General features: G+C 51.0%; 2 protein-coding genes and 1 long non-coding RNA gene across 6 annotated transcripts in view; 1 reads left to right on the top strand and 2 right to left on the bottom strand.

Moving 5' to 3' along the window:
- LOC126496880 (uncharacterized) overlaps positions 1–4,035 on the bottom strand; it is a 10,230-nt gene extending 6,195 nt beyond the window's left edge. The window contains exon 1 of the long non-coding RNA XR_007590477.1: positions 3,914–4,035. This is a non-coding gene — a long non-coding RNA (uncharacterized lncRNA). The remainder of the gene's footprint in view (positions 1–3,913) is intronic.
- An 8,237-nt stretch (positions 4,036–12,272) lies between these two features.
- Positions 12,273–43,925, bottom strand: Neurl3 (neuralized E3 ubiquitin protein ligase 3). Its single transcript, XM_050134602.1, has 8 exons — positions 43,743–43,925; positions 39,750–39,931; positions 37,343–37,413; positions 36,658–36,743; positions 33,774–34,032; positions 13,950–14,438; positions 13,416–13,469; positions 12,273–12,440 (listed from the first exon to the last, which is right to left on the bottom strand). The coding sequence occupies exons 1-6, from the start codon at positions 43,923–43,925 to the stop codon at positions 14,065–14,067; spliced, it is 1,155 nt and encodes a 384-aa protein (XP_049990559.1). The 3' UTR covers positions 12,273–12,440; positions 13,416–13,469; positions 13,950–14,064.
- On the top strand, positions 43,413–57,092 carry Arid5a (AT-rich interaction domain 5A). 4 transcript variants are annotated; one of them, XM_050134751.1, is made up of 8 exons: positions 43,413–43,927; positions 44,180–44,405; positions 51,212–51,330; positions 51,870–51,990; positions 52,269–52,321; positions 52,665–52,762; positions 53,104–53,266; positions 53,612–57,092. In XM_050134751.1, exons 4-8 carry the CDS (start codon positions 51,936–51,938, stop codon positions 54,821–54,823), a joined length of 1,581 nt encoding a protein of 526 aa, XP_049990708.1. In that variant the 5' UTR covers positions 43,413–43,927; positions 44,180–44,405; positions 51,212–51,330; positions 51,870–51,935; the 3' UTR covers positions 54,824–57,092. The 4 variants fall into 4 exon arrangements, with proteins under 4 accessions (XP_049990708.1, XP_049990707.1, XP_049990706.1 ...); XM_050134750.1 differs by lacking the exon at positions 44,180–44,405 and having other exon boundaries at positions 51,215–51,330; XM_050134749.1 differs by lacking the exon at positions 44,180–44,405.
- Positions 57,093–64,699: the final 7,607 nt, after the last annotated feature.

Below are 64,699 nucleotides of genomic sequence, written 5' to 3'. Positions count from 1 at the left end.
CCCTCCCTCCCTCCCTCCCTCCCACCTTCTCGCGCTCTCTAGATCATTTTTGTTTTGTTTTGTATGTGTTACCTTTTGAGCCAGGGTCTCATTATGTAGCTCTGACTGTCCTGGAACTCTGTAGACCAGACTGGCCTTGAACTCACAGAAATCTGCCTGCCTCTGCCTCGTGAGTGCTGGGATTAAAGGTGTGTGCCCCTACACCTGGCTTTTAACCTAGATCTTAAGCATGAGAACTAAAGGAAAGAGAGTGCTGGGGAAGAAAGACATACCCTAAGCCTATTAGGTTTCTCATAGAGTCCCCAGTTAAGCATCTGAAATTAGCCCTGGATATCATTTTGGTGGCTCTCAAATGGTTGCCAAGAAACATACTTCCCTCATATTCTCTCTCTCTCTCTCTCTCTCTCTCTCTCTCTCTCTCTCTCTCTCTCTGTCTCTCTGTCTCTCTGTCTCTCTCTGATAAATGAGATTATAGAATGGCTCTAGAGGTACCTTGGTAGGATGTCAATCAGATAAAATAAAACCAAGATCAACTAGGGTGGTACAAAAGGGGTTGGGACATATATTTTGCTGTAAACAGGGCTTCTGATGGGTTCCTGGAGATCCGTGGGTGTACATCTGGGGAATGAGAAAGGTCTAAAGGGTGCTGGAATTCTTGATTTTCAGGTGGAGAGAAACTTCACCAGAAGTTTTTCTATGTGGGGACTCCTTTCTCTTCCTGTGTCCCCAGAGTTTTCTGCCTTTCCATCCTGCCTCAAAACCAATAAGGGTCTATCCTGAAGCAAAGGTCTCTCTCTTAGCGGGGTTTCTGGAAGCCAACATCTTGTCTCAGCTATACTAAGGACTTCTGCACGGCCTCGGGCAAGTCAGACACAACCTCCTAGCCTCTCAGGTGGCTGCCCAATGGGACTGCCACCGCCTGCTCTGCTCTTCTGAGAGAAGCTAGCTGCACCAGAGGACCACAGGGGAGGTACCACCTCCAGGCACATATGGGGACTCTTCCTCCCTTTTCTTCAAAAAGAGATGTGGGGACGCTGGTCAGTTAGCATCTAGCTGGAAAGAGAGATGGGACAGTAGCGTGGATGGTTCCCATTTCCCCTTCAACCAGACTCAGGAATCTGGCCTGCCACGCCCATCCTTCCCTTGTGGACATCTTCTAAACTGGAAATTTTACGCAGCTTATCTGAGGTGGGAGGCCTCTGCTGTCATGCTGAGGCTGAAGACCACATGAGGCTGGGTTGTTATGGAGAGCAGGTCTGCCAAACACCTTGTTAAGCCATGGGAATTCCCTCATGCTCAAGGAAAGCCCCTCAGCCATCCCAGGACCCAGCTAGGCAGCTTCCTGCTCACACCACAATAAGGATCCTGCGTGGGGATTTTGCTTTCCTTTCTCTCGGCCAAGTGTCCTTTAGAGGGTGATTAACTAAACACTCCCTGTTTGCTTTGATCCGATTCCCTTCCATCCCAGCAGCCCAGGAATCAAGCTGGCTTCCAGGAAAATGAACCTTACCAGTGGCCCACCTGTCACCTAGGAGACACAATGAGTGAGCAGGCCTAGCTGGGATTAGCACCCAGCTGGGACACAACCCTGAAGCTTGGCTCTCCTGAAGACAGATAGGAAAGCAAGCCCTGCACTCCTCCTGCTTTGGCCAGGCTTGTCGTTGAACTTGGGGACCACAGTCTTTACCTCAAGAAGCCACGTCTGTACTTATCCCCAAGAACCCAATAAGAGCAGCCAAATTGATAGTAAAAGGCAGAAAGGGGAGAGTTACTCAATGTGACCACATTGGGAATTGTGTCCATCTTGGGGATCCTGAAATGAGACTGTCTAAGTAAGCTTAAATAAAGGGCTAGGAATAGGCACATCTCGGCAGTTCCGTCAAGGTGTGGTCCTGCCAACCATCATCCCTGGTTGGTCTGGGCTTCAGTCTCATCAGGTAAGATGCTTTGACAGACTGTTGGAACTGTGGAATGTCTCTTCCTAGGATAAAAGTTCTACCTCCCGCTGGGTGGTGGTGGCACACGCCTTTAATCCCAGCGCTAGGGAGGCAGAGACAGGCGGATCTCTGTGAGTTCGAGGCCAGCCTGGTTTACAAGAGCTAGTGCCAGGACAGGCTCCAAAGCTACAGAGAAACCCTCACTGATCCTGGTGGGGGCCTTTTCTTTTTCCTGGGGAAGTTCTCATCTTGTGGTGTTGTAATAGGAGCAGCGGCAGGCTGCGGCCCGCCACCCTGCTAGCTTTACCCGAAATAATTACACGGAAACTGTGTTCTTTTAAACACTGCTTGGCTCATTAGCTCTAGCCTCTTACTGGCTAGCTCTCACATCTAGATTAACCCATTTTTAATAATCTGTGTAGCCCCACGAGGTGGTAGCTTACCAGGAAAGATTCTAACCTGTGTCTGACTCGGAGAGGAAAATCATGGCGACTGCCTGACTCAGCTTCTTTCTCCCAGCATTCTGTTCTGTTTACTCCGCCTACCAAATTTTCTGTTCTATTAAAGGGCCAAGGCAGTTTCTTTTTTTTTTTTAGATTTATTTATTTTTATTATGTACACAGTGTTCAGCCTCCATGTATGCCCGCACGCCAGAAGAGAGCACCAGATCTCATTACAGATGGTTGTGAGCCACCATGTGGTTGCTGGGAATTGAACTCAGGACCTCTGGAAGAGCAGTCGGTGCTCTTAACCTCTGAGCCATCTCTCCAGCCCCTGGCAGTTTCTTTATTTAACCAATGAAATCATCACAAAACAGAAGACTCCCACATCATTGTGGGCCCTTTGTTTCGGCACTCTGCTGGTCAGATTGAGAGAGTAAATGTCACATTAGAATATCTTCTCCATCTTCCTAGCAATTGTGCTGCCAGGACCTGATCTCTGTCTGCCTGGGGGCTGTGCTGCCAGGACCTGATCTCTGTCTGCCTGGGGGCTGTGCTGCCAGGACCTGATCTCTGTCTGCCTGGGGGCTGTGCTGCCAGGACCTGATCTCTGTCTGCCTGGGGGCTGTGCTGCCAGGACCTGATCTCTGTCTGCCTGGGGGCTGTGCTGCCAGGACCTGATCTCTGTCTGCCTGGGGGCTGTGCTGCCAGGACCTGATCTCTGTCTGCCTGGGGGCTGTGCTGCCAGGACCTGATCTCTGTCTGCCTGGGGGCTGTGCTGCCAGGACCTGATCTCTGTCTGCCTGGGGGCTGTGCTGCCAGGACCTGATCTCTGTCTGCCTGGGGGCTGTACTGTCAGGCCCGTTTTCTGGTGTCACTCAAGTGTCCCCGCTCCAGGATCCTTACTGCCACCTTGATTTTCTCTGGCGTGCTCTTGGTTGTTTGTTTCCCCTACTATTCGTTCAGAGTATCATGGAGGGTTTTGGTTTGGCTAATAAATTTTTTGTTGAGATACAACTCACGAATCATAACCATCTACTTAAAAATGTGTCAAATGAAGCTCACTGTGGCGCCACGCACTTGGAAACTATGGCAGGGGCATCACCATGAGTTTGAGGCTAGCCTGGACTACACAGTAAGACCCTAGTCTCAAAAACAACAACAACAACAACAACAACAACAACAACAGATAAAAACATGCCAGTGGGGGCTGGAGAGCTGGCTCAGAGGTTAAGAGCATTGCCTGCTCTTCCAAAGGTCCTGAGTTCAATTCCCGGCAACCACATGATGGCTCACAACCATCTGTAAAGGGGTTTGGTGCCCTCTTCTGGCCTGCACACATATACACACAGACAGAATATTGTATACATAATAAATAAATATTTTAAAAAATGCCAGTGATAGCTTTAGTACCTTCAAAGTTGTGCAGCCATCAGCAAGACCAAGACTCCACTCCTTATCTCATCGTGAGAACAACACCCTCAATGTTGTTCCGTTCGAGACAAGGTCTCTAACCCCCACGAACCTCCAACTTACTTCATGACTTTGAACTTCTCGTCCTCTTTCCTTCTGCACCTTCCTCGCTGGGATTGCAGGTGTGCAGTACCACGCCTGGTGTCTGCAGTGCTGAGGACTGGACCCAGAGCCTCCTGTCTGCCAGGCAAGCATTGCAGCGAAGGCTGCATTCTCCGCCCACATCCTTTTCCTCTTCCCAGCCCTTGATGCCCCGCTCATTTCCTTGTCTGTGTTTCCTATTGTGGATGTTTCATGAGTATGGGCTCATGGAAACATATGACCCTTTCCTTTCATTTTTGTTTTATTGCTGAGTGTTTTATGTATGTGCACCCTGTGTGTGCCTGGTGTTCAAGGAGGTCAGAAGAGGACACCTGTAACCCCTGGAATTGGAGTTACAGATGGATGCGAACCACCATGTGGGTGCTGGGAATCAAATGTGGACCCTCTGCAAGAGCAAATGTTCTCAAGCATCGGAGCCATCTCCCAGGCCCCCTTTGTCTCATCATCATCATCTTTATTATTACTGTTGCTTATGTATGTACCTGTATGGGACCAGAGTAGTCCAGGGGAAGGTGTCAATCATCTAGAGCTGAAGTTAAAGTGGTTGTGAGTCACCTGACATGGATGCCAAAAACTGAACTCGGGTTCCTGTAGGTTGTGCTTTTAACTGCTGCGCCATCTCCAGCCCCCATGCGGCCCTTTGTGACAGGCGCCCTTCTCTTGGTCCGTCCCTCAGCGTATGGATCAGTTGTTCCTGTGGTTCTCATGGCCGAGTCATACTCCACCACTGTGACTGTGGCTCTGCTCCACGGTCTCCCTTTCAGCTGGCACACACTGGGGTTGTTTCCTACTTGGGGCTATTATGAATGGATGGATGGCTCTTCTCTGAACCTTCGTTCTGCGTGGGTGTGTTGTTGTTCCAGGCCAGTTGGCGTACACCAAGAGCAGAACTGCTGGCTCATATGGTAACTATGCTTTCTCAGAAGTCGTCAGAGTGTTTTCCAAAGCAATTATTTTTGTTTCTTAACCAAAAGATAATGCATTCCCGTCATAAGAATAAAGTAACAACATAAGCAAAATATACATGACCTTAGGGTCACTCTCCTTTCTTTTCCAGGATGACCCTTTATTCTGTTACACATTAGCGTGTACGTGAAAATATGCACACACACATTATTCTATGCATTTTATTCTACATGACATTGGCTATGTATCACATTCAGGATGTCAGAAACAGGAAAGCCAGACCCAGTGGCATAGCTAGGAGACTAAGACAAAAGGATTTCAAGTTCAAGGCTAGCCTGGGCTACACAGAAAGACCCTGTCTTATGAAAATCAAAGCGGAGTTTTGCTCAGAAATAGAGGACTTATGAATGAGGGATTTATCACCAATGCCAGAGAGAAAAGAACAGAAAGGAAAGAAGAGAAAGGTCACGGGTGGTGGTGCACACCTTTAATCCCAGAATTTGGGAGGCAGAGCCAGGCCAACCTCTGTGAGTTCGAGTCCAGCCTGGTCTACTGAGTGAGTTCTAGGACAGCCAGAGAGGACTACGCAGAGAAACCCTGTCCCGAAGAACAAAGCAAACAAAAAACTGTTACATCAACTTCAGATTTGCTCTCCAGGGAGGACATCAGGTCTCTGTCACAGGCAAGTAAGACGGATAGGTTTTATTCCTGTAAGCTATCTGACAAGGAGGCAGCCTGAAACCAAACAAGCTACAAATTTTCATCCCTCTTTTTCCCTCTTTTTCCAGGCAACTAAAGCCTCATCCAGTCTGACATTCCTATGAACAAAACTGGAGCCTTTGTTTCACGGCCCAGAGACATCTGAGGAAGCAAAGCCCGTGTCTTGATCACAAGCTCTCTGTCTGAGGACCCAGAGTGACTGGGGTTAAACAAATGGACTCTATCCGTGTGAAGTAGTAGTTCTCCGGCTCACACATACACAGGCCCTTCATTTTCTTTATCCTCCCTGTCGCGGGCCCCACTTCCAGGGGCCTTGTTTCCATAACAGAGACCTGGGCAGGGTGATGAACTTGCATCAACACATCACCTTCTGCCACTGACTGAACTTTCCACAGCTGTCCAGCTGTGCTGCTTATGTAAGAAGCCTACCATGTTGTAGAGGTCTCAACCCCCTCCCTGATCTTAGGGATCGCCTTTCCGGAAAGACCATCACCATTACTCAATGTTATCACGGCAGTTCTGTTTTTTAACATTAGGTTCTTTTTAATACTGACACCTCATGGTACTGTGCCACCTCGGTCCAACCCTCACCTCCACACTGACCAACTAAGACTGTGAGGTATTGACCCCTCTCCTCAGGACCAGCGGGCTATAGTATCTTGGGTCTCAGGCCAGAACCTCCCCCTATTCAGGCACAGATACTATGTATCTTTATTTCGTTTCAGCCTTATAGAACCATGATTGACATTAAAAATTGTATATTCTTTTTTTTTTTTTTTTTTTTTTGGTTTTTCGAGACAGGGTTTCTCTGTGGTTTTGGAGCCTGTGCTGGCACTAGCTCTTGTAGACCAGGCCGGTCTCAAACTCACAGAGATCCGCCTGCCTCTGCCTCCTGAGTGCTGGGATTAAAGGCGTGCGCCACCACTGCCCAGCAAAAATTGTATATTCTTAAGGTGCACAATGCAATGGTTTGGCGTGTGTGTAGATTGTAAAACGATCACCACAATCAAGCTAATTAGCCTTTCCACCGTTTCTCATAGCTGCCATTTTTGACTGGGACGAGAAGATGGAGGATCTATTCTCTTGGCAAATCCCGTTTGCCCAGTCCATCTCACTCACTGTAGTCACCGGCTGTGCATCCGCCTTTCACAGCTGACTCTTTTGGGGATTATTTGACCCAGTGACTCCCCCTTTATTAAGGTTGAATAATAGTAAATAAATAAATAAATAAAATTTTAAACAGTAAAATCCCCCATGGCTTTTTATTTATCCACCGCGTGTCAACAAGCCATTAACGTTGTCGCTGTATTTTGGCCACTGTGAATAACGTTGCGGCACGCAAGGCAGTGGGAGAAATGCTTCCAAATCTGGTTTATTGGCTTTGGCTGCAGGCCCAGCAGAACTGCTTGCTGCTTGTTTTATTTTTGAGGAACCTCCATGGTATCCGTACCCCCGTGACAATGAATAAGAGTTCTCATTTCATCACACCCTCAAAAACACTTCCCTCTTGATTTCTTTGATAACGGCCATCCCTGCAGGTACGAGCTGACGTTTCACTGTGGTTTTGGTTTGTAGCTTCCAGTCGTTAGTGAAGTTCTACTCTTTTTCACATCCCCGTTGATCATTTATAGGTTTCTATGGTGTAAATGTGGTTTGTCTCCTCCGACACTCATGTGGAAGGGATTGCCACTGGAAGGTGGGGCCTCGTGGGAGATGTCAGGCCATGGGGGTTGGGAATGGATCGATGTCTCTCTGGCGTGGGGAGACAGGATCGACTCTCATAGGCATCTGCCCCCACTAGCAGACTGTGTTGCAAGCTAGGATGTTTAGTAGGCCCCGTAGACTCAATGCATTTGACTTGCAATGTTTTCAACCCAGGTTGGGTTACTGGGCCAGAACCACACAGTGCAGAACGGCTTCACACTCCCACGCGTCACAGAGGAAATAAATCCATTAGCTCTGATTTGGGTGGCAGTGTCCTCCTGTCTGCTTTCTCTCTCTTCTACTGTGATCTAATTTAGCTTTACTTCTTTTGTTTTTGAGACAAGATCTCACTACATAGCCCAGGCTTACTTCAAACTCACAATCCTCCCGCCTTGGCCTTGTTAGTATTGCTGGTATGAGCAACCATGCCAAGCTTCAAATTATACTTTTTCTCTTCTTGTTTGTAGGTTTCCTGAGATGTCTGTAAATTCTTGGCTGCCTGCTCAGATTTAAGACTAAAGCATAAATAAGCCACGGCGTTAGCCCTGTAGAGCAGGACAAGGGACTTAAAGGGATCAAGCTGGATGACCTCTGGGAATGACTGGGTGTCAGTCTTTTTAGTTCTTTTCTCTCAGGAACACTAGCAAGTGTTCTAGAAGATGCTCTTTCAGACTTCTACTTGAAGTTGTAATTATAGCCAGGCTCTGTTATGTACACAGACTCTCTTTGAACTTATAGGAATCCTCCTGCCTCTGCCTCTCAAGACCTAGGATTATAGCCATGAGCCCCAACTTGTAAGTGCTTCCTGTGTCCACCTGGGCCTGGAATCTTCCAAACCAATGACCTGCTGTCTTAGTCTTTCAGGAAGTCCTGCTTCTCTGATCTTCCTTTGAGTACCTCCGCCTGTGTCTCCATTTCCTTCTTTTTCAGTTCCCAGTGATAAGCTTTTGAACTTCTGCACCATTTTCCTCCACCCATCGTCTATATTCCTCCCCTTACTCACTCTGCAGGGAATCTAGGCGATTTCTGCTGAGGTCTTTCGGCTCCTCACTTCAGCTGACTAAGTTTTGATTTCCAATATTCAAGTTTCTAATTCCCAAGACGTCTGACTTTTTCTAATTACAGCTGTGGGAACGCCCAGGTCTGTCGGCCCTTCTGTTCCTTCAGGTATGAATGCATTCTGTATAACTCGGTGCCTTTTCTCCCACGCCATTCATGTTCCTCAAATGCTGGCCTTCTCTTGACTGTGAGCTTACTCTTGCACCTGAGGTAGATCCCTCGTTAGCCTCAGTAGCCTGCTTGAAAGGTGGGAGGTGCCAACACGTAGCTATGATGTGTACAGTGTTTGGCTGTTTCTTTTCCAATTCTCTTTCAGATGCAACAAACATCTTTTCTTTCAAAGTATGCCCCACTTCCTCCCTTTCCAGACCACAAAAGTTGTTTTTCAGTTTCTGTCTGGCTCTAAGCCACCATTTCCTGACCCTACTTCCTCCTTACACACACACACACACACACACACACACACGCACGCACGCACGCACGCACGCACGCGCACACACACACACACACACAAAACAAACAAACACAAAAAAAAAAACTCATGCTTTAATTTTTTTTTCTTCCTCATCTTACCTCGATGCTCTGATTAGCAACTCAGGTTTGGATTCTGTGGTTGGTCCTCCACCCGTGAGGGACAGTCCAGCTTCTCTTTCACATCAGGGATAAAACCAGGAGGACTCCGCCATACCTGTGCTTGGGCCACCGCTTTTGTGGGTAACAGCTCTTGTGCAGAAGTAAGGATGCAGACAGAACCCTAATTTTAATTACAGTGGTGGTCTCTTTCTTTGTGGCCTCAGAAATATTCTAACTCTCTGATAAAATACCCTAACCAAAGCAACTTAGGGGAGAAAGGACTTAAATTAGCCCACAGTTCTGGGTCACAGGCCATCATTTCCGGGAGGTCACAGTGGCACAGCTGGTCAAACGGTGCCCGTAGTCAGGAAGCAGATCATTGGATGGCTTGCTGGAGGCTCCTTCTCCTTTTCAGTCCAGGGGCATGAAATGGCGCCCCCCCCCCACATTCAAGTTAACCCAATCAGGAAAATTCCTCACAGGCCAGCCCGATGTAGACACTCCCTCACTGAAACTCCCTTCCCAGGCAGCGATTTCAGTTTCTGCAAGCTGATGACTGAAACCAATCATCACAGTGGTTGCTGGGCAAAGGAAGCCATGCTCAGCTTTGGGGATGCGGATGCAGAGGCTTCCTGTCCCTGAACTGCAATCATCAGGAGGTTGCCGGCTTTGCCTCGCTTCTCCGAGCCAATTTTATCCAGGGGCTCCTGCCCCTAGGCAGATCCTCCATGACTCACTGTTTGGCCAGAGGTTCAAATCTCTGACCTCCTCTGGCCACCAGCTTTTAAAACTGGGGGTAAAGAGTTCTTCAAGCTCCTCCTCTTTGCAGGAACCCCCTCATCCACAGTCAGCAAAGTCACTGCTTCAGTAAGTAGACTTGGGTGGGGGTCATTTCTTGGGTCCATCGTCAGTGCCCTGTGGTGAGAGTTTTTTTCCTAAAGTAAAGGTACTTCGCCTGGCAAGAACTCATATTTCCCCGAATCTCCTTCACGCCATATTAGTCAGTCTGGTTGGATTGTGAAGTTGAACTCCCACAAATGGGATAAAACACGGTCACCACCCACATCACACACAGATCAAAGAGGGGGTCTGTGTTGGCCCCGTGTGTTACTAGCCTGGCTTGGACACTGGTGCACCCTTTTTGGAAAAACAATCACCTTGCTGCGATATTTTCACATTCCTTCTGTGTGTTCTCTTTCGAGACACCCGGATCCTTTCTAACACCAACTGCGGTGAAGAGATGAAAAGCCTCGCATCGGTCTTCAGTTTGGTCCACTTATTTTCTATCTTTTATCAAAGTTCTTGGTTCCTGAGGTGTTTCCTATGTAGTTTTCTGTGAAACATATGAATTTGTTTAGCTCATCCCTAGCAGTTTATAGCTGGGAACAGATGGGAGCAGTTACATTGCCTGGTGACTTGCTGAATGAGTGGAAAGAATCGAGTCAGGAGCTGGCTCTCTGTAGGGAGTCAGGGAAAAGGGTGGGTGGTATAAACTGCAATTCCATCCCACTGAGGGTGCAGGCTCTACACTGAGGTGTTTGTGTGTTGCTGGAAATTCAAAGCAAAGCTGTGACACATGAAGCAAGCACTCCACCTCTGAACTACACCCAGAGCCCTCCCTTAACTCCTAGACGCGGTTTCCCTTTGGTTACCTGGATGTAGTGTAACAGCGGAATTAAAGTGTTTGTCTAGTAAATCTAACATCTGGGCTCTCTCAAGGACCTTTTCGAGCAACCAGTGATGTCATAAACACAAGCCATACTTTCATTTATTTCAAGTCTCACATAGCTTGATACATAGAAGAAGATGGAAGAAAAACTATCTCTTTGGGTAATATAATTTGGCAGTTCTGAAGAATAAAGCACCTCCACTCAAGGCTTACTGTTCTTGCTATCTTATTGTCCTCGATGGTGTGTGTTTGTTAGTTTAGCAGCTTTCTGGGGTAAACTCTGTAGAGCTGTCTCCCTGTTACAGCCACTGACTGAATTCTCAGTACAGATAGGTTACTGGCCCGCTAATGACTGTGCAGAGGTTTTTAAACAATGCTTTGTTTCTAGTAAGTGTCTACACCTTGCTAGACACACTGTGGGCTGAGGCACCTTCAGTCCGTAGGCAGTTTACAAGTATACCTTAGCCTTCATCTCCTTTGTACACAAGGCCTCAAGATCAGGCAGAATTGAGAAACTGGGGGTGCTTCCAGGCCATTCCTGAACATGTACGAGTCTTATAGATCCTTAGGAACACATCAGAGATTTCCAAAATTCTCTACCAAATCTCATTTTCCTTATGTGCGAAACAATCCCACACCAGTTAAGATTTAAAGGGATATTTATTTTGGGGGGTAAAACTCACGAAACACCAACCGTCAGGAAAGGAGCCTTGTCGCCGGAGCAGGAGAGGGAACCAAGCGCCGGAACCAAGAGCGCGGGCCGAGGCTTGCCGCTCTTTTTTAAAGATAAATAGACCACGCCCCAGTGGGCTGGTATTTCAGCAGCTATTGGCTGAAGGAGCGGAAGGTCCTCTCGCAGCATTTTCCAAAGACTCTTTTCAAGTTTTTTTGCCCCACCCCCACCCCGCCCAGCCTCAGTTTAAACAATAAACTGATTACATTTAACATTTGACAATGTGCTGTGGATAGGGGTTCCTCCAGAAAGACAATCCCAGGTTGGGCTTCCTGGCCATTAATACCTGCTTTCTGTCAATGGCAGAGCTTCTGGAAGTCCCCAGAACCCAAGCTGGCAAGACTCGAAAGCTGGGAGTGCTGACCTAATCCCTGCCGTGTTCGGTGAATAGAACCCATGGACCTGGTGCCCAGAGATCCTTGCAGCCCTACTGTAAGATCAGTGCGGTCAGGGAGGGCAGGACAGCATGTCCCCAAATGCCCTAGCCAGATTTGAGTGCCACCTCCTCCCACTGAGTATGGCGAAGGAAACAATACAAAAAGAAACTTTATTTTGCTTTCTCACGAGCCAGCAGGGAAATCACCATGATACACGTCCCCACTTCTGGTACTTCTGCCAGACACAGACCGTTCCATCCCTTCATGTCCTCAGCTGTAACATCAGGGCTCAGGCTGTCCCTGCTACACTGGGGACTTCCCGAAGTGGCGGGAGAGATTTCTCTTTGCAGTATCAACCTCTCCCAAACTTCCGCCTGGGGAAAGAGTCACTGAGTCTCCCTCGTGGGTAACAAGGCTTGCTGACCCAAGATCAGGCGTGGTGGCCTATGACCGTGTTTGCTGACCCATGTCCAGACAGAGGTTTTTTTTCCTTTCACAGGGGCCTGTCTCAGAGCTAAGTCCCATCTACTGCCCACTCTAGGAAACTCTCTCTTCAGGAGCCTTCTCCAGTCTTCAGTGAAGATTCCACAGCCACCTCCTCGATCTGCCAGCGGCACATGGGGCACCTGGCCGTGTCTTTGAAGATGTGCCAGGCACAGGAGCTGCAGAAGTGTGAGTGGCCACAGGGCATGAGGCGGGTGTTGGCGGTGTTGTGGAAGCAGATGACACACTCCTCTCCTGATGCAACTGGAAAAGGAGACAGCGTGGGTCAGGCACACATACAGGGTAGTCCACCTACCTACTGATGCTCTTACCACAGGGCAGGAAAAGCACAGTGGTTAGCTAGAGCAATGGCTCAGTTGGTAAAGTGCCTGCTTGGTCTGGGTTGAATCCCCAGATGCCACGCGAAATGTCAGGCACATGTTGGGAAAGCAGAGACCAAAGAAGCCCAGGGACTTGCTGTCCAGCCAGTCTAGCCAATCAGTGAGAGAACTTGTGTCAAAAACCAAGGTGGAGAACACTGGAGGAAAACACCTGAGATCTACCTCTGGACTCCACACACACATGCATAACAGACCAATGTGTACACACACACAAATGCACAAACATGTACACACACATATGAACAATCATGTACGCACACATGCACGCACATACACAAATGGCTGGGGATGTGGTTCAGTTGGTAGAGTGCTTATGCACAAAACCCTGGGTTTGATTTCCAGCATTGAATAAAAACAGTAGTGATAGCCAGGCGGTGGTGGCGCACACCTTTAATCCCAGCACTTGGGATGCAGAAACAGGTGGATCTCTGTGAGTTCCAGGCCAGCCTGGTCTACAGACTGTCCAGGACAGTCAGGGCTACACAAAGAAACTTTGTCTCAAAACAAACAAACAAACAAAATACAAAAAAAGAAAGAAAGAAAGAAGGAAAGAAAGAAGGAAGAAAAAATAGGATTAAACTAGGCTGCAATCCCAGCATTTGAAACAGTATTGAGTGAACCTGAGTCCAGATTCAGCCACCCGAGGCTGTTTCAGACAAAGGAATATACTCTCCTAATTTGGGAATGAGCTAAAAGGCAGAAACATCCCCTTGTTTCTGGATCTCTAGCCATCAGTAAACTGTGGGAAGCCTCTCTGTGGTACCTAGAAAGATGGCTTTGAACAACCAGATTTCCCAGCCACTCCACTCGGTGCTGGGATCCGGGGATGAGTGCTCACCTTCAGACTCCGGCATAGCTTCCCCGCTGATGATCCAGGCGTTGGCTTTGGGATCTAAGGCAGAAAGGGAGGTTCAGGGTCAGCACAGCAGCTCCAGAAATCCACAGGCACGCATGCGTGCATGCACCCTACCCTTCAGCAGCCACTCCCTTCCTCACTGCTAATCTCCCTGTCATGTTAGGAACCCAACTGAGAACTCTCACATCTTTGTCGGTTTTTTTTTCTTTCTTTTTCACTTGTGTAGGGGTGAACTTCTACTTAAGCGCAAAGCCGCATCCAAATGCTTTCTCCTTTGTGAAACGCGACCAGCCTTCTAACGTTATTTGGGCGCTGGTCATATCTTATCATTGTTTAGGACAAGGCTTGTGCCCAGTTAGAGTCTCCCATGCCCATCCTTACACTAGGCCATGGGCTGATGGCATACTGAGCATGAAAGAATGAACAATTCCTTCAGGGCCTCTAGACAGGTTCATGAAGCCACCCGGAATTCTGTCGCCCACGCCACACACTCCGAAACCACAAGGATTGTCTCACCCAGCAGCTCAATGGCTTTCGTGGTCCCGTACACATCCATCACCGCCCAGAGAGGGGCGCCCTGGACCAGTACGTCTTTGCGCAGCACGAGGGGGCGGCCAGCGTTGACCTTGGCTTAGAGCCAGCCTCTCCGGTTCACCCAGAAACAGACCACATTCCCCGCACGAACGAAGCCCTCTGGAAGCAGCGCTGCCCACGTGGGACTCTGTTCCTCTAGGTCCGGGCACACGAAAGGCGGCAAGCAGGACGCAGCCACGTGTGCAGGGTCGAGGCGCGTGAAGCCCACGCGGAGGCCACCGCACCAGCCTTTCTCTTGTCGCAGCACGCGCAGCGCAACACGCTCACCGGGCCACACTGGCCGCTGGCTGAACACGATGCCATCGTGGAATGTAGAGCGCCTGTGCGCTGTGCTCCGCATGTCATCCAGATGCACCTGCGCGCCGGTGGCATCCCCGTGGAAACTAAGGGCCTCGCTGGGCACCTCAGCATCTGTGGGGCAGAGCAGATAGCCTGTCAGTGAGGGCCCATTCTAATCTCCTGGCTCCCCAAATAATGACCAGCACCCTAGGCTAACCGGGCCTCCTACTGAGGACCACTTCAACGGCCCCAAGTTCCCTGGAACCACCTCCACACCCCAAATGACCTCAAGCCTCACCTGGCAAACCTCAAGGATCTACTAAAAGCCCAAAGGGCAGCCCACTCTACCTGCCTGGGTCTGTTAACCTCCCCTGTCCGCAGCCTCAGCGGCTCCTTCTGCTTGGCATGAAAATTAAAAGAACCTCTATCTAAACCTTGTCTAAACCCAGCCCTGAACTATGGTTATTACTGAGATTGAACAGAAAAAGCAGCGTCTTGGTGTGGTGGTGCCGTAATTCCAACGCTGGGGAGGTGTAGGCAAGTTCCATGCCTGCCTGGGCTATATAAGGGGTTCCAGGCCAGGCCAGCCTGGGCTACATAGACAGGGAACTATTGTTAAACAAAATGAAACCAGACAGTTAGGCATATGAACTTAGATGAGGTTTATTGGGTCTTGTTGTTGTTTGTTTGGTTGGTTGGTTGGTTGGCTGGTTTTTTGGTTTTTCAAGACAGGGTTTCTCTGTATAACAGTTCTGGCTGTCCCGGCACTTGCTCTGTAGACCAGGCTGGCCTCAAACTCACGGAGATCCACCTGCCTCTGCCTCCCAAGTGCTGGGATTAAAGGCGTGCACCACCACTGCCCAGCTGAGGTTTATTGTTTTTTTTTTCATTTTTTAACACTTACTTCTTTATTGGGTGCCAGGATGTATGCATGGGTGGAGGTCAGAGGACAACTTGCAGAAATCAGTTCTCTCCTTCTACCCTGTAGGTTCGGGGGGATTGAACTACAGTTGTTCAGCTTGTCGGCAAGCACCTTTACTCGCTGAGCCCTTTCACCAACCCCTAGATGAGATGTAACACTCATGTTTTCTCATGCACCTAGCCTGGAGAAGCGGAGCTGGCTTGCTGACTTGTGCACGCCCTGGCAGGTGGCCCACTATGGCCCACTATGGCCATGCCTTCCTCTCTGTTTCTCTAACCTCCTTTCCCCACAGGTGAGCTGTATCAATGTCCTCTTCACCCCGCAAGGTGACTTCCTGGTCCTGGGGGAAGAGGGAACACAGCAGTTTCCCACAGGACAGGGGAACAAGTTGAGAAGGGTCTGCGGAGATGCCTATGATCAGCCAAGGCCGGACATGGGCTTCAGAACCAAGGAACTTCTTATACAAAGGTACTTGGCAGTCAGGAGGGAAAGGTCCCTGCGGGGCAGCCCCTTTTCCCAGCCCTGGCTTCAAGAGAGCAGGAGCTGATCTGATCCCAGAGACCTGCCTTGCCTCTTTAAGTGGGGGTGAAGAGAGGAAGTCAGCTGACTGTTGGCTCTAAAAGAAAGATGAACTCAGTCTGAACTTGAGCCAGGTCCGGGAGAGTCCCCATCCCCCACCAGCCGATTGTCTCCTGTTCCGCTTACAGACCACAGGTCTGCTTGCAGAGCCAGACATAGGACTGAGGGCTCCTGGTGCTGCCGCCAGAGCCCGCCCCATCACTCAGCTGGGTGGGTCACAGCCACCATTCATGTGAGGAACTCAAGAGAAGACCAAGGATAGGCTTGGTAAGGGACCTTACCAAGTGGATGCTGGAAACAGTCACCTGCCACCCTGCTGCTGGAGAAGCCAGATGTACTCTCCTGAGAGCCCCAAGCAACAACCCTGGTCCATCACAAGAGCAGAAATAGAGCTAAGTGGGACCTTCAGCCTCATCCAACAGCCTTGCATCCTCTTTGGGTCTGAGAACTTTGAACTGCTCATCTCTAAATGGTGGCCAGTCCTCCCTGGCTGTGGGCAGGGTGTTCATCTAGCCATCCCCCATCCCCAGGAGGATAGAAGACTGGAAGGTCTGTTCTGGGAGAGAGGGAGACAGACAGACAGACAGACAGATACACACACACACACACAGAGAAAGAGAGAGAGAGAGAGAGAGAGAGAGAGAGAGAGAGAGAGAGAGAGAGAGTTCACTGCCCCATCTTTTTCCTAGAGGAGAAGCAGGAGAATCTGGCTGGCGGAGTGTCCGTTCGTGAGGAAGGGGACTGCCCTAGGAATGCCCTCTGGGAGATGCAAGGGTCCCTTGGCACCCCAGGAAAGGAAACCTTGGCCTGGATGCCAGTTTGAGTGGGCAAAGCTGCACTGCAACTCAGGAGACTCCTCAGTGGCCTGTGAGAGTTACGTTCTCATGTCCCATGTTACAGGGGAAACGGAGGGATCACACCGCTGCCTCCCCAGGTCGCTAGGTGACCAGAGCCTCTTGAACCACCTTCTCTCAACTGCATGCTCAGGCCTTGTATCCCTACCTTCCTTCAGTAGCCTCTGGGCAACTCCCTGAGTGTGGCCCTCAGGAGGAGTCACAGCAGGCAAGCGACAAGGGGCCTCTTGAGGCTTGGCCTCTGCACTCACTCTCTCAGATGGCTTGTGTGGGTTAATCACTGAGCATGGCCCAGGCTGAGTAGGTAGGAAAGCCACCCTCACCCAGCGAGTCTATCAAAGGCCTTCAAGACTTTGTCCCCAATAGGGGCCCCACCTTTCCTTTACAACGAGATTTGCTTCCTGACTTTAGAGCCGGGTCAGAGTGGCACTAACGGGGTGGACACCGTCTCCATTCTGCCCTGTTCCGACGGCAGAGCCTTGCAGGGATCCTCCCACTCGTTGACTAAGCAAACTGACAGATCCCACTGCTGGATTGGGGAGAGGCAGAGGTGGGCACAAGCTAAACACGACTCTCTAATTGAGTCTGTTCCAGCTGGCAGGGCTGGCACAGGGTTCAGAGCACTGTCCGCTGAGGGGTTGCCGTTTTTGTGCTGAGCCCCATTTTCAGGTCAGATCCTGAAGCTCCATGGAACAGAGTTAAGTGGAGGACCCTCTTCAATGACTCCGCCTTTGGGTTCCCCACTGTTGTAGGGAAGGGGCATTGCTGGCCTGAACCTAGACCGCTAGGAAGTTTGGGACACACAAGTCGTGTCCTTAGGGTCAGCCCATGATGGCCTCCCACTGTCAGCATCTTCATCACCACCCCTCCAGCTACCAAGACTTTTGGGGTGCCAGGCACCCACTCAGCCCTTTTCAGCCTCCTGTTCTACTCTCTGCATCCTGTATAAAAGCACTCAGAGCTTGTGGAAGAGGGGAGAGAGTCTCCGGAAAGGTCCCTTCTAATCTTCCCAGCACCAAGGAGACTGTGGACTTGGCTGCGCGCACACACACACACACACACACACACACACACACACCTGCACCTGTTACACGACATCCCTTTCAGCATTGGTGCCCTGCCTTGAATCCAAACACAGCTGCCACACAGAGGTGGCTCAGGGTGTGGCCATCCACTGTGAGTGAGCCTTGGGTGCTCGCCATTGGGCCCTAAGCAGGGTTCTGCTTGTGCATCTTCAGGGTGCCTGGTCCCAGACTCTGCTAAGAGCTGGAATGCTATCTCCTGCCCACTCACCCACGTCCTTCCACTAAGGGACACTGTGACCACAGGTACAAGTAAGTGTCTCAGAGAAACTTCCTATCTCGTTACTATTTAGACTTAGATATTTGGAGCCTTAAAGGCCATCAAGGTGGGTGGCATTATCCCCAACCTTCAGAGGATAAAAACCAAGGACCCAGCATCAAAATGACTTGCCCCTGGTGCCATCTCTAATATGGCAAAGCTGAAATCCCTCATCTTCTACCTTCAGCCCTCTAAATTCTACTCGTCTACCCACCCCAGACCTGTTTCTCTCTTTGTAGCCAAGTCTTAGATGAACACTGGTTACAGATAGTGGGTGGGGAAGGAGGGGTGTTTATCTCTGCAACCATCTTGGATCTGAGTCACCCAACCTCTCCTTGGTTCCTGGGAAGCCCGGAAAGTCACGGCCTCGTGCACGCCAGACCTTGGCAGAAACCTCCTCTAGCTGGCAATGACCTCAAGGTCTCAGTTCTCCCCCTTTCCAGACCTCCCACCTGTAACTCCCTGTGGTCCGGCCTCCAGAAGCCAGCTCAAGACATACAGGAAGTCTACTTACTGGCCTCAGGGCTGAGGCGGGCACCCATTAGCTTGGGCTCCTCCTGAGAGACAAGTCCTTGTGTCTGGAGCTGTCTGTGAAGGCCAGTGGTCAGGTTTACAAGACTCTGAAGGTTCCCCTTTTATAGGCTGGAGATCACGTTACAGGGTTGATGATTAATTAGATGCAGTCACGCATGACGATATCCGGGACTTTCCCCATGATGTCTCCCTGCTCACAGTAGACCTACTGCAGGAGGCTGGCCTGAGAAAAGGAAGCGGGGACTGAGAGTGTGGCTGCAGCATAGAGTTCTTCCTCTCTGCCTTCTAATCAGCCCCTGCCTATGAATGAGAACTGCCCACAGCCTGTTAATAAACATCTGGGCTCACCCCCAGCCCCCTGCAAGAACTCTGGGTGTCCCTGGCCTGGGGTGAGATCTGGACATCTGAAGTTTCAAGGAGTATGCAGCCGGCATGGCTCACCATGGCAACCCCACATATAGAAAGTGCACAGCAGGTTAAACTGAACAAGCTAAATCCCGAGACCTGTGCCGTTGAGCCTGCCTGGTGGCAAGGACGGTTTGGGAGCTTATAAATACCCTGCACCTCTGTTGCCCTCAACAGCAGCAGCAGCAGCAGCTGCCTATGTCCTTCTTGAGACTCCAGATCAAGGCCACAATCAGTGGCTTCTTTGGACCCTTACAGAAATGAATAGTGCCAGGAGGTAGGGGCACTATTTAATCCTTTAAATTAAAGGTGGTGGCACGTTTAATTCCAGCACTGGGGAGGCAGAAGCAGGCACAGCTCTGGGAGTTTGAGGCCAGTCTGATGTACAGAGTTTCAGAACGGCCAGGGCTACAGAGAGAAGAGCTGTCTCGAAAAACAAAAAACAAGAAAGAGAGAAAGGAAAGAAAACTGGGTAGATGAATAGTCCTCAGCAGGTCCCTGGGGCACCCGAAATGGCAGTGTCCTCTTTGAGGAGGGAGATGGAGAGCTGGAGACGCAAGTTGTGCCCGCTGTGTTACCTTAGACAGATCCCTACCTCGTCTTTAGCTCTGGTGTTCCCACGTTATAAAACAGGGAACTAGTGGTCAGGTCTCTGTGCCTAAGTAAGAAGAAGTGGCGAGAGGAAGGTGGGGACATCAGTCTAGCCCTGGTTACCTCGGACATCGCCGTAGCCCCTGGACTTTTCTCCTTCCTGCCCCGCCCTTACTGAGTGCCCTTTGTCTCGGCAATGGCTGTATTACTTCTGCCAAGGCCAGAGGCAGCTGCGCAAGAGCAAGACCAAATGCCTTGGATCGGAGGCCTGTGGATCCCAAGAGCTGTAGTTGACCCAAAGCTCTGACTGACCCAGTCTGAGAGGCTCGGGCTCCTGGCAGGCAGACCAGTCCCTGGGCAGTGCTGGTTGCTCCTCCCTCGCTGGACTTCACCTGTCCAGCGGTTATTGAGTGGCCGCCCAGGGCTGGAACCAAAAACTCCTTCTTGATAAACTGCATTCCCCTACCACAGGTGTGTGCTGCACCTTATCAAGGGACCTGCTCTGGAACTTTAGACCTTATAGAAAATCACTGGGTTAGTCGTACACCTGTAGGCAGGTGGTGTGGCCCCACGGGCAGGACCTATAGGCTGCTCAGGCCAGCAGCCCGCAGGTGGAAAAGACAGGCAAGCCCAGACACCCACATACTCCACTGATGGGGTGCAGGACATCCGTCCTAAACAGGCTCCCTACATTCGGGAAGTAGTAGAAACAGGAAGGTCCCTCTCTTTTACCCCACCTTTCTCCCACGAAGCCACCCCTGAGCCCCTCACACTATGCTTACCACTGACCTCAGGGCAGGGGAGAACCTGAACACACCGCTCTTGCTAGGCCCCGCCCAGCTCATCACCATTTGTTCACACTCACTTTGCCCCAGTATCCTTCACTCTACTAGTGTTTATAGCCGTGCTTGGGCTCAAATTCAGACCAGCGTACACACATGCAGACTTCCCCCTTCTCTGGGTCTTTTTTGAAACAAGTTCCCGTTATGACCTAGCCTTGCCTGAACTCACCACATAGCTGAAAATAACCTAAGACTCACAATCCTCCTGCCTCCGCTTTCCAATGCTGGGGGTCTAAACTGGGGCTGAGAGGCTGGTGAGATGGCTTCTGGATAAAGATGTGTGCTGCCTAGCCTAGCCACCCAAATTCAATCCCAGGGGCCCACGTGGTGTATAGAAGGAACTGACTGCTGCATGTTGTCCTCTGACCGTCACGCGTGTGTCACGGAATGTGCATATCCACTCCCACAAAAACCAATTCATGTTATTTAAAAAATAACACACATACATGCACACACATGCCTGCACACACCAGGGCTTCATGCTTACTAGGCAAGCCACCCTACCAACTTAGCTGCTTTCCCAGACCTGTGTCCTCATCTTTTTTCTATTTTTATTTATTCTTTGACAATTTCATACACATATAAAGTGTATTTTTCAATCTTAAGTTTTATTTTTATTATGTATATTGAATGTTTCTGTATGGAGCTACACGCACCTGAACATGGGTGTCCTTGGAGGCCAGAAGCTTTGGATCGGCCTGGAGCAGGACTTACAGGCGGTGGTGAGCCCTCATGATTCTGGTCCTCTGGAAGATCAGTAAGCCCACGTATGATATATTTTCATTATCATCGCCCTGTTCCTCTCTGTCCCTTCCTACCCCATCTGGACCTTTCTTTTTCTTTTTTTAATTTATTTTTATGTTGTTATTGTTTTCCAAGACAGGCTTTCTCTGTAGCTTTGGAGCCTATCCTGGAACTCACTCTGCAGATCAGGCTGGCCTCGAACTCACAGAGAGCTACCTGTCTCTGGGATTAAAGGTGCGCACCACCACCACCTGGCTGAACCCTTTCTTCTTCCCAACAAGTCCCTCTCCAACTTCTGCACCTTTTTTTTATAACCCACTGAGTTTAACTAAGCTTGCCTGCAGACATATATCTGGGTGTGGGGTTACTGGCTGCATCGCAAGCAACTTTCCAGCAATCACGCTCTGAATGAAGATGACCCCCTCCCTCGGCAGGCAGTAATTACCAAGAACCCCTCAGCTTGGGGTGGGACCTTGTATGCCCCTCCTCACCTGGGTTTCTATTTCTGGGAGGCTCCAGGTATCATAAAACTTTACATCCATACTAAATTCTTGTACTTTACCACTGAGGTGCCCACTGACTCTTCATTCCAACTGAGTTGTGCAATCAGCCGAGGTGCCCATCCAGCAACCAATGAGGGCAATGTGTGCAGTGCAGTGTTACCCAGCCATAAAGAGTGGAGTTATGTCACGTGCAGGTCAGAACCGGAGATTATGTGGCGTGTAATAGGCCAGGCTCAGAAGGACAAATGTCACCAGTGCTCCTTCCTATACAGAATGCAAAATTTTAAAAGGTAAGGCACATACTGGTAGGAGATGTAGCTCGGTGATACAGGGCTTGCCCAGCATGCATGAGGTCCTGGGTTCGATCCCTGGCAGTGGCAAAGGAAGGAAGGGAGACTTGAAAGCAAAAGGGACTCTCTGCAGGTGGACTTTTGTTGACCTGAGACAGATTTCAGTCCTTTAACCCCGGGCGGGTTTGGAATTCACAGCAATCTTCCTGCCTCAGGCTCCAAAGATCTGGGATCATAGGTGTGAGCCTCCATGCACAGCTGGAGGGAACTAGAGAACAGGAGAAGGCAATGGGAATTAAACATGGTTAAAGCATGTTACAAATGTGTGTGCAAATGGCGGGATGAAGTCATTGTTTCATACGGCGGATATGTACTCGTAAGAAATGCATGTTCTTCTTGTCGGACTGTCTCGTGTAGCCAGGGGCCTAGCCATAATCCTTGTGAAGGGAAAAACAGAGAACACTCTCCCAAACATTGCTGTTCTAAGTCCAATACTGGGCTAAGTTGACAGTTCTTGAGGGGAAGTCCTCAGAAAGGGTCTATCTGCAACCACTCCCAGTTCACAGAAGGGGAAACGGAGGCACAAGGAGCATAAACAGTTCCTGGAAGACGGCTCGGTGGGCAAAGGCGCTTGCTTGCCGCATGACCCTGGCAACCTCAGCTCAATCTCCAGAACCCACACCAAGGTGGAAGGAGAGGACCAAGTCCACAAATTGTCCTCTGACCCACACACCCATACACATACATTGTGTGCGTTCACACAGACTGATTTAAAAAAAAAAAAAAACTGAGTTCAAAGTCTTCCTTGGACACATAGTAAGTTTGAGGTTAGCTTGGGCTACATCAGACCCTGTCCTAAAGAAAGACTTCTGCCGTGTGGCTGTGCCTTCTTTAGTGGTTCCTCACTGGCTCTTTGTGAGTATTCAGATGACTGGGTTGACACATAGTAGGAGTTTTACAAATAGCAACTGATAGGCCACCTGAGTGCCCACTGGAGGCCTCCCATGGTGCCCTTCGTGCCACCATTCCAGCAAAGCCGGTACCTGGGAAGGAGTGCTCCCAGGACAGGATAACCTCTGTGCTACAAGGTAAACAAGCCATCCTAAAGAACTGCGGCAGGGACTGGGGCGGCCTCTGCTGGCGAGAGTCAGTATTGCAGAATTCACTGAGGCCCTGTGAACCTAGAAGCCCGGCATGAGGCCAGAAATTGCCAGAGCACCTTCTGATGCTTCTACACATCTTCCAGTCACCCTGAAGCTCCCGAGACACTCCTCCTACCCAGAGCCAGCGTGTCACCTCATTGAGCCTCCTGGTGGCAGTCAGCCCTCAACTTGTCCGGTCTCTTTCATTGCCAAGTGCTCTTGTGTGGACCACCTCATAGAGATCTCCTTTTCTGAGAAGGAGCTGAACTGGTGAGCAAGCTGCAGACTGATTGGGGGCCCAGGCTAGCCTGTGGTCCAGCAGAGGCAGGAGCTCTGCACGAACTGGGACTCCATTGGGCCCAGACATCAGCATCCTAGGACCCCTACATTGTTACATAAGATGGTGGAAGTCTGCAGTGTCAGAATGCTAGCTCCTCTAAGAACCAAGGTCACGGACACAGAAGTGAATAGCAAGGTTTGCCAGGTGCAAACAGGGCGGTATTATAGCCTCTTTGCCCATCTGGTGACCGGTCAAGAGGCTGGGAGGGTAAAGGTGTCTGCGACCACGCTTGCTGACTTGAATCTCTCACAAGTTATCCTCCGGATGCCATACTGCACTGGAGCAACACCCTGGCACATACTACAGATGTAAAATCTGCCCATCTGCAGCCTTGGCATGGCGGTGCATGCCTGTAATCCCAGACAGAGGCAGGGGGATCATGAGTGCAACCTAGCCTTGTCTCAAAAGGGGAGAGAAATTTCACCTTCCGAGAAAACAATACAGACCTGTCATTGTTCCCTAAACAATGCATTCTAACAGCTACTTGCATAGCATTTACATAGCACTGGGTGTTCCAAAGCAATTGCAGATGGTGTGAGTTTACCTTTCTCCTCCAGCGTGCATACACAGGTTGAACATTAACAGACGTAGGTTGAGGTTAAGAACTAGGGCTAGGGATAGGAGTCCACTGGTCAAGTGCTGGGCTAGCATGCACAAAGCCCTGGCTTCTACCCTTAGCAATGCATAAACCAGACATGATGGCATGTACCTGTGAACCCAGGCCTAGGGAAGTGGACACCAGGAGGCTGTGTCCAAGAGCATCCTGAGCTACACACCAGGTATGAGGCCAACTTGGGCTACAGGAGATTTTTTTTTATTTTCAGAATAATTTATTGATCATAGATCATAGAAAGCATTTATACATATAGAAAATTTGAAAACAATAAAACAATGTTATGTCTCTTTTATTAACATATAATTTTACACTTTGACATACAAAGCTGTATTATAAAAGAAATTCAAATATTGTAATATAATAAGTCTTTATGCTTTTTTATCTTACATAAAATAATCATATTGTGATTTGCACTTTATAATTTTATATTGTATATATATGTTATTATACATACAATAAACCCTGAGATTTATTAAGTAGGCTTGTATCTCTCTGTCTGTCTGTCTGTCTGCCTATATATCTATTTATCTATTATCTATCTATCTATCTATCTATCTAAGGAGATTTTATTTCAAAAAGAAAAATAAGCTGTAAGCGATGGCCATTGTTGAACACCGTGATTTGGGCATCCTCAGGGGTCCTAGAATTAGTCTCCATAGAGACCAAGGGATTGCTGTACAAAACACTGTTTATCACCTCAAGACTCTGAGGTAGATGTCAGGAAAGATCCAGAATATTCATGCACACATGACTGCACACACACGCACACACACTTCCATTCACACAAAGTTTAGATGTAAAAGTCGGGAGTGGGCTTCTCTCTAGTGTAGGACTGGAGAAGTACCCCGAAGAACTGGGGTGGCTGTTATATATCTGTGTGCACAGACAGAAAGTGCCGTTGCTTGGGTTTTCAAAGGGCACATAATCTAAATCTACCTAGATTTACTTTCCTTCCATTCTGAAACTTATGAATGAGCTCAGAGGAGCCCATGAACGGCTTGGTTAGCGCTGCCCCCTAGTGGAGACAAGAGGGAGTGTGGGAAATCCTGTCACCAAGATTCGAAAGGTTCCCAGGCACCCAGTCTCGGTCACCAGCTCAACTTGTCCCATGGGCATTCTAACAACTCTGGGGGGCCACTGAGTCCTCCGAGTCAATAGCCGAAGTCCCCAGGCATGTGTCAGTCAGCTGTTACTGGCAGTAGGGTCCAAAAGAGATAGACCAGAGCTTGCTGACACAGCAGCCAGCCGCAGGGCTAGAGAAAGGCTCAGCAGGGCAGAGGACCCGGGTTCGGTTCTCAGCACCCCTAGGGCAGCTCACTACCATCTGTAACTCCAGTTCCAGGAGATCCAGCACCCTCTTCTGGCCTCCCTGGGTACCAAGTACACAGTACACATACAGCAAAACATTCATATGTGTAAAATTAAAAATTAATCCTTATTTTAAAAAAGTAGCCAACTGTTTGTGAGGCCATGTAGGTGTTCCCCTTCCCACCACCCCAGTGAGAGAGAGAGAGAGAGAGAGAGAGAGAGAGAGAGAGAGAGACTTATAAAGCACCTACTGTGCCCCAAACATTGGCTTATTCTGAGTAACCAAAGATTAAGGAAAACTCAGTTATCATCCATTATCACTCAGGTAAGTCTTGGCATTTAGGTAAGTACTACAAAATGATCACACTGAGGGCCACGAGGGTTGTTATGTCCAGGGAATGGGTGGTGTGGTGGCTTGAACAAGGTGGCCCCCACAGGCTCATAGGTTTGATGCTTGGTCCCCAGTTCAGGGCTAAGTTGTTTGGGGAAGGTTTGGGAGGTGTGGCCCTGTTGGAGAAAGCATAGCCATGCTGAAGGAGGTGTGTCCCTGGGGGTGGGCTTGAAGGCTTTAAACCCCACCCCACACCGCATCATTGCAGTTAGCATGCTCTCTCTCTCTCTCTCTCTCTTTCCCCCTTTCCTTCTGTCTCTGACTTGTAGATAAGATCTAAGCGCTCAGCTCAGCTACTGCTCCTGCACCAGGCCTGCCTGCTGCGCACTCCCCTCCACGATGGTCATAGTAGACTCGCCCTCCACAATTGTAAGCAAGTGTAAGCAAGCCCTCAATTAAATGCTTTCTTCATAAGTTGCCTTGGTCGTGGTGTCGACATCTTTACAGTAACAGATCAGTGACTAAGACAGGTGCTGGAAGTTTAGGGGTGGAACGGGTATAAAATTGAGCCCTGAAGGAGATTTAGGGTCTCAACAAGAGGAAACAAAAGAAAGGTATTCTGGGAAGAAGAGAAAGCACGCGCCTGGGGCCGCATTCCTGCCTGTTGGGATTGGCTGGCAGTGCTCGCAAAGAATAAGCTGGAAGAATGAAATTCTTTAAATTCCCATTTATTTTTCACATAAGGTAAGTTGAAAGCATTCCTTCTAGGTAGCAGCAAGAGCTACAGTCTCGCAGGTCCTGGACTACCTTCTGCTACAGCTTCCGTGTGCTTTCCCCAACATCGGTCACTTTGTGAACCAAAAGGACTGCTGGCCTTTGCCCATTGCCAAACCTCTTGTTGGCCATTGCCTCAACCATGAATCCTTAGACACTGCATCCACCATAGCAGAGCTAGGAGTGACCTAAAAGTTTTCCAATAGGACCAGCTTTTAGATGCACCAAAACCTCCTAACGGTGCCATCCTGGAAGCATGTCTTTAGTGCATGAACCAGTGGGGGACAGGTGGGGACCAAACTATAGCCTGAGAAATAATTAGACTTATTGGAAACAGCTTTGCATAGTACTAGAAGCCATAAAACAGTAAATAAAATTTTGTTTGCTTGTTTGTTTTTTAAACAGGGTTCCTTTAGGTAGTCCTGGCTGTGCTCAAGGCCAGCCTGATCTATACTACGTAGATCAGGCTGGCCTCTGAGCTGACAGAGATCCTACAGCCTCACTGCCTCATGAGTGCTGGGATTAAAAGTGAGCACCATCACATCCAGATGTGTGTGAGTGTGTGTCTGTGTGTATTAAGGCTAAATAAACTTCCTGGTGTCATTCTAGAAGCTTGACCCATCACCAGCTAAGTTAGACAGAACTGGGTTTCCTTCTTGCCTCCCTTAAATCGGTTTTCTGCCCGTCTCAGCATTTGCAGAGACCCCCCACAAGGGCTTCAGCATCATCCCTGGCTACACATTGAGTTTAAGGCTAGCCCTCGGCTGCATATAACCCTGGTCTCAAAAATTGAAAACAAAACAAAACATTTTTTTAAGTTAAAAAATAATTAGGAAGGCTAGCCACAGTCTATACTTGCAATTCTCAAACGGGAGACCAAGGCAAGAGGGTGGTGAGTTTAAGGCCAGCCCAGGCTACATAGAAAGGTCTATCTCAAGAACAAGAGACAAATTAAAGAAGGAAGGGGGGGGGGAAAGATACCTCCCGACAAAAACAAGATCTATCATTCAAGAGTCTCAATAAAAAAAAAAAAAATGGCTGTGGCTTCTACTACTGTAAGAAGGAAACCAGAGCCGGGCCGTGGTGGCGCACGCCTTTAATCCCAGCACTCGGGAGGCAGAGGCAGGCGGATCTCTGTGAGTTCGAGGCCAGCCTGGTCTACAAGAGCTAGTTCCTGGACTGGCTCCAAAGACGCAGAGAAACCCTGTCTCGAAAAACCAAAAAAAAAAAAAAAAAAAAAGAAGGAAACCAGACTCAGAAAATGTGCAATGGTGCACGTCCCCAGTTATCTTTTCCTGCCACAAATCACCCCAAAGTTAATCAAGTAAAAGACCAACGATTTTATCTTTTACTGAAATGAATTAAATGTATCTTTGTTACTTTTGTTATTATGCTGGGATTACAGGCGTGTGTTCCCCCTGCCTGACTTAATCACTTCTCTACGTGGCTCAAACTCCACGGGAACTCATGATGTGGCCCAGACTGGCCTCCATCTCTTCGTGTCCTGCCTCAGTCTCCCGAACACAGAGATTACATTGTGCCTGGCATTCAAACATCTTATTGTAGTCTTGGCGTCCGTGGGTCAGGAAATCTCCCAAGCTATGCCAGGGGAGGCTGAACTTTGTCTTCCGATGTTTGGAACCTCTACTGCAGTCTTGAGTTGCTGAGGTCTGGAAGTGTATGGAGGCTTCTTCATCTACAAGTCTAGCGCCTGAACTTGGATCTGAAAGACCACGCTTAATGGAGACTAGTGGCAAATGGCCTGTGCCCCGGGAGTGTCCAAAACGAGAGTTCTAAGAAATCAGGGACAGCCACACAGCCTCAGAAGTGACACAGTGCCCCTTCCACCACATCCGCTGACTCAAACAAGTCACTATGGTTAGCCCAGATGCTGGAGAAGAATTAGACTCTGTCTTCACGCGCAGTACTGAGGTCATACTGCCTGTGGGATGGAAGATGCCTTGTCGTCTCTACCTTGGGGTAAACGACAGCCGGCCACACTTAACAAAACAGCCGACAATGTTTAAGTGTAAAAAGTCATTGATTTTTATCAACAGTGATACTAAATAGTTTACTATGGTAAAATCAAATTGAAACACAGTATTAGATGACAATGTATAGACAGAGGAGGAGGTAATGGGAGCTGAGGCTTTTAAGACCCTTGCCATTGCTTGGGAGGCGCACAGAGGAAATTGATCAGTTTTATCTCTCAGTCAGATATGCACGACAGAAATATAACTTAACCACTGAAAGACTCAACAGCTGGGGAAGAGGCGGGAGGCCGATGCTGAGCCTCACCCCCACACGAAGTTCTCATGGCGTGCTCACTTTAATCCAGAGGGCTCAGGAGAGTCAGCCCTCTGTAACCTTAGCATCTAGACCTGCAGTCAACCAGCTGCATATACAGAATATTCTAGAAAAGCAAAACTACTGCCACCACACAGGTTCTCTTCTTGTCACTTTCCCATAGTCAATGAAGTATGTGAATGATTTGCAGGCTGGAGAGCTCTCTCAGTGGTTAAGAGCCCTGGCTGCTCCTGCAGAGGACCTGAGCTTGGTTCCCAGCACCCACGCAGTGGCTCACAACTTTCTGGGACTCATTATGGTTCCAGGAAATCCAGTGCACTCTTCTGGCCTCTGCAGGCACCGTACGTACATGGTGCACAGGCATACATGCAGACAAAACATTCATAAGAACTTTTATAGAGTGGTTTTCCAGAGCATTGACCTTGCACTAGGTATAATAAGCCCTCTGAAGATGGTTTACAATAGACAGGATGTGGGCTAGGGAGATGGCTCAGTGGGTTAGCACTTGCCGCGTGGCTGGCTAGTTTTACGTCAACTTGATACAAGCTAGAGTCATCTGAGAGGAGGGAGCCTCAGTTGAGAATGCCTCCATCAGATCCAGCTGTAGGCAAACAAGCCTGTAAGGCATTTTCTTTCTTTCTTTCTTTCCTTCTTTCTTTCCTTCTTTCTTTCCTTCTTTCTTTCCTTCCTTCTTTCTTTCTTTCAGCTTTCTTTTTATTTATTCCTTGTGTCTTTCCCATCATGCATCCCAACCCCGCCCATCTCCTGTGCCCTCGCATCTGCCCTCTACCCCTGCCACGCCCCTCCCCCCAAAAAACAAAATAAAATGTAAGAGAAAAGTGGGGGGAGGGAGAAAGGGAAAACCTCCGCACGGAAGCCGCAGTGTGAGACCGTAGAGTCACGCAGTAACCCCTTTATCCATACATCTTTACATGCTGTGGTTCTTTGCAAACAATCTCTGATCTGACTCTGCCTGGGCCTCTGTGACACCACTGGAACACTTCCTGGACATTGCCTTGCTGCCCTGTGTCATAGCGATCCTGAAGCCCTGGGTCTTCACGACCCCTCCCCCCCCCTGCCCCTCCGCGTTCCAGCCGATCACAGATGGGGTGGATGTTGGGGTGGGCCAACACTTAACCCTGGTTCTGGGCCTGGGTAGTTGCAGGATCGGTGAGGCTACCAGCTCTCTCCCATCTTCACCACCCACCAGCATAGCCCTGGCTAGTTCACCCCTTGCAGCCATGAGCAAAGGGCAGGGCCGGTTTCCGGCTTTCACATCCTCAGGGTTGGTTCTCCCACACACACACACCTTCAGGACCAGCTCTACTGAGCTGCCCAGGTGAGGTATAGGGCCCACTCTCTGAGTATGGCGGCTGGTGAGGGACAGTTCTCTGGCTTTTATGTCCTCAGGGCCAGCAACCCCGCCCGCCTCAGGAGTTGATGGGGGGGCATCTCCCCCTGTGCCTGCCGCCACAGAACAGATGAGTAATAGATACAGCTCTCCCATGCTCACAACTTTGGAGCTGGCTCCCCTAGCCACCACCATAGGGGTCAGCTCTACTGTGCTGCCCAGGCGAGGTGCAGGGTCCACTTTCCTGAGCGCTGCAGCTGGCAATAGGGAGGGTCAGCTCCCTCACCCAGCACAGGTGGTCGGGGCAAGAGAGGGGAAAGGAATCTTTCTCTCGGTAGGGCATTTTCTTAATTAGTGATTGATAGAGGAGGGTCTGGCCCATAATGGATGGGGCCACCCCAGGACTGATAGTCCTGGGTTCTATAAGGAAGCAGGCTGAGCAAGGCAGTAAGCAGTACCCCTCCACGGTCTCTGCACCAGCTCCTGCCCCCAGGTTCCTACCCACTTTGAGTTCCTGCGTTGACTTCTCTCAATGGATGGTGGCTAAGAATACGTTAGCCAAATAAACCCTCCCCACCCCCACCCCCAAGTTGCTTTAGGCCATGGTGTTTCAACACAGCAATTAGCCACCCTGACTAGGACATCACGCACTGTGAGGACCTGAGTTTGCGTTCTCAGAACCCACAATCAAGTTGGATGTGGCAGGGCACACATCTGTGATCCCAGTGCACCTATGGCAAGATGGGAAGCAGAAACAGCAACAGCAATAGCCTGTGCCAGCTAGCCTAGCCCGTGCATCATTGATGAGGATGTCTCAATCAAGAGAGAAGACCAGGATTGGCACCAGAGTATCCTTTGACCGCTGCACTCACGCACAAATACCCATATGCACACACACACACACACACACACACACACACACACACCTTATACTCACACAAAAACACTTTTTAGACGCGTACACAGAATGTACATATGCGGTGCCCTCTAAGGGATTTGAACTTCCATGGATTTGCTGCCTTAAGGGGGTCTGAGTCTCTCCTGTCAGTGTCCCTCATGGACATTGAAATACTGTATTTCAGTATTTCAACTATATTTCCATTAGATAAATAACTAAAGGCCTGGAGCGTTGAATGACAGGCCTTGGTACCCTTCTGCTGAAGGGTAGACTGTGCTTCTGACTATGACCTAGCAGGTGTGTACACGTGTCGGGTGGGTGCCCGTGTCCAGGCTAGGCGACTGAGCATCACATTCCCCGTCTATGGCTGCCTCCTCCCCCATCACAGCCATCAGGAACCTGGTGATTCCCATCACCCACATGGAAGCTTACAACCATCTCTAACTTGATGTCTCCCGAGATCCCCACTTGAGAGCAGCCTTTTAGTCTCTTAACCTAGGTCAATCCAGGGACTAGACAGGAAAAGCTCCCTGAGCCTAGATGGAGTGCAACCTTACTAGGAAGCTGAGAAGGAGAAATACTTAAGCTTAGGAATTTAAGATGAGCCTGGGCAGCACAGCAAACCACCATCTCAAAAGGAAAAAGAAAGGAGAAAAAGAAAGCAATGAGAGAGGAAAGAAGGAAGGAAGGGAAGGAAGGAAGAAGGGAGGGAGGGAAAAGAAAAGGACAGAGAGGAAAGAAATAATGGAGGGAAGGAGGGAGGGGAGGAGGAAGGAAGGAAGGAAGGAAGGAAGGAAGGAAGGAAGGAAGGAAGGAAGGAAGGAGAAAAGAAAACAGCTCCCTGGGTGCATCAGGCTGAGACTCAAGTCCAGGCCCCTCTAGTCTCCTACATTTGCCCAGAATCCAGAGCCTGCCCAGCTTTCTCCTCAGATCATGTGTCCTCTCTGCCTTGCTAGGGGCTGGGGATGCCCTCCGTGGGAAGATGAGTCCTGTGTGTTAAGAGGGCAGGTGGGGGATCCAGCAAGAGCGGCTGAATGCCAGGGAGACAGGGCCCAGCGCCCTTCACCAACTGATTCTCCCCCAGGGGAAGTGCCAAACACAGAAAACACATAGGCTCCAGACACAGGATCCTTGGCTCGTATGGCACAGAGATTACACTGACTTTTCTGAGGAAGGAGAATGTTGTCTCCCTGGGAGGATATCCATTGGAGCAGATGGCCCTTCGGTTCCGAGGACCCACTGCCAGCGTGGAAACAGTGTGGTACTGGCTGCTTCTGAAGCGAACTGCAGGCTAAGCATGGCTCCTTCCTGTTACAACCTCGAGAGTCAGCACTGTGCGCACATTCGACGGATAAGGAAACTGAGGTTATTGAGGTTAGGTAACTTGACCAAGGTCACATATTTAGAAAGTGGTAGAAGCTTTCAAAATACTAAGCTGGGGAAATGCCCATCATTTGTAGAAAAGCTTTCAATAGAGCCCAAGAACGCAGGCTTCCAGTTAACCCTGCCTTACCCAGAAAAGTGAATTCCCCAGAACCCCCTGCACCCTGTGTACATCTGGGTGCATGTTCTGATTAACAACCGAGGTCTCGGTAATCAGGGCTGACCACAGGAAGAAAACTGTTCGGAAATCAGAAGCGGTGTTCTCTGCATTTACTGAGTGCTTGGAGATCCCCAGGGCTAGAGATGGGAGCTGCTGCATGCTCTAGCCTGAGGAGCACGAACTTCCAGGGGGGCCCCTATCCAACCTCTGTGGCGCTCAAGGAAAAGCGAAGCACGCTCAGACACGTATAGACAGTGTGGCTCATCTCAGTCTCGGTTCCTACAAAAAGGGTAGCAGACTGTTCGGAGGGAAATCCTATGGATTCAGTTGCCAATTCAGAATTTTGAACCCTGGAGGCTTCTCCTGCCAGGAGTTCTTGGATCTTGGGGACCCCGGGATGGAGCCTCATGGGAAGCAGGAAGGGGTCTCCTGCTCAGCTCATCATGGCTTTCCTGGCTGGACAGCCCAGCCTGGTATTCTGAGTCAGCCCTCAAGTCCCTGCTTCCCACTGACCGCCGACAATGAACCTGAGATTGACTGCTCAGCTAAGAGGAAGAATGCCCTCCCTCACCGAGGGAGTCCACCTCATTAGCGCATACATCCACCTACCAGTGCCCGTGAGCCTATCCCTCCTCGCCACTGATGCAGGGCTTTAAGGAGCTGAGGAGCCCCACTGCGCCAGTTCTTTGGTCCAAGCTCTACTGCAACAATACCCTTGCTATCCCTCACTGACAGGCTCCTTTTCCTGCACCAGACCCTAGGGGCTTCCCAGCGCCTGCCACCACGATGTAAAGCCACCTCTTCTTCCTGTCCTGCCTTCAAGTCATCATTCAGTGTCTGAAAGGGAAGATGTTCCCAGACGTCTCCTGGAGTCAAAGACTCACTCCGCCCTTGGGGTTAACAGGTGTCTCCCCACCCCCAAAACCGCCTATCACACTTTCGTGCAAGTCATAGGGGCCGCTCCAAGTGACGGCAGAGGGCACCAGTCTTGGATAGATCAAGGGCTATGCCCAGCCAGTCTTCCCTATGAGGATGAGGATACAGACAAGTGTATTCAGTTCAGAGGCTCATCTGACTCCGTGTAGCCATGAGTAGCCATGACCCACTGCGTGTGCTCAATCTCATGTCTGTCAGGCACACACACCCTGCATACAACACCGTGTCTCTGCCACTGTGTGTGCCTGTAGGACTCTTCCGGGAGACAGCAGCCGTGTGCCTGCCTACCTAGGAGTTCAAGACAGATCTTGCTTACCGGGTAAACTTTGTGCTGAGATAGCAGCCAGGCCTAGGCGGTGGTACAGCAGGCCCCAGCCAGGTGTCCTGGGTAGCCAGGGAGATGAGCCAGCAGCATCTCTCTCACACACCTGTCTCCAGGTCAAGATGAACTTGAAGCCAGCAGGGGCCCAAGTCAGAGAATTGCTGACTCTGCAAAGCCTTGGATACCCCTTGAAAGCAAGGAACTTCCTGCAGCAGAAGCCAGCTCTGTAGAGACCAGAATCCACACAGGTGACCTTCAGTTAGGCTCTTGAGGGGGAACCGAGAGATCCCTTCCTGCCAGCACCCAGTCCCGGGAAGTTCAACCTATGAGAAATAGGTTAGAATAATAAATGCTGCTTGAATATGAGATTAGTAAAAAGTTGGTTAATTGGGACCTCTGAGTGAGGGCCTGAACCATGGTCAGAAGACATGTGCCACCAAGCCAAAGGGCCTGAAACAGATTCCAGGGTCTTGGGGCGGACATGATGAATAAACACTGGTTCTTTTCAGGTTGACTTCAGGTATTTCCTATAAAAGGAACCATCAGCAACCAAGAGTAACAGAGACACCGCCACCACCCCCAGGAACGCCAATATCAGGCTTTCGAAAAGCCTTCACTATACCCGCCTGAGTGTTGGGGATGCTGCAAGCTAGGAATTTAGTCCCCCTACAGGGTTGCTTGAAATTGGTGAGGGGAGGGCACGGTAGAAGGAGCCCTTATCCCTTTCCAGATGCCCCATTCCTCGGGCCTCCAGCGAAGGGAAAGACAGTTCAGGATGGCCCAGGACTGCAGAATGCAAAGTCCCCTTGATCAGCCCTTTGTGCCCCCCGCCCTTCCTACTCCCTTTTGGGGCGGAAAGAGGAACTGTATGGGGCTGGGGCTTTCAGCGACACCCGAGGGGCCCGCGACGCTCCCGCCCTGGAGCTCCTACCTGGCAATTATTTGTGCCCCAGAGAAATATCGGTGGCCTTGGCTAACCGAATTATTCTTTCGGTTTGAGCCAGCTCCTCTTTTTGAGTCAGATCCGGCGGGGGGAAGGAAAGCGCTTTCCGAAAGTCCCGCGGGTCCTCCGGGCTGGGAGAAGCTGCCGGGTCGTGCAGTCCCAGCTAGACCTGCTCATAGCCCCTGTCGCCTTCCCAGCAGTTCCCAACCCTGTATTCGCCGCAGCTGCTGGCGCCAGGAGCCTGAGCCGGCGTCCCTTGGGTGTCCCCGGTCACTGGGTGGAGGCTCGGTTGATCCAGCACGTGCTTGAGCCACCAAAATAGCAAAAGAAACACACTTGGAAAGTGATCTTTCCCAACGAGTTTCGAATTGCATTTACGGGAAAAAGTCAAAGTCTTGTGGGACTTCCTCACAGGCGACAGAGGGACATGAGGTCCTTTGCAGCATTTTGTGCTCCCTCCAGTGGTCTCTGGGGCCCTTGGGCCACTAATATTTTAGAGTCCCCATCTCAAATCCCTGGAGACACAGGGCTGCCCAGCTGTTATTTTGCAGAATTTTTTTCTTGTAGCAGGCGACAGTTCTGCTTACTGCTCCTAGGACTGACTCACAAGGGGATGTGGGGATTTCTGAGCTGTTTCAAAATGTACCCCGAATATTAGGGTGTTCATGTAGCCCTTGTTTATTTAAAATTTAAAAACTAAAAAGCCCCGAGGCCAACAAATAAGACCCGTGCACGCTGAAGCTGGGAGGGAGAGGTAGGCAGGGGCCTTCCAGGACCTAATGACCTCTGCAGTTTGCAGCTGGGTCCAGAATCCAGGTCTCCTGGGTGCCTCCACCCCATACTGTCTGCTTTGTCTTGGGCTGTGGGTGACAGCGACAATTTATGAGTTGCTTCCTTCTGCCTGGCTCACTGTTATAGGCTTTGTAAGGAACAGTTCTTCCAAGCTAAGCCTGGCAGTAGAGGTCTGTCATCCCAGATGCTGAGGCAAGAGGATTTTGAGTTTTAGCCTGACCTGGATAACTTAGTAGGATGTCTCAAAATAAAAACTAAGAGGGTTGGGGGTGTAGCTAGACAGTAAAACATTTCCCTAGTATGCAAGAGGCCCCAGAATTAAAGCAAAACAAACCCTTATCCGGTGCTCCTCATAGCATTAGGCAGCTGAGGACAACTATCACCACTGTGCCCCTCCTGATTTCTAGGTGAAGGTGTTGAGCACAGGGAACCTAGCAGATTTAGAGCCCTTGGTTTTCTTGGGGAGTGGGATGCTGGCTATGGATCCTGCTAGGGCTGGCCCTGCCCAGTCACAGGCAGACCTCAGACTCAGTGAAGTACAGAGGTCATCGGAATAAAGATCTGGGTCAGAGGGTGCAGTGGAGCCCAAGGGATCCTGCACGTCCCTTCCACCCAGCCTCCTGGAGCTGTGGGGATACCCAGTAAAGGGATCCAGATGGGGCAGAGGGATGGAGTAATCACCAGTAATACTACAGTCCCTACATAAGCTCCCATGACCCAGACCTGGGACTCTGGGGTCGTGGGAGCTTATGTAGGGACTGTGGTATTAATATCCTGCCCTTGCCAGCAAAGTGGCACAGCCGGAGAGAGGGAAAGGCAGTCAGTGGCACAGAAGGGGCATTGCACCCCTCAGCCTCCCTCCCTGGTCTTCCATGGATTCCTCATCTGGGGATCATCATTGGACACCTCGCTTACTTCCTCCTCAATCTTTCCAGTTTGTTTACTTACTGACCCTGAGGGTTCCTAAACTAAGATTAAGACAACTTCAGGCAAGCGTGCCACAGCTGAGGAGTAGGCTGGAAGCAATAGGACACCTGCTTTAGAAGGTGCATGAGGGTTTGCTGGGCAGACCCGGTGGAAACCAGCAAGTCTGGGGAGAAAACAGCAAGCTCAGAGGGGAAGGTACACATAAATGCTTGGTACTAGCAGCACCATGGACAAGCACCGTGGACGAGCACCGTGGACGAGCACCGTGGACGAGCACCGTGGACGAGCACCGTGGACGAGCACTACGGAAGAGCACCACGGACAGTCTCCCAGTCTGGCCATATCACCAAATAAGTCAGGGAGACGCAGACACCAAGCCACCATGCCTGGAACCATCATTGACCCCAGCACAAAACAAAGAGAAGCCCTCTTTACAGAGCCTCTGCTTTCACTTGGGGCCAAGAAAAGAAGGGAAGGCAGTTATGACAGAGCAGAGCCCCGCCAGGGTAGGACTACAGGGCAGCTGGGAAAAGACAGGCTGAACAATGTAAGGACATCCATGGTGAGTTAGCGTAGTGGTCCGCTTTGGAAACAGAATTCACCTGTAACGGACAGTGACTGTGTATGGTTGTGAGCCTAGCCTTTAATGGCCGAGACATCTCTCCAGCCCAAGCATGTATGTTTTTTGAGCCTGTGTGTGAACATGGGTCAATGTCCATGCTAATTCGGTGCCTGCAGTGATTAGAAGATGTACAGTGGGGATGGGGAGCATGTGGTTGACAAAGAGGGAAAGAAAAGGGGCTTGTGGGGGTAGGACCACTTAGACCTGGTGGGCTCTTCCTGCCTACTGCTGTTTTCAAATAATGAATACTGTTACAACATCAGCACGGGCTGTCCTCACCAGTGGCAGCTGCCAGCTGGATGATATCAAGATAACGAAAACCAACGTCTTGGGTCTGGGGGTGGGTAGGGCTGTAGGAAGAGTAAGAAACAATGGGTCTTGTGTTTTTACACCAAGGAAACCGGGACCCCCTCCAAGCGTTACTTAAGTTTTTATATTTGAAAGACCCCTTGAGTTTATTATCATGAAGTATAGTGCTATAAACCTTTAATTCCAGCACTTAGGTGGCTGAGACAGGAAGATCAAGAGTTCAAGGCTATCCTGGGCTACGTAATGAGACCTTGAAAAATAATAAAGCCCCAGAGCCCATCTGAGGAACAAGCATTGGAGCAACCTCTCTCCTGAAACTTGAGCTCCTGGTATGGAAGAGGTTAGCAGTGACTGTTCAGATTAGGGACAAGTCATTGCCTTCTCACTCAGCTCTAGGCATTTGGGACAGAACCTGGAACCCCACCAAGGACCCGAGGGTTCTTCAAGCTGACTTGAAGTCTAGGAACCCTAATCTGGTGGAGTCTCGGGACCCAACGCCAAATCACCAAAGCCAGAGCCTAGGACCACTCTGTCTAGGCCTCCCCTTGAGTGATCAGGGGACAGGGCTGACTACGTGGCCAGGGTTTGGTCCCTGGTACAAGAAAGGGGGCTACCTGGAGGTGGTGGCGCACACCTCTAATCCCAAGACTTGGGAGGCAGAGGCAGGTGGATCTCTGTGAGTTCGAAGCCAACCTGGTCTACAGAGCGAGTTCCAGGACAGCTAGGACTGTTACACAGGGTAACCCTGTCTCGAAAAAACAAAACAAAACAAAACAAAAAAAAAAGACAAAAAAAGGAAAGAGGCCGGTTGTCTGTCTCTGTTGCCGCCTTTGTGACGCCCCCACCCGTGTGTGTGTGTGTGTGTGTGTGTGTGTGTGTGTGTGTGTGTTGAAGGTTTATTTCCTACCCATTTCTTCCCTGAGATAGAAACACTCTGCCAGGTTTGGATGAGAGTCCCCAAAGGTTACAATAGCCGATATTGAATCACACTGTCAGGTTTTGGGGGTATGAACACAATGGTACTTGCAGGGGCAGGACACTCTGAGGGTGATTAGAGAAGGCTGTCAAGGTTGGGGGTGGGGTCCCAGTGGAGAGGCCAGAGGAGATACACTCCTGCTTTGGTTTCTCACCATGTAATGTCCTCCGCCCCCTTGGGACTCTGTCAGTAAGAATTCATCACCAGGTGCTGGCCCTCAACCCCAGACCTTCAGAATCATGAGGCAATATGAACTTGACTTCTTCATAACTCAGTCACCCTGTGGTGCTGTGTTGGAAACAGCGAGGAGGCAAATCAACACACAGTATCAGCCCGGGCAGAGGCTGTCTGCACCAAGTGAGACAGCCCGATCACCCGGAAGGTCTGTTTTTCACCCTCATAGTAATCTTCTCAGCTAGATCCTAAGCCCATTTCAGTCACGGGAAAACTGATTAGAAAAGTCAGTCACACCACCTGCAAGCCAGGACTGGAAAGTGTCCGCCTGGTTCCATAGAGGGAGAGTTACAACCCAGACTAGTCAAAGAGTCTTTATAATACCTAATTCAGGTGGATATGTAGCTCCATGATGGACTGCTTGCCTAGCCTCCTTGAGACCGAGGTTCAAACCTCGGTACCGAAAAAATAATATAAATAATAATAAATTATACGGTAAGGTGCCTAGCTAGGTGTACTGGTGTGCCTCTAATCTCAGCACTCAGGCTAAGGCACCAACGTCTGGAGTTCAAGGCCAGCCTGGGCTACTTAGCAAAAAGCCTGCCACGTTAAAATTAATTCATTCAAAAGACAAACCACTACAAGGAATTTAGGGCTGGGCTAGGCTCGCTAGCCTCAGGTATTGCCTGGAACTAGAAGCCGGGAGGAAGTGTCTGGGTGTGTCAGGAGCCTTACGTAGGAAGAATTAGAGTTGAGACCATTGGGAGGTGACACCAAACCTGTGTCTTGCTTTGGGGACACACTTGGGGGTTAGAGGCCACGGGGTGGGGTGGGGTGCTGCTGCTTCTCGATCACCCGCACTCCCCAGGTCATCAAGGGAGTTATCCTCACCTCTCAGAAGCCTAGCTGTGGCCCTAGACTGCTTAACACAGAAGCAACTAAAAAGAAAGCAGGGAGAGAAAATATGAAAATCAAGGCAAACACGCACACGGCAGGAGGTTTAGAGGGAGACCTTGGCAGAGTATTGAGGATTCTTCTCGGTCTCTAGCCCCTCTCAATGAACTTGTCTCTGAAGCTCTCCAGACATCAATTCTAGAATCCCGGGCAGGAGCAGCGAAGCGCCGTCTCACCACCTCGGTCCCCTCGCAGGGCGGTCAAACTTTCCCTGAGGCCCTTAACAGCAGGGTAAACTGAGACCTGGCTGGCTGCCCTCTTCCCCGCCCCCACTCGCTGGTTCCCGCCCGGACGGAGCCCAAGCTCGGCTGGCAGCACCCAGGCACGCGGCTCCACTCCGCTCCCAGGCCGGGCTGGCCCAGCGCGGAGTCCGCCAGGCGCTCCCGCTCCTGGCGCTGCAGCCCGGGCCCGGAGCCCGCCTCTCCCGTTCTGATGTAAGCTGATATTTTAATTCTCTTACAAGGAATGGTGTTTAGAGAAATGACTTAACCGGATTACTCATCGTCGATAATGACTTGGCCCAGCTCCGAGGCTATTCCTAGACGTGACGCTGGAGGCTTTGATTCTCTCTTTACTTTTGCTCCCCCTCCGCAATTCCCCTCCTTCCCCTCCCAGTGCCAAGAAATTACAGTGAGCGGCGACTCCGCCCCTACACGCTCCCCAGCAAGGCATCCTGGGAGATGCAGTTCTCTCTTGACGCTGGGCGCACCCCCCCACCCGCCCCATGCTCTCCAAGGCTTATGCTGCTGAGCATTGAACAGGGTTATGTGGGAAGTAGAGGCCCCTTAAGTGAGATATGCCTCAATTTCTCCATCTGTCAAATGGGAGAAACAGTCAAGAACATTCAAACAGGACTGAAGGACCCTCTGAGACCTTAATTAAAAGCGCTACACTGACCTAACCGAAATCTTACTCCAGTGCATTTTGTACTGACTCCCTGGTCTAGATTTACCATTTTGTGACAAACTGCGACACAAGGAACCAAGGTCTGGTTGCCCTGTTCCTAGGAACTCTGGCGCACAGCGAACCTTTTCTTACTCGTTCCAGATTGTGGCTGCGCCCATGAACTTGTACAGCACCTGTTCTCTGGTCCTCAATGTCCCAAGAGTATTCTGGGGACAGATACAATGCCTAGTTTGTGGGGATCAGGTGACGTGTCTGGTAAGACACGGGTGTGGTGGGGTCTGATGTAGATAACACTCTGCTGATTCTCCAGCACCCCTGCCGCCCTGGGCATGGGCCCTTTGCTGTCTGTCAGCAGCTACCCCTGTGTCTAACTTGGTGCCTGCACACAGAAGGACAACATGACACATGTTGATTGATTGGTTGGTCGGTCGGTCGGTCGGATGGATGGATAAGCACAGCATCCTCTCCACCTTCCCTGATAAAGCACCTGTGCACCTGAGAGATCAAACAACTTGCATGAGGTTGCACATCTGGGCTGTGTATGAGTGCAGATGAAAACCCCAAATTCTTCCCTACCCCTGGAGGATTCAACTGTCACTTTCAGGTGCAGGCACTTTAGCATCTTGGGTTTCTGTTGGGTAGGGACAGGGCCATGAAGCCCCCCACCCAGAAGCCAGCCCTAACCCAACACAGGAAGTTGTTCTAGATTCAGTGGGTTGGTGCAGAGGGGGAACGGAGCACCTGCTTCTAAGCACCCCTGGGGACAGCAACCATGTCTCTTCTCCTAGGAAATTGTCCCCTGGTGATCTGGGACCCAACCCTATGCTAACATTGCCACCTTCCCAGCCTCTCAACCCTAGCCCATCCCCAAAGGCCAAAAGCTATTCTTGTCTCTTTCTAAAAGACGCGTTTGAAACCATGAGCCCATTTTTTCCATTCCCGGGCTTGGGTATGTTCTATTTCAAGCATTTGCTGTTTTCCATGAGTTGCGAATGCCATTGTGAAGCAAGCCTTTCCTGGACAGCTAGCATAGCAGGGTGGGGGAGTGGGGTGCAAAGCAGGGCCAACAGTTAAAAATACTCCCCCACTTCATTCCCCTTTGAAAACTAGGCCCCAGGGGGCATTTTGCAACTGCTTAGACTGGGAACAGAGCAGTAACAGCGGGGAAGACAGGCTGCTTGTCCTGTTTTCTGAGTACACCGAACAACTTTGAAGGTCTCAGATGAAGCATGGCACTGTCTTTCCTGTGTGACTTCCAGCAACTTGCTGAACCTCTCTAGGCCAGTAAGTTCCAGGGTGAGCACCACCCCCAAGGTCAGGTCGTTAGGGATGAACCAGTGTGAGGTGTTAGAAGGTAGGCTTAGCCCAGTCTCTCCCCAAAAGTGCTCTAAGAGATCTAGAATTCTCTCAGCAAGATTCAGGGGTGGGGGGAAGACTATGGAGAGATCACCTATAAGACATAGACAGTAGCAGATGTTAATAGAGAAATGACCTGTATTTTAAATGTAGATCTCTCTATGGCAAAGTCAGAATTGTATCAGCTTAAAGCACACACTAAACCAAGTTACATCTTTTACCAGACCATGGATACACGTATTCATGAGAAGAAGTAGGGAACATTCTAAAAGACTATCCAATCTGATAAGGAGAGGGAGGGAACTGGATTTGGGGCACGGCCAGAGAGGGCTGATTTATTTAACTCAATGCTTTTCCCGGGAAGAGTGTGTTTACACATGAGTGGTGTTTTGTTTCTCTTCTGGAGGCTGGCAGAGAAACAACCCAGACACGGAGAGGCTAGTGACCGCTCAGGCTATCCTGAGCTGGTTCTCTGCGGATGGTGGGTGATGGAGGAAGGCAGCTGGGTGCTGCGGGAGAGGTGTGTAAAATGAAGCTTGAACAACCGGAGTGTTTGTGTTTTTAGGGAAGCAAATGGAGGTGTCACTCCTCAGTAGGGTTTATTAGCCGTTGTAGATCACTTTCTGTTGCAAACAGCTGCCTCAGGGAGACAATAAAATTTAGAGCACATTGTTCTCAGGTAGCCCCAGACAGGTGCTGACTTGCTGAGCCTTCGCACAAACAGCTCTAAGGCAGGGTCCTTCTCTCCAGAGGTAGGGTTAGCTGTGGTTCGGTCTGGCAGTACCTGCCTCGCTGATGCAAGTATCCAATCCAGGAGGTAGCAGATGGCCTATACTGTGGCACTGAAGGTAGTATCCAGATCGTCGTACCTAGCCTGGCATTGTGGCTGGTCCATCAATCCAAATGGGTACAAGTGGAACCGAAAGAAGTTTCTGGGTGGTATCTTTTGGTAGATAGCATCTTGGCCAGTCTCAGATCTCTTGGGGTGGAGTGTGGTTTGTAATCTTGGACGTGGGAGGTACTGTTGCAATCATTATTCTGGTGATTATTCTGAGCAGTTAATAAATATTGACAACAACGTGTCTGTTACCAGATCTGTGAGCGCAGGCTGTTCAATTATCCCACCAAGCCCAGTGTGGTGAGCTTGCAGATCTGTCATGCCAGACCCCCGGATAAAGGCCTGAGGGTCAGCGTCGCCAACTGCTGCCCTTTGTCCACTGTGAATGGGAGCAGCGGTAAGTTGGGAGTATGCCTATGGCATCCTCCTAACCTGTGCCCCTATTTCCCGGTTGAGCTCTAGGTTGAGCTCTGACCATATAGCTCTAGCTATATGAGCTAATTAATCACCCAGGCTTGTTTTGCTCTATAAAATAAGGACAATGATGGGGTGAAATGCTCAGAGTTGTATGAATATTTTAATTAATGGGCACAATTTGATTCCAGGGATATTAACTACATACTATAAACAAAGTTCAAGTCCAAGCCCTTCAGCTGCTGAGGCTTTCTGCTTTTAAATCTCAAGACTTAGCTTCATCTTCTATAACCCACACAGGTCCAATGGACTGCTCTTCCTCCTCTTGTACCCTCTCACGATAAACCTCACCCTCTTCCCCCTCACTTCCTCTTTGCACAGTTCAGCTTGTGGCTGACGTATGTGGACATGGGCACTATGGGCAGGTCTAGGACATTAGGCATGAGCTACGGAGGACTTTCTAGATTGGCCCTTGGTAGGTCCTTGCTAGGCTGACAGTACTCGCCTCTCTATGTGATGTTGAATAGGCTGCAATTGGACCACTTCGGGTCAATTCAGAAGCACTTAATCCCACCCAGTCTTTGGCACTCTGCAGAGAGCGGGCAGTTTTCTTAGACTCTGGTTTTGCCTCTAGGGAAACAAGAAGACCCAGGCCGGCCATGACTCTTGAGTGTCCAGCATGAGCCCCTTGCTGTTAGGTGGGCGCACACTACAACTTCCAGACTTCCTCGGGCTCAAGGGGCGGACCCCACCCGCCCTAGAAGATAGGGTCCACCAATAGGAGCCCAGAGCGCGGCGGGGCGGGCCCGGGGGCGGGCCCGCGGGGTGGCGGCAGTCGAGCGGCAGCGCAAGTCAGTCGCGCCGAGAGCGCTGGGACCGGACAGCTCCGTTCGTCGAGGGTCTCTGGTTGGCGTCGCGCGATCTCTCTGGGCCATGGGTAAGCGGCTCGCGGGCGGCGCTGGGGTCGGAGGGCTGGGGACCTGGAGCGATCGCGACCCGAGGGGGCGACCCGAGGGGCACCCGGGTGTCAGTGTGCTGTCTTCTCGTGGAAAGTCGGGGCGGCCAGGGGCTTCCCAGGCGTTTATCTCGAAACTCTCCTCTCTGGCTCCGGACTGAAATTCACTGAGCCGCCCACACTTCCTGCTGCGGTTTCAATCTCAAGCTGCTCTCGGCCCATTTGTTGTGACAGCTGTCAGCAGCAGCTTCTCGGCCGCGGGCCCCTCCCTGCCCCGTGCCAGCCCAGCGCTTCTCAGAACCCGAGACGCCCGGGCCGCGCACCGCGCTTCCCACTGCTGCCGCGATTCCTGAAAGTGACTGCGCGGGTTTTGAAGAACTTGCTCAATGCGCTTTGAAGAATCAACGGTTCCTCTTTCTGCCGAGGGACATGCTGATGGTTTGACGGTCACAGGCTTCAGGTCCCCTGCTCCTTCTCTTCTCTCTTCTCTTCCTTTTTCTTTTTGTTTCTCTCTTTGCCTGGCAGGAAAGATGGCTTCTTTTTTATGCCTAGTCTCCTGACTTTTCCTCTCTTCCCTCGAATCCTTTCCAGAGGGACAGGGTGGTGGCCCTGGACTGGGGGTGGTTAGTGGAGAGAGGGCAGAAAGGCAGCCTGCCAGAGTGCAACGTACAAGTTTGGCTTTGCTCTCAAGCTTAAACTGGGGGCACAACCACGCCACCTCATCCTCAACCCTCCACACTGCCCAGGCGCCATGTCCTGACTGGGGTCACACTCTACACCCTGGCCCACAGGCACAGTGGGGTTGCCAACCCTGGGCCCAGAAGGCCTCAAATTCATCCCAAGTTGTGCTGCTATGGCTTGGATCCCCTGTTCGCAGTCTTCTGCTTCAGAGGAGGGGTCACAGTGGCCAAAGGAGGTGATAGGTGCTCCTTGCCCTGCCCCGTGGACACTGTTGGGAACTGATGTACATCTAAGGGACTCGGGGCCTAAACAGGATGTCAGGGTAGGGAAAGACTGGAGATGTTAGCTAAAGGGTCCACAGCAGTTTCAGCGTCCAAACTGACTGCTTGGCCTAGAACCTGAAGCGACAGAGGCAGAATGGGTCTTAGTCAGCCCCCTCCCCCGTCACTCATCTTTTATTACAGGCACAGAGGCAGGCTCAGGTCTGATAGTTGAGTGAGACTTCCTTGACTTCCAGGACTCCTTGCCCTTCACCCCTTTCCGAGCGGCCTTCTTTCTGCTGCCCTCAGTGGGAAGCTGATCCGCAGTGGTCTGCATTCCCTCGCGGAGCAGGGTGGCAGGCACTGGGCTGGGGTGCAGAGAGAAGAAGAGTGGTGAGGTAGGGAAGTACCCTGTGTAGGGGTTCTCCCTCTACTGTTGACTCACCCCTCTGAGCCTCGCTTCTGCACAGGTGGGGTGGGAAAACCGGAAATGATCCATATATAGGTCTCTGTTTTCACCTAGGGGCAGAGGGGCGGGGCGGTGGCGACTCAGTCCTTCCAGGAGTAGAATTGCTTAGGCTGTTCCAGAGCTGGGTAGCACTGGGCGTCTGGAATCTCATACTTGGTTGCCCATACGCCTCTCTCTGCCTTCATGTACCCCTGAGGGCTCTCATTTTGTCTCTAGCCACTGACAGAGGCTCTCAGCTCGTCTCTAGCCACTGACAGGACTTCTTTCTCCCTGCCTTGGCAGAGGTGCCGAGGCTAGGCTGTGGATGGTTCTGGGTCCTCAGACTCTTGTCCAGCCGTCTTCAAGGCTGGCTCTTGATAGGACTCCCCCTCCCCAAACTGCCCACTGGAGCAAGCCCAAGGAGGAGAATGCCAGGCAGCCGGCTTCTGGGCCACGGAGTGGACCGACCGCTTCAAAGGCTGTCTTTGTTTCCTCTCCAGCTCGTGCTAAGGGAAACTTAAGCCAACAACCTCAGGCAAGGGGGTGGGGCTGTGCCTGCTGGTTGTTATTGAGGTTGCTGTTGCCGTTATTGTTGTGACTGACGTCGTCTTCCCAGTCAGTGAGTTTTCGTGAAAGGAAGTGTCACTTCCTTCCCATCACAGGGACGGTGGCTGGGGTAGGCAAATGAAAGAGAGAAGGAAAGTGGTACTCACGCTCCTCAGCTCCTCAGCTCCTCAGCTCCTCAGCTCCTCAGCTCCTCAGCTCCTCAGCTCCTCAGCTCCTCAGCTCCTCAGCTCCTCAGCTCCGGGGAGGTGTGTGGCCTTGAACACGCTCTCTCAGAGCAAGTTGACTCATCATCCCACAGACTTAGGTCAGATTTTCGGGAGCACCCTAGGGAGAATCAGATGCGGGGGGGGGGGGGGGGGGGGGAACAGGCAGGTATCACCAAGGATGTGTGCACACTTGCAGCTGTGATTTGTAGGGGAAGCCTGCGTGCATTCTTTCTTCAGTTTAGAACATTGGCCATTGAGCCTAGCATTATAGAGACGAGGAAGCTACCTAAGCGTGGCTTGGTGGTGCAAGCGTGGGAACACTGGGAAAGCTAATCCAGAAAACTGTAGGTTCGAGGCCAGTCTGGGTTACATAGAGAGACCTTGCCCAAGGTCTCAAGGCAAACAAATAAACAAGTCAAGAGGCATCCCTGGGGCACTAGAGTCCCCACCCCCCTCCTCCTTCCTGCACAATTTCAGCTGATTGCAGCTCACTGGCTGGCAGGGCAAGGGGCAGGCTTACAGGGAGGGGCCTCTCCTTATCTCTTAGCCTATCCCATTGCCTCCTCACTGATTCCTCTACAGGGTGCCCCTCACCACTTCCATCTTCCCCTCTTTTACACAGAGCCTTTGTCTACTGAGACAGCAGTTCCCACTTCTTCAGGGACCCTCGATTGTGTCCAGTGGTTTTCCTTCCTTAAAGGTTATAAAGTGGTACCCTGGATCGCAATGATGGGGCCCTGGGAGACTCCGAGGCCAGGCACATTGATTCACGTGTAACTTCTGCCGCTTCCTTTTCTGGGCGTGGTTGGCTCAGTTGTCCATGCTGACCTGTTCTCATCAGTGAAGTGGGGCTGCAGAGAGCCACTCAGGTAGTGTGGGTAAGTCTCTGCCCTCTGAGCTTAGATGAGAAAGCTGAAGGTCTCTGCCTATTTACAAAGCTCTGGAGTTTAGGGTTCAGAGTCTTGGAGCAATCTGACTTTTGTAGTTTGGAATCTCGGCTTTGCCATTGGAAAGGTGTGTGACCCTGAGGCATGTTGTCCATCACTGAGCCTCAGGCGTGACGTCCATTCAAAGGAGGAAGATTCAGTCAGGCTTGTTTTGGGTACCCGGCCCCAGACAGCCCAGAAGAGTTTAGCTTTGGTGGAGCCACTGCTAGAGCAGAAAGGGAAATGGGGAGTGGCTTGAAAACACACCGACTTTGGCAAGCTTGCTCTGATTGGAGAGGCTGAAGCTGGGCCTGTAGCTTAGAGTCTAGGGGCCCAGCTGCCTCTGATATCTTTGGAATTGACCAGAAGTCTGTCAAGCCCAGAAAGGACTGGGGCAGCCCTCCTGCTGCACCCTTCCCCACCTGCCTGTCACCCTCTGATGGCTTAGCCGCCCCAGGTCCTTGTGTGGACAGTGGAGTAAGGCACCCCAAGGTGCTGTGGGGTGAAGCCTTGCCTGCCATTCCAACCATAAGATTATTTTCTTTGCTACTTCTTAACTAATTTTGCTACTGCTGTAAATAGTGATACAAATTCCTAATATGCAGGATATCTGATATGCGACCCCTGTGAAAGGGTCATTTGACCCCCAACAGGGTCACGATCCTAGGTTGAGAATCACTGCTTTAGAGACTGCGTCTACATCATCCTAAGTCTCAGATGGAGTGTTCTTCAAAGAGGAAGGTCGGAGGGGGGGGGCTCGACCTCCATGTAGTGAACTCAGTCATAAGACCTCAAATTGAGACCACCCATGGATGCTGGCATTCCACCTTGAGAGGAGCGGAATAGAAAGTCCAGGGATGACCCCATGACCCCAGATGTGCTTCTGTCAAGTGTGAGGTTGTGGGGAAAGTAGCATTTTGTTTACTGCAGAGGGGTCGCTCCACCAGCACTGGCAAACACCTGGCCAGCGGAGGAAGACATTGGTAGACCCCGCCCTCAAACCCCACACCCCACACTCCACACCAGAAGAGAGTTTAGATGCGCTACAAGGACCCATCCATCCCCCGTTACCATTCTCGTCTCAGGGATGGAAAGAATCCTGCCTGAGTGATGTGGTGGAAAGCAGACTGTGCTTTTAAAATATCGATCTTCTTCTCTACTCACGAGGAGGAGGACATCGAGGCACTGGCCAGGAAGGGATCTCACACACGAGCTCTGAGGTGGACGAAGAAGACTTGGGTTGTGGTGGCAGCAGTTAACAGGGAGAAGTGGGCTTCTCCTGTCTTACAGGCAGGGTGATGCTGGGCTACCCCCTGTAGAGTGAGAGGTGGGACCCAGCCTGCTACTCCATGTTTAGGCCTCGTATTAGAAGGTTCAGGAGCCAGGCAGGCCGGTGCATTGTCTACTACTGTGGCTGAGGGTTTCACAGAAGAACCTTTCCTACAGATGCGTTACCTGGACCCTGTACCTATAAATGATTGGGGGAATGAGAAGTTAGGACTGCTAGGGATAAGACAAGACAACCCTACCCCCTCATCTAAAGCCGCAGAGGTCAGGGCCCAGAAGGTCCTGCCAGGGACAAAGAATGATAGTCCCGGCCAGGAGAGAATGGACACCAAGTTCATTTGGGGACCCAGGACACGGTGATAAAGTATTTCTTTCCTTTTGTGGCTCAAGGTGGGAGCCCTCATCCCTCGTCCATTTGGGGCCAAACAGCTTGGACTGGCACCTTCCTTTCCAGTTAACCTGAGTGCCCTGCTCCAGGAGATCTTCCCTGAGTGAGCATCTAGATCCCGGAACTGAACTCAGAATCAGGACCAGAGATCACCTGCCTGGTGGCTGTTCACCCGCAACACACCCCCCCCCCCCATCCCTGGGAGCTTTCTATTCAGATGCTCATACGCATGCGTCTTTGAAGTGCTCCCCGGGGGTGGGGATTATCACGGTCCAATGCGTTATTTTTTTGAGGTCTAGGGACTGCGTCATGCTAACTCTTTAGAAGCTAGAAGCCCAGGTCACACTAAGTGGTAGATGGAGCGTCCCTGCTGCTGCTGCCAGAATCTGAGGAGCAACTGAAGGGTGATTGGAGCGTGCAGAGGCCTCAGGCTGGAGGACTGGAGCAAGATAAGCTTCTGGCTCCTAGATTTGGGGTTCACCCAGAGGTGGCAGAGGACCCCCCAGTCACAAAAGCAAAGCCTGAGGCACGGAGTTTCAGGGAATGTGGTGGTGGTGGGGGGGGCAGTTATCAGTTCCTGAGATTTCTGGAGACTGACCATGAATCTGATGTCAGTTGCTGCCTAAGACAGCACCCAAGTCTCTTTGGACTCTGGCAAGAGTTAGGATGAGCGTCTCTGTGAGCTTATTTGGACACTCCGTGCGGACTTTGCCAATGGTGACGATAATCACAGCAAGCCATCGAACCCAACGGTCAGACAGACTTTGTCTTGGATTCTGGTGCCTGAGCTGAAATGCTGAGCCTCGGGACCTCTCTGACTTCAGCTTCCCCCCTCTTTAAAATGGGATCCCTGCTGTGACTAAATGAGGGAGTGTACTGGCAAAGCCAGGCACCCAGAGGCAGGGACCGGTACAATGTGAGCAGACCCAGGCATGGATGTCTGTACCATGTGAACAATTGGCAATGGGAGGGCCTTTCGGGACCCGAGCATCCTAACACAGCTCCTCTGGGTCATGTGGCTGTGGGACAGTGTCCGCAAGGAGATTCTTTTTCTGTGTTGATAGGAAAATCTCAGCCTCCAGCAATAAGGGGTCTCAGAGCTGGAGCAAACCAAGAGTTGGTCCCATTGTAGCAAGTTGGTGAAAAGAAAAGGGAAACTTGCTAGGTCGCGCCTGTGATCACTTTATAGGTAGAGACGGGAGCTCAGAGCTTGTCTGGGCTACACTGCGAGGCTATTTCAAAACCCCTGTGCTTGAAAGCATAATGAAACGTGCGAAGTGCCACAGTAAATCTGTTTCTTTGTATGTCAACCCCACCCCAAAAATGATTTAAAAACGTGCCTGTGTAGAATGTACAAGCCCTAGGCTCCATCCCCGAAACCACAAAAGGACAGATTAGCAGATGTGAGCTTCTAGGCCAGGTGTGCTGGCGCATGCCTTTAATTACAGCATCGGAGAGATGGAGGCAGAAGGACCAGGAGTTCAAGATCATTCTTGGCTACCTAGGAAACTGCAGTCCGGGCTACATAAGACTTTGTCTCATAAAATGGGAGCAAAACAAGTTCCCTTTTAGTTGGACGTGGTAGCACATGCCTGTAACCCTGTCCTTCAGGAGGCAGAGGCAGGGGGATTCCTGCGTGTTTTAAAGACAGCCAGGCTACACTATGAGACACTGTCTTAATTAATTAAAAAGATTTGACTCCAGATCTGATGCAGCCCAGCTCTTCACCTGAGGCAATCTGAGTTGATATTTCTGCAGTGGCCAATCTGTGACATGTTTATAACCTCCTGCTCCTGACCAGACCAGAGCTGCACTAAACATACGTGCAGATGGCTTCTCTCAGGCCACCGTCACAGTTTTGGGTCTCTGCCCTTCTTACCTGGCTCATGTCTCGAATGGGGCCAGAGGACTCACAAGGTGTGGGCAGTCACAGATCAGTCATACTGGACAAGAAAGGGAAGGATTTGAGTGCTGGAGTTAGCCAGGCCTGGGAAAGGCCAAGCATAGGAAGGGGTCATAGCTGATGTGAACAGTCATCACCAGCCTTGCAAGTGAGGGCAGCTTGGAGCCTAAGGGCCTATAACTGGCCGCGCAGGGACTCATGGATGAAGTCTTGATAGCATTCAACTGAGCTACTATAATGAGTTCTGCCTGGAGATGGGCAGGACTGAGAGAGAGAATGTCCTTAAAACATACCTACCCGCATTCTTCTGACTTGAGGCTGAGGGTTTCCTGCAGAGATGTGGGGGCATGGCTAGAATAGAGGAAAGAAAAGGGGGTGGCTGCCAAGCCAGGGTGTGTGTGTGTGTGTGTGTGTGTGTGTGTGTGTGTATGTGAGAGAACAGCTCACATGTCATAGCCGATACTGGCCAGTAGAGGGCACTCTAAAAGGACTATGAGCATCCACCCCTTCCATGGCTGAGGGAGGGGGAACCAACCCTCAGCCCATGTTCCTCCTACCTGCATCTAACTTGCTCTCTCCTCATCCGTTCCTCTCTCCCAGCAGCACCTCCTGCCAAGGGGACGAAGGAGCAGTCAGAAGAAGGCGACCCCCTAGAGCTCCCTGTGTCCCCCAAGCCTGATGAGGAGCAGAGCAGCAGCCAGAGCCCCATCCAGCTGGAGGTGAGTTGGACAAACCCTAGACCTCTTCCTTGCTGGGCTCAGCCTCAAGGGTACCTGAGACACCCTGAGCTCGGAGAGGGAGAGAGGCCTCTGCCCCATGCTGCAGAGTTGAGGGGCCCCACGTTGGAAGATGCAGGATCTGGGCACTAGGAAAGGCAGAACCTCTCCCAGGATTCTGAAGATCAAACAACCCGGACTCTGATCAGAAAGCAGACAAACACAAGTCTGCGATGTTCAAAAAAGGATTCCCAAACCAGGCAGTGCTGGCGCACACCTTTAATCCTTGGACTTGGGAGGCAGAGGCAGGTGGGTCTCTGTGAGTTCGAGGCCAGCCTGGTCTACAAAGCGAGTTCTGGGACAGCCAGGGCTACACAGGGAAACCCTTGATCTGAGCCTAGGCACTAAGCTCACAATTGTACCCAGGACAGGAGGCTGGGTGCTCCCAGGTAGCCTATGGTTGGGACCTTCAGATGGCCGTGGTTCCCAGTGTCCAGCTGTCCATCAGTGGAGTCCATCCATGCCTCCTACTCTCTCCCCAGGACTCTCCTGAGGCCGGCGAGGAGCGGGAGGAAGAACAGGCCTTCCTGGTCAGCCTCTACAAGTTCATGAAGGAACGACACACGCCCATCGAGAGGGTCCCCCATCTTGGCTTCAAGCAGAGTACGTTCCAAGGGGAGGTAGATTTAAGGGGGCAGCCAGGGGATCTTCCCAGAGACAACAGGCAAGGCACCTCAGCTCCAGGTGATCCTGGAAGCCTCCAGCCTCCAGGGGTTGCCTATGAGAAGGATGCCTCCCTGAAGGCCAAGGGTTGGAGCTGGATGCCCATCCTCTCCTCTTGATGGCCAGGCCAGCCTGCCCCATCCATCACAGTGGTTTTTCATCGTCTGGGAGTGTATGGGTTGCCGCGCCTGACAGCCTGTCTTGCCTTTTTCTTTCAGTTAACCTGTGGAAGATCTACAAGGCAGTGGAGAAGCTGGGGGCCTATGAGCTGGTAAGGAAAAGGTTCTCAGCCATAGCAGAAGCTGGGGAGCAGGGTGGTCAGCAGGGCTTCCTGGCCTGTAGATGTGAGGAAGATCAGAATTCCCAGGTCCAGCCCGAGTGCTGTGGGAGGAGGGACTGGTGTTTTGCATCTCAAAGCAGGTTTCTTCCCACCTTCATCTGGCCCACCTTCCCCTACTCCAAAACCCTCTTTGCCTAGCAGTCAGAGAGGAGGGAGAGCTGATGAGCACCAGCAACCTTCTCCAGCATCCTGCCCGTGGCTCTCGCCGCCTCCCTGCACGGGGAACCTGGAGCAGAGAGGGTCCCGTTTGCCCATCTTCTCTGGTGTCTTGCAGGTGACGGGCCGCCGACTCTGGAAGAACGTGTATGATGAGCTGGGGGGCAGTCCAGGCAGCACCAGCGCGGCCACATGCACGCGCCGCCACTACGAGAGGTACGGGGTGCCCAGAGGGTGCTGCACACCTAGGCCTTCCCCTTTCCGGGGTCTTAGCAGGTGCGCACTGGGAGTGAGGTGCAAAGGCGGTATATAGACAGATACGCTGCTGTTCTGGGGGCTGGCAGTACATATGTGCCACAAGCATGTCCTTGTCAGGGTCGGGATCTGCGGGGAGACCAGGAAGAGCTGTAGCGTGCTCTGTGCACGGGCAGGGAGGAGCGGGCAGCTTTGGAGACAGCAGGAGCTCTGGTGGGGAGGAGTCAGAGGGCCTTAAGGAAGTCCCGCTGGCTGCGAAGAGCAGCTGCAGGCTCCTGGTTGACACACTGGCTCTTCCCCAGGCTGGTCCTCCCATATGTGCGGCACCTGAAAGGAGAAGATGACAAACCACTGCCCCCGACTAAGCCCAGGAAGCAGTACAAGATGGCCAAGGAGCTGAGGGGGGACGATGGGACCACAGAGAAGCCAAAAAAGGCCAAGGACTCAGAGAGGCAGGTGGACCAGGTAAGCGCCGAGCATGGTGAGGCTGTTTTCACAGCCCCAATGCCTACTCTGGCTGTGGCTGCTGACTCCCACTTGGAATGCCAGGAACCTGCTTCAGGGCAGGAGCTGGCTGAACTTTGGGTTCCCTGAAGACCAGCTGACACCTGCTCATACACATGACGCTATGCTGGGATTGCTGGGATACTAGGCTGTATCTGCTTGGGAAGGGGCACCTCGGAAAACTTTTGACCCAAGGTGTTGCTGAGGGCTAAGTTGTGGCCCCTCTGAGGCCTGCTACCTCCAGATCTCCAGGTTAGAAGCACAATCCTGCACCCGACTCTAAGCCAAAGCCTTTTCTTATTCCAGACCACACTGGGAAAGATCAAATCAGATGCCACTGGTCTGACGCAGCCTCCTAGCCAGGGACCCTCAAGGGATAGCACAGAACAGTTGGGCCCAACATCTGGGCCCTCTTTGCCATCCATGGGTGCTAGCGGCTGTCCGGAGGCCTACAAGCGGCTCTTGTCCAACTTTTACAGCAAAGGGGCACATGGTATCATGTCACCACTGGCCAAAAAGAAACTCTTGGCCCAGGTCAGCAAGGCAGAAGCCTTGCAATGCCAAGAAGAGGGCTGTCGTCATGGAGCAAGGAGCCCCAGCAAAGACCTTCAAGAAAGTCCCCAGAACCTAAGAGGGCCAGCTGAGAACTCTGAACACCAGCAAACCCCTCAGGAAGGATTGCTGCCTCCCAGTGGCAGCACCAAAGTGGAGGTGCAGGAGGGGCCCCACCCCACAGCCCCGACTTTCTCAGGCTGTTTTCATGCCTACCCAACTGAAGTGCTGAAGCCTGTCAGCCAGCACCCCAGGGACTTCTTCTCTGGCCTTAAAGACAGGGTGCTGTTGGAACGGCCTGCTAAAGAGGAAGGGCTGTCAACCAAAGAGCCCCAGCTGGTGTGGGGCGGGGATGCCAACCGCCCCTCTGCATTCCATAAAGGCAGCTCCAGAAAAAGAAGCTTCTACCCCAAGCCCAAAGCCTGCTGGGTGTCCCCCATGGCCAAGGTTCCTGCGGAGAGCCCTGTAGCTCCACCTCTCCTCCCCAGTAGCCCAGGCCTTGGCAACAAGGGCAACTTGGAAGAAGAGGGCTTTGCTCATGGTGGCAAAAAACTGAGGGCAGTGTCTCCCTTTCTGAAGGAGGTGGATGCCAAGGAGTGTGGGGGCAAGCCTGCAGCACCTGGCATGGCGGTACCCTGTCTACTGGGCCCAGCCCTGGGGCCCACTCCTCCAGAGGCCTACAGGGGCACCATGCTGCAGTATCCTCTGAACTTTGCCAGTAGCCCAGACCCTCTGAAGGGCCAGGCCACACTCCCCTTCAGTCCCCTGGTCATCCCGGCTTTCCCAGCCCATCTCCTGGCTACGACAGGCCCCTCACCTATGGCTACCAGCCTGATGCATTTCCCCCCCACGTCCTATGATACCGTCCTCCGCAACAGACTGGGCCCAGCTTCATCTGCCTGGCACATGCCACCCGTCACAACCTATGCGGCACCTCACTTCTTCCACCTCAACACCAAGCTGTAGGTCGGAGCCTTTTGTGCCGCGCTGTGAGGATCCGATGGGTCCTCAGGAGGGCAGGTGCTGCCGGGAAACTCAGGCCAGAGCCCACTGCCTGGAAGTTGATGTCCCCCGCCCGCTGGCACTGATAGGGGTTGTCAGTAGGCTTGTCTCAACAAATCAGCCTGAGCCCAAAGCCTGGGGACCAAGTTGTGGTAAAATCACAAAAGTACCTGAGCTAGAAGTATTCTCTCTCTACAGAGGCCAAGAGGGACTGAAAGGCTAAGGAGCTAGATAGCAGCTCAAGGCATCCAGGCTGGCCATGAAACGTCCAATCCAAAGACACTGGTGTCATTGCCCTTGAGGTGTACAGGGCTTTTGCAAGGGGAGGTGAGGCAGGAGCAAGCTTACGGATGCAGTCACCTGTGTAGGAGCAAAGATGAAACAATGCCATTCTGGTCTGGATTTTACCACCCCACTGGAGGGCAGCCCAGAGCAATCTCAGCCTCTTCTGCCCGGATGAACAGACATGCTTGCTTTTGCTCCTGCTTCAGGGCACCTACCTGGCTGTCGGGGTTGTCATGGTACAACGCCCAGAGCTCACTGGTGACTTGGGAGACACGAAGGAGGGACTGTGAGATTCCAGTCCTCCAGGCTGAGCCACAGACCCAGTCCCAGGACGCTAGGAAGGGAGCTGCTTGCTTTAAGAGGTCCTTGCTGTGTTGTTCAGGCTAGTCTCAGACTCCTGGCCTACAGAATTCCTGCTGTGGCCTTCTCAGCAACTGGGATACAGTTGTGAAAGGAGGGAGGCTTCTGAGGGTACTAACACAAAACCCAAGTCATCTGTCCCAGTGGTGGGTACACTGGTAAACCCTGCTCCCTCGTGCTCCCAGTGACCTGCCGCCAACACACCCACTTTCCTGTTCTCCATACTGGATTTGGGGTGAGGGGCCCCATCTCTGCCTGGGAACCTGTTGCCAAGCCGCAGTAAGTTTCAGCTGTGTTTGCTCCAGGGGCCCACAGAGAAACCCTGTGGTTTAGCACCCTCCTCCCTTAGAGATAGCTTGACCTGCCAGACCCAAGGAGACTGTCAGTACAGCTTCATAACTGCTCCCGGGAAGGTAGTGCCACCAAGGCCCAGAGATGCCAGGGTGCCAGTGAACCGGGTTAGCAGATGGTTACTGACCTGCATCATGGGAACGCATCCTGTTCCCGACCTCAGGCCATGGGTAGGAGGGCAAGATTTTATGCCCCCCTGGCTAAGGCCAGGGACAGGAGGTGTCATTGAGGACGCCTGGTTTGGGGAGATGGTGGTCAGGGAAGGTGAGGGGAGCTGTAGCAAGCATCTTCCAGCTCCCCCTCTTCCTTCTGGAGGCACTGAGGTGCTGGCCTGTGTATGCGGATGACTAGCCCTGATCATCTGGCTGCCCCACTGCGCCCATGTGCTGCGGACTGCAGTAGTGGCGCCCTCTGCAGGCACATTTGGAGAATGCACATCTGGTGAGATAGAAGAGTGGATGGATTCCTAGGCTGGACTCTGCTACCTCTGCCTAAGCAAAGACACTAGAAATGAACACAAGTCGGGCTTCTTGGAAACCTTTGGAACTCTGCACTGAACACCCGTGTATCTGCCTCCTTCCCACTGTGAATGACTCCAAACACCATGGTAGCTGATGGGGGTGCATGCCACACACATCTCCCCATGTTTGTACTTGTCCCCGACAGGCTGCCCCAGAGGACCCGCAGGCCAGCGGAAGTGTCAGTGTTCAGTGCATAATTTGTGTTCGGGGTCTACATTCAAATCTTTCATGGCATTTGAGCTGCTAATGGGGGGAGGAGACAGATGCCACCCTGGAATTGGTGCTGCTCCTACCTGTCCATGGTCCCAGCTCCTTTTCCTGGTACCAGCTTAAGTGTGATGAGTTAGGCATTCGGCAGGCAATGCCTTTGTTTGCTCTGGGGGTTGACGTTCACTGCCTCTTTAACTGTCTTGGGTGGTCACCTTGGTGGCGTTAAGTGTGCATCACCCGCACTGGCCTGGTGTCACCACCAGAGTTTTAAACAGTGGCCGAGAGTGTCCTCTAGAAGACCTTGAGAATGGCTAGAGGGGGTGACAGAGAATCAGAGCAGCAAGTCCCCAAGGGAGTGGCCAGAGCTTGGGGTCCAGGAGCCAAGGGGCCTGTGGGGTTGGGACAGAGGGACCCAGAGGTGACTCAGGCTGTTTGGTGCCTCCTAGGCCGGGGGCGGTTGGGCTTTTACACGAAATAAAAGAAAGATGGAAGAGCATCTCGGCTTCCGGAGTTTGTTGTTTGCTTTCTTTCTGGTGCTGAGGATAGGCTCCAGGGCATGACGTGCTCAGCCAGCTCTAACCACTGAACTGCACCCCAGCCCCAGCCTGTGGCAGATGGTGGGTGGATCTGGATGCTCTGGAGACTAGAACAGAGCAGGGAGCCTCTCCTTGGAGATGGAGGAGACAGCATCTGGACCCAGATCTGCAGAGCCAGTGGTGCTGTCTGTACTGTGAGCGGAGCGGGCGTGGGTGGGGGCTGGGCTTGGAGAAGGATGAGTGAGTGAGCTCAGAGTGTAGCAAGGCTGGCCAAGGGCATAGCTAAGGCATCTGAGAAGCTCCAGTTTCCACTTGAGGTTACTGGCATGAGTATCATTGCACCCAGGAGGCCAGCTGGATGCAGTCTTAAGGCAGGGGACAGTTAAGCCCCACTCCAGTAGGAGCTGCAGGGAAGGGCATAGATATGGGACCAGGGAGTGAAGCCAGTGAGGGCAGAGCTGGGAACAGGTGGTCAGACCTCCAGACCTGAGGTCCTGGTGAGCTGTGGGCACTTGCAGGGGTGAGCTGGGGCGGTGAGAGGATTGGCTGAAATCAGTTAGTGGCTGCCTGATGAGGCAGAGCAGAAAGGGGCTGTCAGAAGAGCTCAGGCATAGGAACTCTGAAACACCACAGACAAGGACAGTGGGTATGCTATGCTAGGCGGTCACAGCAGCCAGGGTAAGTTACACAGTACAGGAGGCAGCAAAGTGTAGTTCTCACATGAAGTTGCTGGGGTGGCCAGAGCCCTAGGCTGGCAGAGTGGACCTTAGGGGAAGCCAGAGGCAAGTGAGAAACTTCCATGGCCTTAAAGGGATTTCAGGTAAGAGCAGAGGCTGCTGGAGATGTTTCGATGTGTTTGTTTGTTTTCCAGTGTGGTGGATGGAACCCAGAGCCTTGCGTATGCTAGACAAGTGCTCTACCATGGAGCTACATCCCAGCCCTTCGGTGTTTAAAAACAATAGAACTGACAGCATTTAAAACATTGTGTGTCTTGCGCATGCCTTTAATCCCAACACTTGGGAGGTAGTGGCAGGAGGGTCTCTGTGAGTTCGAGACCAACCTGGTCTACAAAGTGAGTTCCAGGACAGCCAAGGCTGTTACACATAGAAACCCTATCTTCAAAAACCAACCAACCAATCAACCAAACAAAAAACCCATTGCGTTTCTCTTGAGTAGCCACATTGGATGACTTTCTGAATCAGGACGGGAGGAATCCATCTACCATAGTCCTTCCGCTCCTCTGGTGCCCAACCCTTTGGGCAACTAAGGATTATTCCTAGCCAACCGTCCTGGTTCCCACCACTCAAGGTGGAGCTGTAACACTGTTCAGACACTAGGTGGCAGCTGCTGTTCTTCATTGGTTATAGAATCCTAGGTGATGACTCCAAGAACGTTACTGCTCAGTTCTTCAGAGGGCTCCTGGGCAGGAGTGCAGAGCAATCTTTGGTCTGGCAGGCCAGTGAGGGGGACACACGTGGGCACAAGCTCCCAAGACGAGCGCCACTCACTGGGCCACCTGAACACCTGCCTTCTCTGACCCAGACTGTGATTTAGAATGGGCTCTAGACCCTGGTAAAGAGCAGAGGACGGCTGAACACACTCCCCAGCCTACCAGGGGCAGCCCAGCCTCTTGTGGGCAGCTGCTACTCCTGGAAGCCACCATCTGCTGCTACTCCTGGAAGCCACCATCTGCCTGGCCCTAGCTGTGGGGCTCTCCTGTGTAGGAAAGGCACTGGCATACTGCAAAGAGAGCAGGAAATGGGGGCTACCAGTGGGGGTCTTCACAAGAGAAACTCCTACCTCTACGTGTTGTGTTCAGAGGCTCTTTCCTACCACTAGGCTTCTTGTTGCATGCTTGGGCCTTGGGGTGGAGAGGAAAGACCAGGAAACTGGAAGGCAACCGGATTCTGACCGACACTCTCCCACAGCCAGTGCACCAGTGACATTCTTGGGTTCTTTCCTGGCAAGCAATAGAAATGAAGGCCAATCAGGCAAGAGAGCTCGTGAGGGGCTCAAAGCATGAGAGAGAGCCGAATACCAGGCCGTGATGGACTCAATGTGAATCCTGTATTAGTTGCTTTTCTCACTACTGTGACCAGATGACCTTCAGAAATCTCTTGGAGGAGGGGTTACTTCTTTGGTTCACATTTTCAGAGGCTTTATTTAGCCCATGGCCACTGGGTCCTGTATGCCCGAGTAGATCACGGTGGCAGAACCATGTGGCACAGGAAGTTCTTCAGAGAGCATTCCAATCAGGTAAAACCTCCAAAGACATGCCTCAGTGAGCTACCCCGTCCGGCTCTGTCCCAGTTCCTAATTTTCAGAACCTTGCAAAATAACTACCAATTGAGGGTACCAATGTGTGAGGTACAGCTAGCTCTTAACCCAGAGGTTGCTATGGACACCTGTTTTCAATCTGTATTCAGTGACATTTGCTGGTAGCTTAAACTGCATTGAAGCCATAATATTTGTGCACTCCAGAGTGTCTCCTGTCTGCAAAGCTTTTGTCGCTGTCCCCTGAGCTGCTGTCCCAGGCAGTGATCAGATGACCAGCAGCAAGCCACAGGCTCTGTCTGCCATCCTTCTCGTGAGTCTCAGTCCTGAGGGGCTCGTTAGAAGAGAGGCTGACCGAGTCTGGAGCTACCTGTGCTGAGGCTGAGAGTAAGCGTGTGCCATGTGGGTCAAAAGGCTGGGTGACACCAGGTGCACCCCCTTTCTCTGTCTCATCTGTAGTATCAAGTGAGTCGTTTAACCTCAAGAGTCAGGGTATTTAGAGAAAGCTCCGTAAACGAGGGCTCTATGAATGTGAGTCACCGCTTCCCTTGCCAGCTTGGCCATGCCTTGTCCTGTCCTTTACCTTACCAATTTTGAAACCCCTGCATGTGTTCTGACCGCTACCCTTTAGCTTGTCTTCTGAGTCAGAGTCACTCTGACTTTTGGATAGTGTCTGGGTCAAGAATGGCAAGTCAACCTTTGTGGTTGTCTGCAGCTCTGGACTGACTCATTGTGAAAGTGATGCAATTGATTAGTAATGTCTGCCAAGGCTATAGGAAGGGGAGGGGAGGTTCACCTGCCACATCGGTGCCATCTCTGTCTGGGGCTTGATGATGGGCTGTCTGATGCCTGATGCCGGTCCCTGACCTCACTGCCACATCTCAGCCTGGCTCCAGTGGTTTCCCTCCCACAGGAGCAAAGACTAGGAAAGAAGAGTTTGCACTGGGAGCTCAATCCAAGAAGCCTAGGTTAGGCATTGCTTGCCCATGAGCTACAGTTTGATGCCTGGGTAGTAATCAGAAAGGGAAGCAATAGGGAAAAGCTGTTAAAAGAGGTCTGAGGACACCTGGCAGTAGTGGTGCACACCTTTAATCCCAGTACTCGGGAGGCAGAGATAGGTGGATCTCTGTGAGTTTGAGGCCAGCCTGGCGTAAGAGCGAGTTCCAGGACAGCCGAAGCTACACCGAGAAACCCTGTCTTCAAAAACAAAACAAAGAGGTCTGAGGAGATGGCTTATCAGACTTATGAACTTGTGTTTCTAAGCTTGATGAGTTGAGTTTGATCCTCAGGATTCACACGGTAGGAGAAAAACTACTGGAAGTTGCCTTCTGACCTCCGTATGAGTGCCATGGCATGCATGTACCCCCACCAGACCTCCAGATGTGTGCCATGGCATGCATGTACCCCCACCAGACCTCCAGATGTGCACCATAACATGCATGTACCCTCCCACCAGACCTCCATGTGTGCCATGGCATGCATGTACCCCCTTACCAAACAAACAAATGTAATCAATTGGAAGGGGGACCTTGGCAGAGCCAAGGGAGAAAGATCCTTTCAGCAGTGGCTAGGTGGGATGGAGAAATGGAGCTTACCATGTCATTTGTAGAGTGTATGTGACACGTACACACGTGAGTAGACGTCTACACACACACACACACACACACACACACACACACACACACACGAGATGAGTGGGGAATCAGAGGATGATCTCAGGTGTCCGTCTTTGCTTTCCATCTTGTGTGAGGCAGGATCTCTTTGTTGCCCACTGCTGCCATTGTCTGGTTAGCTGGTGCAAGCTTTTGGGACATCAGGATTCCTGTGTCCACCTACATCCTGCTGCAGGATGTGGGATTACCTACACAGGGTACTGGGGTCAGCACTGTAGACCTTCGGACTGACAGCCTGGTAAGTCCTCTCTGGTAGTGCATGCTGGGTCTCCTCTGTTTCTCATCTTCAATGTTTGAGTTTTTGGGCTGCTCAGGACTAGACTGTTCATCTAGACAAGGGTATTTGAAGTTCTGTTGTAACCATGTACCAGAGCAAGGTAAGAGACACCAGAGGAGCCAGAAGCTTGAGAACACTCTAATGTAATTTGTGGACAATGGGAAATAAAGTCTGTATGATAAAGAAGCCATGGAGGCAGAATTCTAGATAAGTTTTGTGCTTATAGCTATTGATCACAGCTAAGAAAAATGGCTCAAAAGTGTTTTAATAATAAATACACTTAGCCAGGCGGTGGTGGCGTGTGCCTTTAATCCCAGCACTGGGGTGCAGAGGCAGGCAGATCTCTGTGAATTCAAGGTCAACCTGGTCTATAAGAGCTAGTTCCAGGACAGGCTCCAAAACTATAGAGAAACCCTGTCTTGAAAAACCAAGTAATAATAATAATAATAATAATAATAATAATAATAATAATCACTAGATTATATACTTGACCCAAAAGAAAGGTGGCCTCTTCATGAGTCATTAAATGATTACACTATCTTGCAAATAGAAGTTCATTGTCAAATATCAGGAGAATGGCATGTTCAATCGTTCACACGTTTACACAATCAAGATACACATATATATTATTATATATAATACATATAAATAATATATAAAAAGGAAAAAGGCACGCTAACTCCCATTTAAAGCAGTATAATCTGTGCCTGAATCCAAAATGTCAGAAAGATTTTAAAATTTTTTATTAAGTGTAAAGTGCTTTGTCTATATATTGCATATGTATTTGTATGTATGAATGTACATCACATGTGTTCCTGGTGTTGGCAAGAGGCCAGAGAGGGCATCACATCCTCTGGAATATCTGTAACTGGAGTTACATATGGTTGTGAGCCACCATGTGGATGCTAGGAATTGAACCCGGGTTCTCTGCAAGAGCAGCCAGTGCACTTAACCACTAAGCTCTATCTCTAGCCTTGAGACTTCACATTTTTAAAGTGCATCTTGATTTAGTCCTGCCGGTTAGAAACCCCAGATCTGAGGAGTATTCTCCTTTTGAAGATCTAGGAGCTATGAATGGAATTGCCTGGGACATTCGCTCTACTGTCTAATCCTCACACTCTGGAATGTTATGCTGGGGAATGTAGATGTTTTACTGTCCATGTCCTAAACTGCCTTCTTTTGCATTCTACTGGCAAGCATATCAGAATTACTTTTTATCTGTGGATCAACAGAGTCACAATTAAAAAGAAACAAATGGCCAGGCAGAGGTAGCTCACATCTTTAATCCCAGCACTTGGGATGATCTCTGAGTTTGAGGCCAGCCTGGTCTACAAAGTGAGTTCCAGGACAGTCAGGGCTACACAGGGAAATTATCTCAAAAAACAAACAAACAAACAAAAAACCTAAAATAACAACAACAAAACAACCAAAAAACAAACAAACAAAAAGCCCAGCACCTTTAATCCCAGCACCCAGGAGACAGAGGCAAGCAGATCTCTGAGTTCCAGGCCATTCTGGCCAACAGAGTGAGTTCCAGGACAGCCAGTGATACACAGGGAAACCATGTCTCAAAACAACCAACCAAACAAACAATATTATAGAGCAGATGTCACCCAGTATTTAAAAACTTGTCCACAGTCTTTGAGGACATATTGTTCTACTTTGTTTCCTACGACATCTGTGTTTAAGGCTAGCCTGGACTACAATAGCAAGACCTTGTCTCAGAAAAGTGAAAATGAAATCAGACTATCGGGCCAGTGATCCACTCCAGAACTCACTGTAGAACAAGAAGGCAGGAGTTGCTTAGTCATTTCACTTACGGCTCGCAGGTCTTGAAGGAGACCATGCTCTTGGCAGACTGCTGTCTGCACCTGTGGGGTTGAAACTATGAACAGAATACTATATAGAAAAACAAATATGTCAGTCGTATCGTATGAAACCTACTCTGTAACCAAGGATGAGCTTGAACTTGTGCTCCCCCTGCCTCCAGCTCCAGAGTGCTGCTATAACAGACGTACAGTCCACGCCTGCTAGGCAAACATGACCACTGATCCACATCTCCAGCCTTATTGGCCTATTTTCGTTGTGTGTGCGTGCATGTGCGAGACTAAGGATCAACTTCAGGTGTTTTTCCTCGGGAGACACATACCTGTGGGTTTTTGTTGCTTCTGTTTTGAGAGAAAGTCTTTCTTTCAGCTGGGACTTGGGACGCATCTGTTAGGCTAGGCTAGCTAGCCAGCGTACCCTAGAGTCTCTGCCCCAGCTCTGGGATATATGTGTGAACCACCAAACCCAGCTTCTTACAGGTGTTAGAGACAAAACCCAGGTCCTTTTGCAGAAAACACTTTACTGAGCGAACCGTCTCCCAGCCTCATCTTGTCTTAAATACTGGTCTAGTAGTATTGTTGTGATGTTTTTTAGCTTCTAAACTTCCTGTCCACCCCCCTCCAAAATGCTAGAATTCCAGATAGGCACCACCATGCACAGCACCTTTGCCAAAGCTTACCAGCTTTGTAACAAGAAAGCTTGCTGAAGAGTAGAGACTTTAGATATCACATACACACACACACACACACACACACACACACACACACACACACACACACACACACACACCACTACACTTTTCAGTAAGTACAGCTTTGAGCAGAGTTACATCCAAGAACTGGGGCCAAGAAGAAATCCTTGTTTTCCTTATGGGAAGTCTAGCCTTCATGTTGAGGAAGCGACTAACGTCTGGAGTGGACCAGGCAGCCTATACTTGCAAAGATCAAACGAAAACCAAGGAGACAAAGGGTATTGGGGGGTCCAAGTGAGGAAGAGAAAGGGAAGGCAGAGAGAAGCCGCCTCCTCCAGGGGCAGAGGAATGAAGGTGGGTGAGGGCACCCATGACTTTTCATTGATGGTTACCTAACACCATGATAGTTACCTAGGTCCCTCCACACTGGTCCTCCTTATGTCACAAGTACCATCTTCCCAAAGGTGTCATCAGATGAGACACACAATCCAGCAAGGGCTCCAAGACAGGTCAGGGGCTGCAGTGGTTTACAGAGGTCACCATGCGTAGGGGGAAGACAACACGGCATGGAGCCTTCTACTCAGCCATTTGTCTGTTTGAGCTCAGGTCAGTAAGGAATTTGTAGCTGCTGGGAAGATAAGGGCTCACTGATGGGAAAGCTTCCTGAGTTTTGTTTCCCTGTGTATTCTTGGCCCTGAAACTTGATGTAGTTTAGAACTGAAGCTGTAAGCTGTGTTTTCCCCGAGGATGGCTTTATCAAACTGTGTTAGACAGAGACCTTTGAAAGGAAATGATGCCTGTCTTTGTTTTTTTTTTTTTTTTTTTTTTTTTTTTT

This window comes from Alexandromys fortis, unplaced genomic scaffold (assembly GCF_014885135.2).
Source record: "Alexandromys fortis isolate MF-2015 unplaced genomic scaffold, M_Fortis_MF-2015_v1.1 scaffold_20, whole genome shotgun sequence".
NCBI lineage: Eukaryota > Metazoa > Chordata > Mammalia > Rodentia > Cricetidae > Alexandromys > Alexandromys fortis.
The sequence above is the reverse complement of the archived record's forward strand: the minus strand, read 5'-3'. Positions and strand labels throughout refer to the sequence as shown.

What these genes read in the sequence shown, in the direction of transcription:
- Arid5a (XM_050134749.1), top strand. An exon ending in AGAGCCCCATCCAGCTGGAG is followed by an intron (nt 51,331 to 51,869) that starts GTGAGTTGGACA and finishes CTCTCTCCCCAG; the next exon opens with GACTCTCCTGAGGCCGGCGA. An exon ending in CCATCTTGGCTTCAAGCAGA is followed by an intron (nt 51,991 to 52,268) that starts GTACGTTCCAAG and finishes TTTTTCTTTCAG; the next exon opens with TTAACCTGTGGAAGATCTAC.
- Neurl3 (XM_050134602.1), bottom strand. Translation starts at nt 43,925, where the DNA reads ATGGCCCAGAGAGATCGCGCGACGCCAACCAGAGACCCTCGACGAACG. An exon ending in CCAGCTGGCAGCTGCCACTG is followed by an intron (nt 36,744 to 37,342) that starts GTGAGGACAGCC and finishes GCTCTTCCGTAG; the next exon opens with TGCTCGTCCACGGTGCTCGT. An exon ending in CTCAGCACAAAGTTTACCCG is followed by an intron (nt 14,439 to 33,773) that starts GTAAGCAAGATC and finishes TCTGCCCCACAG; the next exon opens with ATGCTGAGGTGCCCAGCGAG.